The 60948-nt window shown below is 51.0% G+C and overlaps 1 protein-coding gene, 1 long non-coding RNA gene and 1 pseudogene across 4 annotated transcripts; 2 read left to right on the forward strand and 1 right to left on the reverse strand.

Annotated features, from left to right (window-relative positions):
* The first annotated feature begins 34105 nt into the window (after positions 1-34105).
* On the forward strand, positions 34106-36006 carry LOC120658654. The gene is made up of 2 exons (XR_005668791.1): positions 34106-34575; positions 34673-36006. It is a non-coding gene; the product is annotated as an uncharacterized LOC120658654 (long non-coding RNA).
* A 1825-nt stretch (positions 36007-37831) lies between these two features.
* On the forward strand, positions 37832-42032 carry LOC120658626 (protein UXT homolog). Of its 3 annotated transcripts, none has more exons than XM_039936898.1 (6): positions 37832-38187; positions 39179-39523; positions 39667-39768; positions 40443-40550; positions 41610-41664; positions 41785-42032. In XM_039936898.1, exons 2-6 carry the CDS (start codon positions 39378-39380, stop codon positions 41869-41871), a joined length of 498 nt encoding a protein of 165 aa, XP_039792832.1. In that variant the 5' UTR covers positions 37832-38187; positions 39179-39377; the 3' UTR covers positions 41872-42032. The 3 variants fall into 3 exon arrangements, with proteins under 3 accessions (XP_039792832.1, XP_039792831.1, XP_039792833.1); XM_039936897.1 differs by having other exon boundaries at positions 37854-38187; positions 39165-39523; XM_039936899.1 differs by having other exon boundaries at positions 37854-38187; positions 39182-39523.
* Positions 42033-42086: 54 nt separating this feature from the next.
* Positions 42087-43566, reverse strand: LOC120658580 (annotated as a pseudogene).
* Positions 43567-60948: the final 17382 nt, after the last annotated feature.

Here is a 60948-nt window from a genome sequence, read left to right on the forward strand (position 1 = left end):
TTCACTTTGAAATTTTATTTGTACTGCTGTAACTATCCATGAATCAGAGTACATATTGCATTTTTATGATTGAAGATTTTAAGTTACGAAGCAGTCCTGGTTGGTCATGAGTCACTAGATGAAAACTGCAGGTAGCCAAATATACCTTTGATTCTTTTTTACGAAACATGTTACCATGTTAACTTTATGTTGATTCTAAATCATGGAGTTTACAACCAGCTAAATCAGTATGTAGTCTCATTCAAAGTTTACCACTAAGCTGTTATTGGGTTAGCTACTTCTCAACTTGCAGGCCTGATGGTTGATATTTCAGTGAAAGTGTAGAATGTTCACTTTCATGTATTAGAGATTTGAGTCAAATCACCTGAATATAAATAGTCATGTGGTCTCTGCTTAGGATATCTAGTTTCCTGATATTCTGGTAGCCACTAAAGCAGTGTGCTGCTTAAAAAGAACTGTGTTGCCAATTTGCCATGTGAATTTTAGCTTGTCATCATATATGAATATTGATGTCAGGGCAACAATGGTCCTTCCTTTTGGTTGCCCCTGAATACCAGGTGTTATGTCGTACTTAGTTTCACACAGAATTATTGATTTTGGTTCTTGAGCATGGAAGTGCTGAAAAGAGAAAAAGAGTAGACAGTCCTACAGAAGATCTTTAAACTTGTACTAAGAGTAGGCAGTCCTATAGAAGATCTTTAAACTTGTACTTCACATCTTTTATGAAGTTGTTGGTTCGTTGATAGATGTATGCAGTACTACTTTGCGAAGCAGTCTTCTTTGTTGCAACTACAAGATAGGCTTTGGTCACTTTATGTCCTTCAAATTTCGCTTGATTGTTTCTTGTTGAATTGCTATAGTATCAGTTCCGAGACAGACCTTTCCATGATTAAAATATGAGTTGAAGTGATTGAAAGCGATACAATGGTTGCAAACTTGCAACTAAGAAATGAGAATGTTGTGTTTAGCCGTTTTAGTTCCAGCCCATGGGGAGATTTTGCCAAACCCAAGGGATCGCCCTTTCTGTAACGGTATAACCGGCCGAGGCCAATGGTCAGTGATTATGTTTTGCAGAGGCTGAACAATCGAGCTCTCCTTTTCTTCTACGATGAAATTGAACACGCGGCCTGAGTTTGCCTGTTTGGGCAGTCTCTATGAATGTGTAGTTCTCAACCTCACATTTGAATTTCCTCCGCCAGCCATCTTGTTCCATCGACACAAACGGTTGATGGGCATAAATGAGCTAAATGAGCTATATTTCGGTCTTGGAGGACTGACGGGTTAGAGCATCTTCAACAGTTTCCTATATTTTTTTTTCCCAAACTTGTTGTTTACCAACTCCTCAAATAGAAATGGGGAGACAAAAAAAATCCTTCTCCAATAGTTCTCTATTTTTACTCCAAAAAGAGAAATTGTGGCATGAGAGACGTCGTGCTCCCGCGAATTGTTTCGTCGTTTTTTCCGCGCGCCGCCGCCTACAGCCTGGCGTCCGCCGCCCCTCTCTGATCGGCCTCACCATATGCTGCACGCCCCTCTCTGATCATGGAAGATGGGGAGGTTCAATAGCTGAAATAATTTTGATCTCAACTGACTAAAACCAGAGCAGGCCGACCAATAGCTGAAATAATTTTCATCTCAACTGACAAGAATAGAGCAGGCCTACCAAGGCAAAAGGCACAGGCGCACAGCATGCCGACCATGGATGCAAGGCGGCAGGCGGCCGGCCAAGGCAAGGTGCAGGGCGGTGCCACCAAGACAGGCGGTACAGGGCGGCATGCCTCCGCCAGGCGCAGCACTGCAGTGCGGCAGGCCTCCGCCAGGGCAGCAGGATGGCATGCCACATGCCTCCGCCAACGCGGCGGTGCAGGGCGCAGGCCCTCCGCCAGGCGCAGCACAGCAACATGCAAAGCCCTACTGCCGGATAAATAAAACCTAGAAGATAAATGGGATCTATGGTTACCTATGGCAGCGGCGGCGGCGGCGGCCGGCTTTCCTCGACAGCAATGGCGCGAAGGAGGTTCCCGCGCGGCGTGAGGAAGGGCGGGGAGAAGAGGCGGCGACGAAAAATCGTCCGCGAGAAGCCGATCGGGAGTCACCGAGTGCGCACTGATGCCCGATGTAGTGAACACGCAGCCTAGTGTTGGGGTATCACGCAGCTGCACCGCGATACACAAAACCTTGCTCGTAATGCCAGCCAAATAATTGCCTCCTGACCTCTCATCACCTCTATATATCTTCCTTCGGATCATGTGATACACGTAACCAACTAGGCCTATTAGTTTGAGTTGCAATTTTTGAGTTTTTCTGAAAAGTTGTGGCTGGTTTTTCTGTTTTGAAAATCCAACACTAGCTTACAGAAGATGTGTTTAGCTTTCTGAGCTCAAAAAGCTACGAAAAGCTCATAAAATTGAGCTTTCCAGCTTTTCATATAAACTCAATTTTTTTAGGATTCCGGCTTTCTGAAATTGCACGAGAAGTTCACTGTTTGTTTAAACTTCTGGCTTTTCACGCTGAAAAGATGCCAGAAAACTCAAATAAAAAGGCCTATCACTACCTCATCACCAAGCTAAAGTCTCCCAAGTCCCAAGTGCCTTGCCTGAAAGTTCAAGTTCAGTTTGATGCTCAACACCTGTCGGAAGCATTTTTCGAGTTGAATGTTCAAATCCAAATCCAATAAGTTGTATGCCCAATTCCCAAATATAAAATTCTGTCCCTTGAACCTGTTCTCTCTGGATGATAGGTAAATTGCAATTGCACAAGGTTTCCCATCTGATTCTAGTTCCCAGATTGAGAATTCTGTTGATGGCCCAATCCCCAAAACCATGTTTACAATTGAAATCAATTCCTTTTTCAAAAGAAAATGAAATCAATGGGAGTTTCATATTTGAATCTATCTTTTAGAATTAATTGGAAGTCCAGAAGGGTGGCTAACGATGTCTCCACTCCTCCAGGCTCCAGCGAAGGCCGCAGCGCACAATTTCAGGCTTTCAGCCAGCGTCGTCAAAAAATAAAAAATCACAGCTTCAAATCATCAACGGAATCACGCCTTGAGAAAATAAAATATATTTTCAAAATAAAAAGGAAACTCACCTCCCTTTCCGACTCGAAATTTGCCAGGAGAAACGCGTCACGCGCGCTTGAAACAACCTACTTGAGTTCGTCTCGGTTTGGCGCTCCAAGTCCGACTGCCGGCGCCGCGGCCATTATAAAGTCACCATTCGATCGCGGTGTGAGGAACCAGCCCAAGTTGATTCCGCCTAATCGAGTCATCGTCCATTGATCAACTCGATTAGAGAGAACCAACCCCGGTAGTCTTTGGAATGTGTCATGAGCACTGCCCAGGATTTAAACACACTCCACTAGCACAACAGCAATACCATTACACAATCACATCCACACACAAGTGAATATTACAAAGGGGTTTAAAGTGTAGTACATCAAGTCTCAGAGTTTTGCAGCGGATAGTTCTACTACTAGCACTCCATACATCGCAAAATAAGAAGATAAGCACTATATGCCGATAGTGCCCTTTACAAAGCCACCGGCCATCTACTCCTCACCCGCACTTCCGTCCGCGGGGTAGAAGTAGCCGAACACGGCCTCCGGCTACGCATCACCTGCATCAACTTAACGATAGCACCATGAGTACAAAGGGTACTTCCAGGACTTATCCAACATGGGTAAATATATCCCGACCTCAAGGAGAATGCATTTGGTTAGTAGCAATGTTAAGTCATGGCATTTAATTTGTTTTGCAAAAAGGCATCTAACTTTGACCAAGTTGTGATAAGTAAAAGACAAGCATCTATAATATCTAAGTCATACATCAATACAATTGCATAAGTAAAGTGATCATATACAACTCGAGATCAATCTTCCATGAACTCATCACGCAACTTTACAATGGTGCGAACCTCAAAGAGCGTGCTCACTGTCCGAGAGCGCGACTATTGCAATAGATTAAAGGACCTGCAGGGGGTACAACTTTACCCACACGAGGCTAAGAACACCGCCCATACCCACGGCCAAGGATAAGGGTTGATTCATACATCAACCGTTCACACAAACACAACCGACTATGAGCGAACGGTCGGGAAGGACAAGTTCACCGAACCGACGATCACACTCCATCACGACCCGCACCGAATCCGATCAAGACAAGGTGTGACTCATGCTAATTGGCTTGCCTTCCCATTATTAAGCATGTGGTGTGTACTAAAAGGTGCTCAAGAGACCCGCGACCAAAGAGACGGCCCTTAACCAACTCAAGCAAGACTAACCAATAGGACTCCTTTCCATCATGGCCCTACCATTCTTGCTCAAGTCTGATTCCACAATTCATAGTTGCTCATATTTTATTCATCATTATCTAGGAGTGTAGAATTAATCAAATATCCTATAACTCGCGAGTGGTGGTGTCTTGCCACCTCTCGTCTTCTATTGAAGCTAAGCATGGCTAAGCGTTAAATCTGTGACTCCTAACCAAACATACTCAACTATGAGGAATTATCCTAAGCAAGGTTGGTAATGCATCAAATAGGTTCTAAGCAAACATTGATACATATATATAGTAACTCATGCGCATTCAAGACACATCTATAAACTTCATTGATCCAAAATAGAGGGTAAAGAAATGCATAGGTGCCTGCCTTGAGTCTCAAAAGAAGCATCGTCTCCCATGGGCTCCGAGTCACCCTCCTCTTGCTCCGGCGTCACGGTCTCTACACGAATGCGATGATGCTTGAGAATTGAGCATGCCATGAATGTATGCAATGTTGTGCAATTGACACGAGGGTACATGTATTAACAAGCCAAACTATGGTATAGAGGCTGGACATAAGGTACATGGGTGGGTTGTTCATGCGTGAGAGAATGAGTGCTGAGCAGGTAAGGGCGGACCGTCCGGGTTAGGGAAGCGGACTGTCCGGGTTAGGGAAGCGGACCATCCGGTCTGAACGGCGGACCGTCCGCCGGTCAGTCGCGGACCGTGTTGGGGGTGAAAACATGCTCTCTGACTAAATCGCAGACTGTCCGTGTGGGTTAAGCGGACCGTCCGCCTCTTAATTTTTGAAAGGCTGAAAATCATACAGAGGCTCTGTTGGTTTGGTTGGGAACTGGCGGACCGTCCGGCCATGTCGGGCGGACCGTCAGCGACACGGCCTAGGCTCACCGGCGAGTTCGTCGCCGGCGATTCCGGCCAAGGTTTGGGGTGGGGTTTGTTCCTAAAGGTTCCTAGAAGCTTAAAGGGTTCACTTTGAGAGCTAATTCCTACATGCATTACGGTTTCAAAGCTCTAGGTCATCAATGGTGATTTGTGCTATAAGTGAGTTCTTGGCTTTAAATCCTAGGGCAATGGGAACGGATCGGGGAGAGGGTGCACTCAACGGCGTCGAGTAGGGTACCGGCAAGGGCTCCAAGGCGACGGGGAAGACTTGGGGAAGCTCGGGGTCATCTCCCTTGCTTGAAGCTTGAGGGAGGGGATGAAGTAGAAGAAGAAGCTTGTTGGGGAAGCTCCTCCCCAAGGAAAAAGAGGAGATCGGGGTGGTGCAGTTCACCGGCGTCCTCCGGCGAGGTGGAGGGGCTTCAATGGTGGGGGAGAGGGTGGAGCTCCTCCATGGCTTGGGGCTTGAGAGAGATGGTGAGGGGAGCGAATGAGGGAGAGAGAGAGAGAGCTGGGAGAAGGCTCCCAGGTGATGGAGGGTCGGGCTGGCGGGTGGGGCCAGGGGTGGGACGTGGCGGCAAGTCCCTGCGCGCAAGACACGCATCGGAGATGCACTAGCGGACCGTCCGCGAGTGTGGCGCGGACTGTCCGCGGATGGGTGACATGGCAAGGGAAGTCGATGTGTCCGAGGTTGACCGTGGTTGGCCACGTGGCACAGCCGCAGACCGTCCGCCGTATAGGGGCGGACTGTCCGCCACTACCAAAATCAGTGGACTAGCCTAAGTTTTAATTCTCTCCTTAAGTGCGGGCTAATTATGCTTAATGCTTAATGATGCACATGATGACATATTTAATCTGTTAGTTAATATAGGGCTGTTACAAATTCTCCCCTTGTTGGAAAAATCTCATCCCAAGATTTGGCTAAGGACCTATAGAGAGGGTAGACTGTCCGCGTGATCCGACGGACCGTCTGGAAGTCAGTGAAGAAAAATTACCAGAGAGGGGTGCACTCGGTTGGGTCCTGAGTTTATCTACGGTGGACTGTCCAGTCCAGAATGGCGGACCGTCTGCTGTTGAAAGGCTGAAAACTCTAAGTGTTGGGTTGGTTCTGTGTAAAACTGGGCGAGTCTACTGCGGACCATCCACACAATACTAGCGGACTGTCCGCGGGTCAAGTTGGTGGATCAACAAGTTTCTGGGATGGTTTTGGTACAAATTTTGGAACTACGGCGGACTGTCCGGGGTTAAAAACCGGACCGTCCACAGGTGATTTCGGCTGGGAAACACAGATGACAATCTCTCTGGTGGATTTGGAATTTTGTACGGCGGACCGTCCGCGGCAGAGAGCCAGACTATCCGCGAGTCACGAAAAATGCCCAGAAACAGCACAGCTGAGAGTGGACATTATCAAAGTATGAAGTATCCAACACAGAAATTTCTCAGAGTTGGTGACAATCAACTTAAGATCAATAAGAAGATGTTGAGTAAGATAAATGGGAGGATTTGTGAGTGCACATACTCGTTCTCAAATAAATCGGGATAAGATTGTCGAAATTGATCCTCTTGTTCCCACGTTGCCTCACGCTCTCCGTTGGACTTTCACAAATTTGGTAGTCTTGTTTCTAGTCTTGCGCTCCGCTCGATCAAGAATTCGGATAGGATGCTCTTTGTAGGAAAGATTTGGTTGGATATCAAGATCTTCATAATTGGTGGCTTCCATGGGAACTCTTAGACATTTCTTCAATTGAGAGACATGAAATACATTGTGGATTGTTGATAGAGATTGTGGTAATTCCAATTGATAGGCGACAGCCCCACGCCTTGCCAAAATCCGAAATGGACCAACATAGCTAGGAGCGAGCTTGTCTTTCTCTTGAAACCGTTAGGTGCCCTTGGAAGGTATAACCTTGAGATAGACATGATCACCAATTTTGAAACATAACTCTCTCCTACGCCAATCCGCATAGTGCTTTTGGCGGGATTGTGCCGCTCGTAGTCGTTCTTGGATAGTTTTCACCTTCTCTTCGGCCTCCATAACAATATCCGGGCCAAAGTATACTCGCTCTCCGGATTCCGACCAACCCTACAACTCCGCCCATACAAAGCTTCAAATGGAGACATCCCAATGCTTGCTTGGTAACTATTGTTGTAGGAAAATTCAGCAAATGGCAAATATTCATCCCAACTCTTTCCATAAATAATTGCACATGATCTGAGCATATCTTCCAGAATTTGGTTAACTCGCTCGGTTTGTCCACCGATTTGAGGGTGATAAGTTGTGCTAAAAGTGAGATCGGTACCCATAGCATGATGGAGACTTTTTCAAAATTGAGCGGTGAATTGGGGACATCTATCGGAGACTATGGATTTAGGAACTCTATGAAGACAAACAATTTTGGTGAGGTAGAGCTCAGCATATTTGTCAACGATATATTTATCTTTCACCGGAAGGAAGTGAGCTGATTTTGTGACACGATCCATAATGACCCAAATAGAATTGTACCCATGAAAAGTACGAGGAAGTCTGGTAATAAAGTCCATGGATATATTTTCCCACTTCCAAAAAGGAATAGGTAGTGGTTGTAGAGTTCGGGCCGGCTTGAGATGTTCGGCCTTCACTCTTTGACAAACATCGCATTCGGCCACATATCTTGCAATCTCTCTTTTCATGCGAGTCCACCAAAATTTCTTCTTCAAATCTTGGTACATCTTGTTGCTACCTGGATGGATAGAAAATTGAGATTCATGGGCTTCATCAAGAATTTTCTTTCTAAGCTCAAAGTTCTTGGGAACTATCAAACGTTTCCCAAACCAAAGAATTCATTGATCATCGAGCTTGAAACACTTGACCTTGTCTTCATTGATTCTAGTTCTAAGTTTCATCATGCCTTTATCTTCAAATTGAGCCTTCTTGATTTCATCAATGAGATTAGAGGTGATAACTAAAGAAGCAAGTGACCCATGCTCTACCATAGAGAGATTTAGCCTCCGGAAATCTTCACAAAGAGTGCTAGCTCCGGATCGGGTGCGCAAGTAATGACATTGTGCCTTTCTGCTCAAAGCATCGGCTACCACATTGGCCTTGCCGGGATGGTAATGAACTTCTAATTTGTAATCCTTGATTAATTCCAACCACCTTCTTTGTCTCATATTGAGTTCCGCTTGAGTGAAGATATACTTGAGACTTTGATGATCGGTATAGATATTGCAAGAATTTCCAAGAAGATAATGGCGCCATAACTTGAGAGCATGCACAACGGCTGTAAGTTCAAGATCATGGGTAGGATAATTTTCTTCATGACGCTTCAATTGGCGTGAAGCATAAGCAATGACTCGGCCTTCTTGCATAAGAACACAACCGAGTCCAATTCTAGATGCATCACAATATACATCAAATCCCTTAGTGATGTCCGGTTGAGCAAGAACAGGAGAAGTAGTGAGCTTGGTCTTGAGGGTTTGGAAAGCCTTCTCACAAAAATCGGTCCACTTGAATTCCACACCCTTCTTAGTCAACTCAGTCATGGGCTTAGAAATTTTGGAGAAATTTTCAATGAACCTACAATAATAACTCGCAAGTCCAAAAAAACTCCGGATCTCACTAACATTTTGGGGTTGCTTCCAATTAAGCACATCCTTCACCTTGCTTGGATCCACAGCTACACCATTTTCCGAAAGAATATGCCCAATAAAAGCCACTTCCTTGAGCCAAAACTCGCACTTGCTAAACTTGGCATAGAAACGATGATCACGAAGTTTTTGAAGAACAATGCGAATATGCTCAGCATGCTCTTCCTCGGTCTTGGAGAAAATAAGAATGTCGTCGATGAAAATTACCACAAAGACATCAATCTCTTCAAAGAAGATAGAATTCATGAGATACATGAAGTATGCCGGGGCATTGGTTAACCCAAAGGACATAACCGTGTACTCATAAAGCCCATATCGAGTAGAGAAAGCCGTCTTGGGGATATCCTCCACTCGAATTTTGATTTGATGATATCCCAAAGGAAGATCAATCTTGGAGAAGAATTTAGCACGCACTAATTAATCAAACAAGATGTCGATCCTAGGAAGAGGATATTTGTTCTTCACGGTCACTTCATTCAACGGTCGATAGTCCACACACATCCTTAAGCTACCATCTTTTTTTTTGACAAATACTGTAACACCCTAATTTAAATTTCAGCATTTATTTAATAAATTAATTGGCTTTATTTAATTTTCTAAGGTTTATTGTGTTTAGTTGGCATTTAATTTAATTTTTGTTCCTAATTAATTAAAATTTATCATAGGTTTAAATTTTTGTTGCATTCATGCTGGTGCATAATTTTATTTGAGTGTGGTTTGAATTCAAATTCAAATTTGAATTCAAACTTTGATTGGTTTAGAAATAGAAAAGTAAGGGAAATAGAAAGGAAAAACCCAAAACCAGCCAAAACCCAAATCCGGCCCAAGTCAACCCAGCCCAGCAAACCCCAGCCCAAGCCCACTTCCCCCTCTCCCTTTCCGCGGGCCCCCTCCAACCCAGCAGCAGCCCAGCCCGCTCTCCCTTTCCTCCCCAGCCCGCTCGCCCCCCGCTTGGCCCGGCTCCGCACGGCCCACACTGCGGCCTGCCTCCGCCCGTTCCCCGCTCGCCAGCGCCCGGCCCGCAACGCGCGCGCCTCGCCCGCCCGACCTGCCGGTCCCACCCGCCAGCGGCACCCCGCTCGCGCTCGCCCCGTCTCGCTGCGCCGGGACCCCACCGGTCAGCCCCGTCGCCTTCCTCCCGCAACGCCCGCCCGCGACTCCCGCCGGGGATCTCGCCGGCCTTCCAACCGGGCACGCACGCCCAAGTTGGCCGCCGCCCTATAAGTAGCACCCCCGCGGACCCCTTTCCCCCACCTCGCCTCACAGCGCCGCCCCTAAACCTAGCTGCCGCCGCACCGCCCCACTCCGCCGTGCCGCAGCTCTGCGCCACCGCGGCTACGCCGCTCCGCCACACCGGAGCCCCGGCCGAGGAGCGCTCCGGCTCCGCCTCGACCTCTGGAGCATCTCCGGGCCCGCTACACCCCACCACGACCCCTGCTTCGACCACGCCGCCGAGCTTCGTCCGAGCGCCGCCCGGACCTCGCCGCCGGTTCCCTGCGCCGCGCAATCAGCCTCCCCAAGCCCTCGGTGAGCACCCCGTTACCTCCCGCTTCCTTTTGCGCTAGCTGGTGTGGCCCTTGGTTCTCATCTGACCCCTGGCCGCCGCTGCGGTCCGCGCCGGCGAGTCTCGCCAGGGCGCAGAGCCGCCACCGCCCTTGCCATCCACGCTCCGGCCTTTCCCGAACCCTGTCAACCCCTCAGGTGGTTTGTGCTTGACGCCTAGACGCCCCTAGACCCCAGCCCCGCTCAAAACCACCCCCGGAGGGCCGGAAATGGCGAACTCCGGCGAGCTCAGCCCGCGCCACCGCAAAACAGAGCCGCCGGCGGTGACAAATCGCCGCCCCCACGCGCCCAACCTCCCTGGACCGCCCAATCTGAGATGCACGGCCTAGATTAGATCGTGCCTGGATTAGATCCTAGCCCTCAGATCCAGATCTGACGATCCAGATCGGCGCGTACCCCTTCGCCCTGGCCTTTTTGCTAAAGAGACCCTGGGGTCTTTCAGATTCAACCCGCAGTCCTGAGTTATTCAAAAATAATTGCAGATTGACCCATGTTTTTACTCGGACCCCCCTGACCTTTTTAGTTTTAGCACCCGCAGTCCAGTTAAGGTTGTTTTGCGCGTTAGCCCCTGGATCTAACCTTTAATTACGTTTTAGCCCTCGGTTTTAGCAGAAAAGCCCCTGAAACTTCAGTTTTCTTACAAATAAGCCCCTGAACCTTGTTTTAGGCCTAGATTATGCGTTTTAGCTCCGTTTTTAGCGTTCTTTATATCCACGCGATCGTTGTAACGCGTAGAATAGTTTTAGCTTAGTTTTTCTTGCTGTTTTTATGTATTGACGTACTGTTCTTTAGCTTTTTGTTAGAGTTTGCTTGTATGCTTATTTTCGTGCATTGTTTTGGCCATGTGTTCGTGAGTAGACGTTGATCCATCTGAGGAGCCCCAGTACCAGTACCCGGAGCAGCCGTCTTCGGATCAGTTTGAGCAGCAGCAGGAGCAGTACGAGGAAGGCAAGTATAACATGAACAACCTATCACCTTTAAATACAATTTCATACTGCATTTTAATACTGTATGCCTATAAGGACTGTCCTAGCCACTTTATATCCTTTATATATACCTTTGGGTTGCATTTTGGTTAGTTGTGCTAGGTTGCTGCGCTATAACACACTCTGGTCCTTTTTAATTAATTTGATTAATGGTTTACTTGAACTTAATTCTGAGAGTGGCACTCTGTGTGGCTTGAGTGGCTCACTTCTCATTAAAAGATGTTTTTTTTAGAAACATGGTTTAGGGGGCCAGCACGGTGCTTACTGCCTGGTTGGCCACTCTCCATAAGGACCGGTTCATAGAGCGACAACCTGGGACAACAGCGCTACCACAAGGCTAGAATGGGATAGACTTGGCGTAATAATTAGATCTTTTTGGTTTGGAGTAACTTACCTGCGGGGCAAGAGTAGTAAGCTTCAATGGTCCCTGCTCCTCCGGCTTGGTCTGTGCTTGGATTGCGCTCCTGTGCTTGTACCCCCGGAGGTGGGCCCCATCGTCGCCGACCTAACTCTCGCGGTTACGCCTTACCAACGAGATTCTTTTTAAAGGCCTCGTAGTGAGTCGCTGGCCATCTCACCTAAGGAAGTGTGATGAACAACTAGCGTAGCTCACGACTTGTGGGTAAAGATGTGCAACCTCTGCAGAGTGTAAAACTGGTATACTAGCCGTGCTCACGGTTATGAGCGGCCCAGATCCTCCTTTTGATTAGTGAAGTTATCTCCTTCCGACGAGGGAGGTGCTTCTCGGGGTTACCTTGGTGGCTTGGTCTTGGTTTGGTTCTCAGTAGTAGTATAATTAATTCTGATTAATTACTATGTAACTGGGTTTATGGTAATTCATCAACTCGTAGTAAATAGTTTTAATAAAATCTTGCCAACACTTAAAAGCTAATGCAGTTGAGTCAGCCAACCTTAGAGCCTCATAGTTTGTGTTATACTTGTTGAGTACAAGTTGTGTACTCACTCTTGCCTCTTCTCTACTTTTTCCTCTTGGCTACGCTACTGCTGCTCAGTTCCTGCCGACACGAGGGAGTTCGTCCAGCGCTACCAGGACTACGAGGACTTCTAGGTGTTTCGTCTCCCAGTCGACGTCCCTGTGGCGCCCTGCTTCGTCTTCAGAGAGCTTTATCGTATTTTTGTACTTCGCTTCCGCTGTATCAGACATTTTGTCATTATTGTAATAAATAACATTCGTATTTCGATTTATTATGTCTTATTCGTGATATGTGCTATGATATACTGTTCATTCTGTTGTATATACGTGTGACTTGATCCTGGCACGTATATGATTGCTCGGTTTATGTTCTTTTATAAACCGGGTGTTACAGAGTGGTATCAGAGCCATATCGACTGTAGGACGAAGCCTAGATAGAACTGGTCGAGTTTTAGGACTTCTTCTCACCAATCCTTGCCTGCTGAAACTATTTTACTATTATACCCCTTGACTTCTTTGACTTTTTACCCCTCTTGCCTTGATTTCTTTCTCTGAAGAATAGTTTCGTAGATTTTGGCCTGAATCAGTCATCTGACCACCATGAGTTAGCTAGGTGACCTTTTTATAATAACACGATAGCACGTTCTGCGACGCGTTGTGTTAGTCGAGTCTATTGTTAAACTCGGCTAAGTCGTGAAAATTGTCTGCTTGTTATTATGCTACATGTTTGATTTGGATTTTTGAATGATTGCATAGCTTAGAAGTTTAAATTTGTTTAAAGAAAATCACTCAGGTGTTAAAGTTAACTAATTAATAAAATGACTTAGATCGTTGGGGGTAAAACCGTCAACTCTATCCTGTCTACTTTATCATGGCTGAGTCTTTTTCCGCTAAGAGTTATCATATCCATCTGAATTTATTCCTGCAATATCCTTACTCGTGAAATCTTTTGTTCAAATCAGATGGTGAACACCAGGAGCACCGGTTCAGGTTCTGGCCAGCAGCAGGGTCAGAACAACCAGGGTACTGGGATCCCGATGCCGCCGCCTTTGACTCCGGAGCAGTACTTCCAGCTCCAGATGCAGATGATGGCTACCCTGAACAACACTGTTCAGGCTCTTCAGCACGCTCACACTCAGCCTCCGCCTCCTCCACCGCCGCAGCCTCGCGACAGGCGTGCTGAGTTCCTGAGGGGTCACCCGCCGACGTTCTCTCACACGTCCGACCCTCTTCAGGCTGACGACTGGCTCCGTGCAGTGGAGCGTCAGCTGGACATCGCCCAGTGCGATGACCGTGAGCGCGTCTTGTACGCAGCAGGACAGCTGCGAGGGGCAGCTTTGGACTGGTGGGAGTCCCACCCGGTCCATGACCGCGAGGCTCTCACCTGGCTCCAGTTCAGGGAGCGTTTCCGCAGCCACAACGTCCCCGCGGGCGTTATGAAGATGAAACAGAAGGAGTTCCTTGCACTGAAGCAGGTAATCTTAAGTATAATCATTCGGCGTTTTCTTTTGAGCTTATGCCCCTTGTTCTATCCTTATGAATCTTGAGTTAATCTTGAGATATCTATCTGTCTTTGTGAATTCAGGGGACTATGTCGGTCACGGAGTATCGTGATCGTTTTCTTCAGCTGGCACGCTACGCCCCTGCCGAGGTTGCGGATGACCGCAAGAAGCAGGAGCACTTCATGGAGGGTCTTGAGGACTACCTCCAGTACGCGCTGCTCAACCTCCGCTTCGACGACTTCAACCATCTGGTTGACAGTGCGCTCAACACTGAGCGTAAGCACTTGGAGATGGAGGACAAGAAGAGGAAGGTTGTCCCCGTTGCTTCCGGCAGCAACACTCGTCCTCGACTCCAGCAGCCCCAGCAGTACCAGCAGCAGTACCGGCCCCCTCAGCAGTACCAGCAGAGGCCACCCCAGCAGTACCCGCCTCGACAGCAGCAGGCAGGTCAGGGCCCGAGGTTACCGGCACCTCCGGCTCGTGTTCCACCGGCTCCACCGGCACCGCAGGCTCCACGTCCGGCAGCTCCTACCGGACAGCAGGCTCAGGGACCTCCTCGCACCTGCTTTCACTGCGGCCAGCCGGGGCACTACGCCAACGCTTGCCCCCGGAAGGCGCAGGCGGGACAGCAGGGGCGCCCAGCTCAGCCCAGGGCGCCAGCACAGGGCAGGGTGAACCACGTGACGGCCGAGTCAGCGGCCGAGGCTCCCAACGTGGTCATTGGTACGTTCATGGTTAATTCATATCCAGCTACAGTGCTTTTCGATACTGGTGCTACGCATTCCTTCATTACTCAGTCTTTTGTCGAGCATCATGGTATTCATACTAGCACATTAAAGAGGTGCCTGTTAGTATCTTCTCCGGGAGGACAGTTGAGGTCTCACACTTACTGCCCGAGAGTCAGTGTTTCTTTGAGGGGAGTAGAGTTCTGTACTGATCTGATGGTGCTAGACACCAAGGGCATTGATGTCATTCTGGGGATGGAGACTCTGGCCAAATGGGGAGTTCGTATAGATTGTGCTCAGAGGACAGTCTTGCTATCAGCTTCCAGTGGCCAAGAGGTTGTTATCAGTGCAGTAGAGCCTTCTGGATTTCTTCACCATATGGAGGCTAGACCCACGGACGGTATTCGCGTGGTGTCTGAATTCCCGGATGTCTTTCCGGATGATCTGCCAGGTATGCCGCCCGAACGCGCCATTGAGTTTTGTATTGATCTCTTGCCTGGCACAGCTCCTATTGCAAAGCGGCCCTACCGCATGGCACCTATAGAGCATGAAGAGGTCAAGAAAACTATTGATGAGTTGCTAGCCAAGGGCTATATCCGTCGCAGCTTCTCTCCTTGGGCTTTTCCATTGCTGCTAGTAGATAAGAAGGATGGCTCGAAGAGGATGTGTGTGGATTATCGTGAGCTGAATGCAGTCACTATCAAGAACAAGCATCCACTGCCCCGTATTGAGGATCTCTTCGATCTGCTTCGAGGTGCTCGTATATTCTCGAAGATTGATCTTCGTTCGGGTTATTTTCAGCTGAGGATCCGTCCTGGGGATATTCCGAAGACGGCATTCACCTGCAAGTACGGGCTATATGAGTATACAGTCATGTCCTTCGGCTTGACTAATGCCCCGGCTTTCTTCATGCATCTGATGAACATGGTCTTCATGCATTATCTGGATGTCTTCGTGGTGATTTTCATTGATGATATTCTGATCTTCTCCAAGACAGAAGAAGAGCATGAGGAGCATTTGAGGCTCGTGTTGCAGAGATTGAGAGAGCATCAGCTGTATGCCAAGTTCAGCAAGTGCGAGTTCTGGATTGACGAGGTTCCATTCCTCGGTCATGTTATCTCTCAGGGAGGCATTGCTGTTGATCCGAGCAAGGTGAAAGATGTGCTCGAGTGGGAGACACCGCAGACAGTGAAGGAAGTCAGATCTTTCTTGGGCTTAGCTGGATATTATCGGAGGTTCATTGAGAATTTCTCCAAGATCGCGAAGCCTTTGACTTCTTTGCTGGAGAAGAATGTGGCTTTTGTATGGACTGATGAGCGTCAGATGGCCTTTGATGAGCTGAAGAAAAGGTTGACTACGGCGCCAGTCCTGACTCTGCCGGACCAGACGAAGAGGTTCACGGTGTATTGTGATGCTTCGAAGGATGGTCTTGGGTGTGTTCTGATGCAGGAGGGCAGAGTGATAGCTTATGCTTCACGGCAGCTACGCCGGCATGAGCTGAATTATCCTACTCATGATCTTGAGTTAGCCGCAGTTGTGCATGCTCTGAAGATTTGGAGGCATTACTTGTATGGGCAGCGGTGTGATATCTACACTGATCACAAGAGCCTCAAGTACATTTTCACGCAGAATGAGCTGAACATGCGGCAGAGAAGATGGCTAGAGTTAGTCAAGGACTATGACCTGGAGATTCACTATCATCCGGGCAAGGCCAATGTTGTAGCAGATGCTCTGAGCAGAAGAAGTTATGTCAACATGGCCGTGGCTTTCCAGATGCCTCCAGAGTTATGCGAGGAGTTCGAGCAGTTGAGTCTGGGCTTCTTGCATCATACCTCCAGTGCAGCATTCGAGGCGGTACCGACTCTAGAGTCAGAGATCAGGCAGCATCAGAAAGATGATGAGAAGCTGCAGGAGATCCGTGAGTTGCTCAAGAAGGGCAAGGCCCCACATTTCAGAGAGGATGATCAGGGTACCTTGTGGTACAAGAACCGGATCTGTGTTCCAGATGTGAAGGATCTTCGGAAGTTGATTCTGAGTGAGGCCCATGATACAGCTTACTCTATTCATCCGGGCAGCACGAAGATGTATTATGATCTGAAGGAACGTTTCTGGTGGTATGGGATGAAGCGTTCAGTGGCAGAGTACGTGGCTATTTGTGACACCTGTCAGCGTGTCAAGGCTGAGCATCAGAGGCCAGCAGGTCTGTTACAGCCTTTGAAGATTCCAGAGTGGAAATGGGAGGAAATCACTATGGACTTCATTGTTGGATTGCCTCGTACTCAGAAAGGGTACAACTCCATTTGGGTAGTAGTGGACCGTCTGACGAAGGTTGCTCACTTCATTCCAGTGAACACTACTTACTCTGGTGCTAGACTTGCAGAGTTGTACATCTCTCGGATTGTCTGTTTGCATGGTGTGCCGAAGAAGATCATATCTGACAGAGGGTCTCAGTTCACTTCTCGGTTCTGGGAGCAGCTTCATGATTCTTTGGATACGAAGCTGCGTTTCAGTACAGCTTATCACCCTCAGACGGATGGGCAGACAGAGAGAACCAACCAAGTGTTGGAGGATATGCTGAGAGCTTGTGCTATTCAGTATGGTACTAGTTGGGATAAGTGCCTGTCATTTGCTGAGTTCTCATATAACAACAGCTATCAGGCCAGTCTAAAGAAGTCCCCATTCGAGGCATTGTATGGCAGAAAATGCAGGACTCCTCTCTATTGGGATCAGATTGGTGAAAAGCAACTCTTCGGCCCTGAGATCATAGATGATGCCGAGCAGATGGTTCAGGCTGTGCGAGAAAATCTGAGGATTGCACAGAGCAGGCAGAAGAGCTATGCTGATGGCAAACGGAGAGACCTGACTTTCAGTGTTGGTGACTATGTATATCTGAAGGTGTCTCCGATGAGAGGAATCCGCAGATTTAATGTCAAAGGGAAGTTAGCACCTCGTTATGTGGGGCCATTCAAGGTGCTAGAGCGGAAAGGCGAAGTTGCTTATCGCCTGGAGTTACCTCTCAGTCTCTCAGGAGTTCATGATGTCTTCCATATATCTCAGCTGAAGAGGTGTCTGCGAGTACCCGAGGAGCAGGCACCCCTGGATGGAGTCGATGTGCAGGAGGATCTGACTTATACTGAGCATCCGGTGAAGATTCTGGAGACATCAGAGAGGGTTACTCGGAACAAGCGCATCAAGATGTGCAGAGTTCAGTGGAGTCATCACAGTGAAGCTGAGGCTACATGGGAGCGAGAAGATGAGTTGAAGAAGACATATCCGGATCTCTTTGCTAACCAGCCCAGCTAAATCTCGGGGACGAGATTTCTTTAAGGGGGTAGGGTCTGTAACACCCTAATTTAAATTTCAGCATTTATTTAATAAATTAATTGGCTTTATTTAATTTTCTAAGGTTTATTGTGTTTAGTTGGCATTTAATTTAATTTTTGTTCCTAATTAATTAAAATTTATCATAGGTTTAAATTTTTGTTGCATTCATGCTGGTGCATAATTTTATTTGAGTGTGGTTTGAATTCAAATTCAAATTTGAATTCAAACTTTGATTGGTTTAGAAATAGAAAAGTAAGGGAAATAGAAAGGAAAAACCCAAAACCAGCCAAAACCCAAATCCGGCCCAAGTCAACCCAGCCCAGCAAACCCCAGCCCAAGCCCACTTCCCCCTCTCCCTTTCCGCGGGCCCCCTCCAACCCAGCAGCAGCCCAGCCCGCTCTCCCTTTCCTCCCCAGCCCGCTCGCCCCCCGCTTGGCCCGGCTCCGCACGGCCCACACTGCGGCCTGCCTCCGCCCGTTCCCCGCTCGCCAGCGCCCGGCCCGCAACGCGCGCGCCTCGCCCGCCCGACCTGCCGGTCCCACCCGCCAGCGGCACCCCGCTCGCGCTCGCCCCGTCTCGCTGCGCCGGGACCCCACCGGTCAGCCCCGTCGCCTTCCTCCCGCAACGCCCGCCCGCGACTCCCGCCGGGGATCTCGCCGGCCTTCCAACCGGGCACGCACGCCCAAGTTGGCCGCCGCCCTATAAGTAGCACCCCCGCGGACCCCTTTCCCCCACCTCGCCTCACAGCGCCGCCCCTAAACCTAGCTGCCGCCGCACCGCCCCACTCCGCCGTGCCGCAGCTCTGCGCCACCGCGGCTACGCCGCTCCGCCACACCGGAGCCCCGGCCGAGGAGCGCTCCGGCTCCGCCTCGACCTCTGGAGCGTCTCCGGGCCCGCTACACCCCACCACGACCCCTGCTTCGACCACGCCGCCGAGCTTCGTCCGAGCGCCGCCCGGACCTCGCCGCCGGTTCCCTGCGCCGCGCAATCAGCCTCCCCAAGCCCTCGGTGAGCACCCCGTTACCTCCCGCTTCCTTTTGCGCTAGCTGGTGTGGCCCTTGGTTCTCATCTGACCCCTGGCCGCCGCTGCGGTCCGCGCCGGCGAGTCTCGCCAGGGCGCAGAGCCGCCACCGCCCTTGCCATCCACGCTCCGGCCTTTCCCGAACCCTGTCAACCCCTCAGGTGGTTTGTGCTTGACGCCTAGACGCCCCTAGACCCCAGCCCCGCTCAAAACCACCCCCGGAGGGCCGGAAATGGCGAACTCCGGCGAGCTCAGCCCGCGCCACCGCAAAACAGAGCCGCCGGCGGTGACAAATCGCCGCCCCCACGCGCCCAACCTCCCTGGACCGCCCAATCTGAGATGCACGGCCTAGATTAGATCGTGCCTGGATTAGATCCTAGCCCTCAGATCCAGATCTGACGATCCAGATCGGCGCGTACCCCTTCGCCCTGGCCTTTTTGCTAAAGAGACCCTGGGGTCTTTCAGATTCAACCCGCAGTCCTGAGTTATTCAAAAATAATTGCAGATTGACCCATGTTTTTACTCGGACCCCCCTGACCTTTTTAGTTTTAGCACCCGCAGTCCAGTTAAGGTTGTTTTGCGCGTTAGCCCCTGGATCTAACCTTTAATTACGTTTTAGCCCTCGGTTTTAGCAGAAAAGCCCCTGAAACTTCAGTTTTCTTACAAATAAGCCCCTGAACCTTGTTTTAGGCCTAGATTATGCGTTTTAGCTCCGTTTTTAGCGTTCTTTATATCCACGCGATCGTTGTAACGCGTAGAATAGTTTTAGCTTAGTTTTTCTTGCTGTTTTTATGTATTGACGTACTGTTCTTTAGCTTTTTGTTAGAGTTTGCTTGTATGCTTATTTTCGTGCATTGTTTTGGCCATGTGTTCGTGAGTAGACGTTGATCCATCTGAGGAGCCCCAGTACCAGTACCCGGAGCAGCCGTCTTCGGATCAGTTTGAGTAGCAGCAGGAGCAGTACGAGGAAGGCAAGTATAACATGAACAACCTATCACCTTTAAATACAATTTCATACTGCATTTTAATACTGTATGCCTATAAGGACTGTCCTAGCCACTTTATATCCTTTATATATACCTTTGGGTTGCATTTTGGTTAGTTGTGCTAGGTTGCTGCGCTATAACACACTCTGGTCCTTTTTAATTAATTTGATTAATGGTTTACTTGAACTTAATTCTGAGAGTGGCACTCTGTGTGGCTTGAGTGGCTCACTTCTCATTAAAAGATGTTTTTTTTTAGAAACATGGTTTAGGGGGCCAGCACGGTGCTTACTGCCTGGTTGGCCACTCTCCATAAGGACCGGTTCATAGAGCGACAACCTGGGACAACAGCGCTACCACAAGGCTAGAATGGGATAGACTTGGCGTAATAATTAGATCTTTTTGGTTTGGAGTAACTTACCTGCGGGGCAAGAGTAGTAAGCTTCAATGGTCCCTGCTCCTCCGGCTTGGTCTGTGCTTGGATTGCGCTCCTGTGCTTGTACCCCCGGAGGTGGGCCCCATCGTCGCCGACCTAACTCTCGCGGTTACGCCTTACCAACGAGATTCTTTTTAAAGGCCTCGTAGTGAGTCGCTGGCCATCTCACCTAAGGAAGTGTGATGAACAACTAGCGTAGCTCACGACTTGTGGGTAAAGATGTGCAACCTCTGCAGAGTGTAAAACTGGTATACTAGCCGTGCTCACGGTTATGAGCGGCCCAGATCCTCCTTTTGATTAGTGAAGTTATCTCCTTCCGACGAGGGAGGTGCTTCTCGGGGTTACCTTGGTGGCTTGGTCTTGGTTTGGTTCTCAGTAGTAGTATAATTAATTCTGATTAATTACTATGTAACTGGGTTTATGGTAATTCATCAACTCGTAGTAAATAGTTTTAATAAAATCTTGCCAACACTTAAAAGCTAATGCAGTTGAGTCAGCCAACCTTAGAGCCTCATAGTTTGTGTTATACTTGTTGAGTACAAGTTGTGTACTCACTCTTGCCTCTTCTCTACTTTTTCCTCTTGGCTACGCTACTGCTGCTCAGTTCCTGCCGACACGAGGGAGTTCGTCCAGCGCTACCAGGACTACGAGGACTTCTAGGTGTTTCGTCTCCCAGTCGACGTCCCTGTGGCGCCCTGCTTCGTCTTCAGAGAGCTTTATCGTATTTTTGTACTTCGCTTCCGCTGTATCAGACATTTTGTCATTATTGTAATAAATAACATTCGTATTTCGATTTATTATGTCTTATTCGTGATATGTGCTATGATATACTGTTCATTCTGTTGTATATACGTGTGACTTGATCCTGGCACGTATATGATTGCTCGGTTTATGTTCTTTTATAAACCGGGTGTTACAAATAGAACCGGGCATCCCCAAGGTGAGGAGCTCGGATGAATAAACTCCCTGTCAAGAAGAATTTGCAATTGCCTTTTCAATTCGGCTAGTTCATCGGGAGGCATGCGATAGGGTCTTTTAGATACCGGGGCCGTTCCAAGGAGTAGCTCAATAACAAACTCGACTTCCCGATTGGAAGGCATCTCCTGCAATTCTTCGGGAAAAACATCCAGAAATTCGCACACCACCGGAATTGCCTCTAACTCTGGCATAATGATGGCATTTAGAGCATGGAGTTGAGAGCACAATTTCATATGAAGATAAAGATAAACTCGCTTTCCGGAGGGGTGCCTAAGTTCAATAGAGTGAGGGTTGCACCGAATAATCCCATCATGCTTAGTCATCCAATTCATCCCAATTATGACATCCAAGTCTTCTAAATCAATGACCACAAAGTTTACCATGAAAATCAGCCCCAAAACTTCAAGTTGAGCTAGATTAACCACTTCTTTAGATACTAATGTGGCTCCGGGAGCATCAATGACAAACGGAGTAGGAATATTCCGGATAGGAAAATTATGTTTTAGGGCAAATTTTCTACTCATGAATGAATGAGATGCACCGGAATCAAATAATTCCCGAGTAGGTTTAGAGTTGATGGAAACCATACCAACAAGAACTTGCGTGTCTTCCTTAGCTTCTTCCGCCGTGATATGGTTTAGCTTGCCATGCTTGGAATTTTGCCCATCCTTTGCAGCTTGACGAGGAGGAGGAGGAGCTTGAGGGTTCGGAACATTGCTGGCCCCATTCTTCTTCGGTGAGGGACAATCCCTAGAATAGTGGCCCTGACCACCACAATTGAAGCACGGCCCACGGGAGGCATTTCCACACCGCCTCCCGGCTGTCCCGGAGCACGCGGAGGTTGACCTTGGGGAGTCGGAGGACGGCGTGGCATCCAAATGGCTTGAGGAGCTCCAAAACCGAGCGCACTGGGAGGAGGAGGAGGTCCCATGCTCGGGCGTCGCGAGGTACCACCGGTCGAGGAAGAAGAAGCAGCCTGCTTGCGATTTTCCACATCCATCTTGCGGTTCTCATTCTCAAGAGCATTCATCTTGTACTCGGTCTTGATTACCTTGCTAATCATGTCATTGAAATCCCAGAAGTCAGTGGTAGAGAGATGAGATTGAAGCCTCAAAGATAACCCATCCATGAAACGATCTTGCTTCTTCTCATCCGAATTGATATCATCTAGAGCATATTGGGCAAGGTAGTTGAAAGTGTTGACATACTCCATCACAGTTTTGTTACCTTGGCGCAACCTACGGAATTCATCTCTCTTGATGTTGAGCACACTCTTGGAAATATGATAAGCACGGAAAGCTTCACGAAATTCAACCCAAGTCACTTGATGTCCTTCGGCAACTTGTGCCATATATCCATGCCACCAAGCTCCCGCGGCATCCCGAAGTTGATGAGCCGTGAAGTTCACCTTCTCTTGATCATTTCATTGAATAAGACCAAATTTTTGCTCTATGGCACGCAGCCAAAAATCAGCACTAGAGGCTCCTTGGACCCGCGGAAGATAGGAGGGTCGGTGGCCATGAAAGTGGAATACCCTTGATGTTGCCCACCATGACCTTGTCCGCCCATATTTTGTACAAGAGCTTGCATGATTTGATTTTGAACTTGACGGCTCTCCTCCGACCGCCTAAGAATTTCCAAGAGAGCGGGGTGCACCGGAGGAGGAGGAGGCAAGTTGTTATCACCACCGGCGCCTTCATCTTGAGCCATCCTGCTGCCAACCACAAATGAGGTGAGCGACTGGGAGAAGGAAAATTGATATAATACAATTGCACGAGGAGAAATTGTACAACCATACAATATATCAACCACAAACGTGTCAGAATAATAAAGAGATCGGCATCGTAGTTAGGATGGATCAAGAATGATGGAACCAAGAAATTTTGGACAACAACTAGAGAATTATTTATATGAGAGACCCATGGTTCAATATTTAGTAAGCCATATAGTGCCATAAAACATATGTATGAGTGATGATAAATGATGACATGTCGCAACCGTATGCATAAATCATACGCCACACAACTAGGATAACGGAGGTTCACATAGATAAAAATAGTACAATACATAGGCATCGTAGCTAATTAGTGTCTCACACGGTCTCACCAATTAACTATCCAATTACATAAAATAGGCGGTGCATTACAATGAGTTACATAGCTCGAGGAGTCTCATAACCGCCACATGATTACATAAATATTTTAGAATGGACCATAGGGACCTCTCACGAAGTAGGGTGGGAAATCATCCAAGAGGTGGTATTGAGGGGATCCGGTGTCTTTGGGGTTCTCCGAATGAGTAAGAGCTGCATGTTCACCTCCAAAAATAATCTCCCTAGTCAAGGTTGTGGGGGCAAAGCGGCATACACGCAACCCATTAGACATGTGTGCTTGCCTCACAACGGGTTGAGGAAGGTATATGCCTTGAACTTGAGGAAAATGGAACTCCAAAGGTGCCGCCTCATGTGGAGTGTAGTCATTGGGTCCATGCAACACACCATGAGGCACTTGTGTAAGGATCACCGGGGTGTCCGACCCTAGAGGGGGAGGGGGTGAATAGGGTCGCTAATCGCTTTTTAACCTAGGGCTCAAACTACTTGCATAAGATAAACCTAACACGTCCTACACATGCTAGTTATGACTAAGGTTTATCTATGCTACTCTCTACTTACCCCTAAAAAGACTTGCAACCTAGCTAATCCTAATCAAACTAACTAGGAAAGTAAAGGTATGCAAGGTAGAGTAAGTGCGGAAACGTAATGTGGTAAGTAAAGAGGTAAGTGCAAGAGGGATGCAAACTCCCGAGTAGACACGGTCATGTAACGTGGTTCGGCATAAACGCCTACGTCCACGGGACACCGAGGCTCTTCCGATCACCGTCTTGCACTACGCCACCAAGGCGATACCGGCAAGCAAAGGCAAGTGCCCACAAGACACTAAGTCTCGTGCACCACCACCGTCTCTCTCAGTCACCCGGCCGAAATCCACTACGGAGCTTCTCCACCAAGGAGGGGGCCTCCTCTTCCCCCGCACAAAGTGTCGTTGCCACTCCACACCAAGACGGAGGGTCACACGACGGATCACAAGTTGCTTGCCGCAGCAAGACTTCTCTCAAGGGAGCTCTCACAAGAACTAATCCCTATTACAAGCACTAAGCACTCTCACAAGTGTGCTTAAGCCTATATGATGTACAATGAAGCTCTATGGTGGTTGGAGATGATCTTTAGCTCTTGTATACTTCCTTGAACTCCAGCACTTTCAAATGACCCAGCCTTGGGGGTATATATAGGCAGCATAAGCAAATATAGCCGTTGGAGAAAAGCTGCCAGAAAACTGCGTAACGCCAGTTAATCCGACGTACCCCAAAAGCCATCATCGGTTCAACCGGTGTATGTAAACTGCTAATTGAAAAACTAGCCGTTAGCAATCAACCGGTGTATCGCCGGTTTAACCGATGCAATCAACCGGTGTATGTAATATTAGCGTCGGTTTAACCGGTGAGTGTAACTTCTTCACGTTCCTCCAAAAACCACCTCTCTGGACAACTGAACCGATGCAATTGACCGATGCATCATCGGTTCAACCGGTGTATGTATTTTCCTCGGTCTTCATCTGCCAATGCACCGACGTATATAACTTCCGTAGCGTCGGTTAATCCGGTGTAAAACCCTAGCACGCATACCTTCTCTGTGATTGCACCGGTGAGTTCATTTTGCCCTACGTCGGTTTAACCGATGATAGCAAAATGCCTCAAATCTTGTCCCTTGGACCGAAGAGCTTTCAGGGCGCTGCCCTGAGACCCGCGAGGGGCGGCTCCCCCTCGACCCCCGTAGGGGTGGCCCTTCGGGCCTTGCTACGCCTCTCTTCTCTTTGTCATCACTTGAACCTAAAAGCCTGAGAATAGTCATCTTAACAATCACATTAGTCCAAGTGTTGTGTGCGTCATCAATCGCCAAAACATTATATTGAAATATGGCATGAGAGGCCATTTTCGCTACAACTTGTCCCATACAAACATATAGCTCCACGGCGCGTTGTAGTCCATTGAAACGGCGTCTTGTCTCCCTTAGCTCAGCTCGGATGCAACGAAGGCTTCGGTCTTGTGCCGCCACCAACTCGAACATACGCCTTTCATACAATGTGGTACCTTCCATTCCCATCTCAAACACATTCACATCTTGCAATGGTCCTTGAATTGGGAAGTGAGTGAATGGGTAACGCTCCAACTCGATCACTTCTTGGCGGAGAATTACCATGGCCTTGTATGCTACTTCTTGAATTGCCATCTCAATTGAGGTTCCATGTGCTGAAATGTGGTGAGCTTCCGTGACTCCTTCAACAAAGCGCCTTGGAATGAACACGGTGGCAACATAATCCACCATGCCCGGCCCAAGTCCCCTCGCATAGACCGAATACTCCGGCCTCTGCGAGAAGTTGCCTCTCCAAAGCATCTCGGCAAGGAGGGGAGGAAAGCCTTCCGCCTCCTCAGCACGAGTCACCATGACCAATTGGCCCAAGTTTCCGTTCATCTATCATGAGCAAGACAAGATGAGTTAGTGAACATATAAGGAATGATTAATATGCAGCCCATAAGATGAGAAAATCAGCTCCAAGAGAGGTACGAGTTATATACACCATAGAAGAAATATAACCTTAGAAAAGTCAAACTTTTACGAGTACTTGATCATTAGTGATTACCATTAGGTTTCTAAGCGTGCCTCACACTAAGTTTTAGTGGTAATCATGCATGGAATGCAACCATAGCTCTGGTACCATGCTGTGAGGAACCAGCCCAAGTTGATCCCGCCTAATCGAGTCATCGTCCATTGATCAACTCGATTAGAGAGAACCAATCCCGGTAGTCCTTGGAATGTGTCATGAGCACCGCCCAGGATTTAAACACACTCCACTAGCACAACAGCAATACCATTACACAATCACATCCACACACAAGTGAATATTACAAAGGGGTTTAAAGTGTAGTACATCAAGTCTCAGAGTTTTGCAGCGGATAGTTCTACTACTAGCACTCCATACATCGCAAAATAAGAAGGTAAACACTATATGCCGATAGTGCCCTTCACAAAGCCACCGGCCATCTACTCCTCACCCGCACCTCCGTTCGCGGGGTAGAAGTAGCCGAACACGGCCTCCGGCTGCGCATCACATGCATCAACTTAACGATAGCACCATGAGTACAAAGGGTACTTCCAGGACTTATCCAACATGGGTAAATATATCCCGACCTTAAGGAGAATGCATTTGGTTAGTAGCAATGTTAGGTCATGGCATTTAATTTGTTTTGCAAAAAAACATCTAACTTTGATCAAGTTGTGATAAGCAAAAGACAAGTATCTATAATATCTAAGTCATACATCAATACAATTGCATAAGTAAAGTGATCATATACAACTCGAGATCAATCTTCCATGAACTCATCACGCAACTTTACAATGGTGTGAACCTCAAAGAGCATGCTCACTGTCCGAGAGCGCGGCTATTGCAATAGATTAAAGACCCTGCAGGGGGGTACAACTTTACCCACACGAGGCTAAGACCAACGCCCATACCCACGGCCAAGTATAAGGGTTGATTCATACCTCAACCGTTCACACAAACACAACCGACTATGAGCGAACGGTCGGGAAGGACAAGTGCACCGAACCGACGATCACACTCCATCACGACCCGCACCGAATCCGATCAAGGCAAGGTGTGACTCATGCTAATTGGCTTGCCTTCCCATTATTAAGCATGTGGTGTGTACTAAAAGGTGCGCAAGAGACCGGCGACCAAAGAGACGGTCCTTAACCAACTCAAGCAAGACTAACCATTAGGACTCCTTTCCATCATGGCCCTACCATTCTTACTCAAGTCCGATTCCACAATTCATAGTTGCTCACATTTTATTCATCATCATCTAGGAGTGTAGAATTAATTAAACATCCTATAACTCTCGAGTGGTGGTGTCTTGCCACCTCTCGTCTTCTACCGAAGCTAAGCATGGCTAAGCGTTAAATCCGTGACTCCTAACCAAACATACTCAACTATGAGGAATTATGCTAAGCAAGATTGGTAATGCATCAAATAGGTTCTAAGCAAACATTGATACATATACATAGTAACTCATGCGCATTCAAGACACATCTATAAACTTCATTGATCCAAAATAGAGGGTAAAGAAATGCATAGGTGCCTGTCTTGAGTCTCAAAAGAAGCATCGTCTCCCACGGGCTCCGGTTCACCCTCCTCTTGCTCCGGCGTCACGGTCTCTACACGAATGCGATGATGCTTGAGAATTGAGCATGCCATGAATGTATGCAATGCTGTGCAATTGACACGAGGGTACATGTATTAACAAGCCAAACTATGGTATAAAGGCTGGACATAAGGTACATGGGTGGGTTGTTCATGCGTGAGAGAATGGGTACTGAGCAGGTAAGGGCGGACCGTCCGGGTTAGGGAAGTGGACCGTCCGGTCTGAACGGCGGACCAAGTGGCGGACCGTCCGCCGGTCAGTCGCGGACCGTGTTGGGGTGAAAACATGCTCTCTAACTAAATCGCGGACTGTCCGCGTGGGTTAAGTGGACCGTCCGCCTCTTAATTTTTGAAAGGCTGGAAATCGTGCAGAGGCTCTGTTGGTTTGGTCGGAAACTGGAGGACCGTCCGGCCATGTCGAGCGGACAGTCCGCGACACGGCCGAGGCTCACCGGCGAGTTCGTTGCCGGCGATTCCGGCCAAGGTTTGGGTTGAGGTTTGTTCCTAAAGGTTCCTGGAAGCTTAGAGGGTTCACTTTGGGAGCTAATTCCTACATGCATTAGGGTTTCAAAGCTCTAGGTGAGTTCTTGGCTTTAAATCCTAGTGCAATGGGGACGGATCGGGGAGGGGGTACACTCACCGGCGTCGAGTAGGGTACCGGCAAGGGCTCCAAGGCGATGGGGAAGACATGGGGAAGCTCGGGGTCGTCTCCCTTGCTTGAAGCTTGAGGGAGGGTTGAACTAGAAGAAGAAGCTTGTTGGGGAAGCTCCTCTCCAAGAAAGAAGAGGAGATTGGGGTGGTGCAGTTCGCCGGCGTCCTCCGGCGATGCTCCGGCGAGGTGGAGGGGCTTCAATGATGGGGGAGAGGGTGGAGCTCCTCCATGGCTTGGGGCTTGAGAGAGAAGGTGAGGGGAGTGAATGAGGGAGAGAGAGAGAGCTAGGAGAAGACTCCCAGGTGATGGAGGGTCGGGCTGGCGGGTGGGGCCAGAGGTGGGACGTGGCGGCAAGTCCCTATGCGCATGACACATATCGGATATGCACTAGCGGACCGTCCGCTAGTGTGGCGCGGACTGTCCGCGGATGTGTGATGTGGCAGGGGAAATCGATATGTCTGAGGTTGATCGTGGTTGGCCACGTGGCATAGCCGCGAACCGTCCACCGTATAGGGGCGGACTGTCCGCCACTACCAAAATCAGGGGACTAGCCTAAGGTTTAATTCTCTCTTTAAGTGAGAGCTAATTATACTTAATGCTTAATGATGCACATGATGACATGTTTAATCTGTTAATTAATATAGGGCTATTACACGCGGCATCTGGTACATTCCCTCCATCTCCCTCTCCTTCCAGCCATCGGATCAATACGCTACTCGATCGCGTGCGCGCTATCTAGGGCAGATCTCGCGAGTCGCGAATGGCACTCCGCCACAGGAAGCCGTTCCTGGGTGCGTTCCCACACATCGACACTGCCATCGAGGCCGCTGACGCCGACGGCCTGCTCTCCTGTGACGAAATCCGGAACACGAGGGTGCGGATCGTTGAGATGCTCTGCGACGCGGCGGACGACGACGACGAGAAGGCGGAGGCGCTCTGCGCGCTGCTGGACGAGGCCATGGCGGCGTCGCTCACCACTTTGCAGGCGGTGCCCGCGGAGAGGATCGCGCTGGCGTCCGGCGACCTCGTCGGCGTCGTCGGCGCGCTGATGAGGGACCATACGTCGGAGCGGGTTCGCGGGCTCGCGCGCGACATTGTGCACGGGTGGAAGGCGGGCGTCAAGGTCCAGCTTTCTCGGGCCAAGGCAGCCATGGACGTGCTGGACGGCCTCTCGTCTACTCCGCCACCGCCGCCGCCCCAGGACTCCGACACAAAGGCGAAAAATATCCTGGAGGAGCAGCCTTGTGAAAGCATCAAGGCCCCTAATTCGAGTTTTGGTAATTAATGACAACGGATTGTGGATTAACGATTTCATTTGAGATAATGAGTATAGGTTGATCCATGGATGAAAGAGATTTGGTTATGAACGTATGGAGTTTTGGAGATGATGAGCAAAGCTCGGGCACAAGGCAAAGGTATAAAATAGGGCTTTTGCATTTTACCGGTCACAAGGCGTTTAGTGGATGAAAAGTGACCGGATTTGTTGGATAGATAGCCATACTATCAAGAGGGGGTCATGTACTCATGCTTGACGGGTCTTTAGTGCCACTTTGCTCAAAATGTCTAGTTGCATGCATGAGGGCTAACGTGTTTTGAAAAGATTTGAAAAGACTAAGTTTGAGAGCTAACTAAGTAACGGCGGACAGTCTGCACCCGAGGGGCGGACAGTCCGCGACCATTCCAGAGAGCTTGCAGAGGTTCTGGTGGGCTGGTGGACAGTCCGGCCCAGGTGGGCGGACGGTCCGCCACTGTATTTCAAAATTGTACCAGAAAGGGTGTCTCTCTGGTGGGCTTCAAAGTTGAACGGCGGACAGTCCACCCATGGGGCGCGGACGGTCCGCCGGCTAATCTTAGATTTGTACCAGAGAGGTTGTTTCTCTGGTTTGGGCTGAAAGGTGAACATCGGACGGTCCGCCCTTGGGGCGCGGACAGTCCGCAGGCTAACTTCAAAGTTGTTCCAGAGACGTTGTTGGTCTCTGGTGGTGTGGAACACATAACTGCGGACGGTCCGCCCCTGGGGCGCGGACGGTCCGTCGGGGTTTAACGGCTAGTTCTGACACGCATTTAATGCACTCTGACTCACTGGTTTATAACGGCGGACAGTCCGGTTTTTGAAATGCGGACGGTCCGCGATTTCGTAGAAAAGAGTATAACGGCTAGTTTTTTTAGGGATGTCTATATATACCCATTGCCCGGCCTTTGGGAGTCTCTCTTGGCCATTTGGACTGCATACTTGACATCTTAGAGCTAAGGCATCTCTCTCTTACACACACTTGCTTAGAGATTGCATCCTTGAGGGTGTGAGAGCTTCCTAGTGCATTGCATCAAGAGTTTGAGCTTTGTGGCACTAGGGAAACTTCAAACAAGCTTCATCGACTTGTTACTCTTGGGAGTTGCCGCTCTCTAGACGGCTTGGAGAAGAGGATTTCGTGGAGCTCATCCAAGGAGATTGTTGAGGAGCCCCGATTTCGGTTGTGAGAGGTCTTGTGCTCACCTCACCAGAGTGGTGAAGAGCAACTCTAGTGGAATCGAGGTGTGGAGCGGTTCTTTGATTCAAGCCGGCTCAAGATCAAGAGGTTCTTGATAGAGGAGCGGTTGATTCTTGGAATCCACCTCAACGTGGATTAGGGGTGACCGGCAAGTCATCGACACCACGGGATAAATTCTTGTGTCAAGCTTGGTTACTTCTCTTGCTCACTTTAATTCTTATTTTACTTTGAGCAATTTACTTTACTAGAGCTTGTTTTGCATCTTGTCACCCTAGGTTGCAAACCCATCTAGAGATAGTAATAGCTTGACATAGGGCTTTCCTTTGTTACTAATTAAATTTCTCTAGTGTTGTTGGCTTTAGTTTTTAAACCGCCTATTCACCCCCTCTAGTCGGTGTTCTTGATCCTACACCTTGTCCAAGGAAGACCGCTGTAGTCAGCAGCTGCCGTATCAGTACGGCGGATTCGAAGAAGATCCCGGAGAAGAAGAAGCCTTGTCCAAGGAAGACCGCCGTCGTGAGCAGCTGCCGTATCAGTACGGTGGAGTCGAAGAAGATCCCGGAGGAGGAGCCTCGTCGTCCAAGGAAGACCGCCGTCGTCGTTAAAAGCTGTCGTGTCAACACCGCGGAGTCCTACGGCCCATTGCCCAAGAACAGAGCTCCGGTCGTGAGCACTAGCTGCGTGAAGCCGTCGTCAGCGAGCATGGGAGCTCCCGCGGTTGTCCCAGTCCCAGCACGGCCGAAGAAGATGCCGCCCGTCGTCACCTGCAGCGTCGCCGTGGAGAAGAAGATGGACGCCACGAAGCGCAAGCTCCACGAGGAGCGGTACCAGGAGGCTGAGGACGCAAAGCGGCGGCGCACGATCCTCCAAGTGATCAGGCCACCACGGCCACCGACGGGGCAAAAGCAGCGCAACGCGCACCTGAAAGGATCGGGTGCTCTAACATAAGAGGGGGAGGGGGTGAATTAGGTTCTTAATAAAAAACTTGACCTATGGCTTCAACTAGTTTGCACAAAACTTAAACTAAAACAAGCTATCTAGATGTGCAACTAGGTTGTTCTAGTGTGAAATCCCTATCCCAAAAGAGTTTAGCAACCTATAGCCTTTCCTATCAACAAACTATTCTATGAAAGTAAAGGCACACAAATTGCTAGTAGAAAATACGGAAGCTTAATGAGCGGGATAGGAGATAGCAAACTCTTGACGCGGGTGTTTATCCCGTGGTTCGGTTAGCCACAAAGGCACACCTACATCCACGTTGTTGTAGCACTCACTAAGAGTATTGCTACTCGGTCACCAAGTCTCTTCCGTGAACACAATCACGGTCACCTTGGTCCCGGGTTCCACTAAGGAGCTTCTCCACAAAGGATGGGGGTCTCCACGTCCCCCGCACAAAGTGTCACCGCCGCTCCACACCAAGTCGGAGGGTCGATGACGTTGCCGGCAAGCTCCAAAGCTCCAAGGTGCCGGCGCACCAAGCTCTTATTTTGGTTCACTAGAGAACCACAGCACAAAGGCTCAAGACCTTGCAATCACACTCACTAAGAGCTAACCTTTACACAACACTCTCAAAGTGTGCTAAGGGCTAAGGATATGATCTTGATGCTCTTGGATGGCTTGGAGATGTTTTTTGGTGTGTGTGGGATGTTCAGCAACTCCAGCAAGCTTCAAATGGCCGGGGTGAGGCATATATATAGGCCACCAAGTCTTGTAGCCGTTGCTCCAACAGTCAGCCGAAAAACTGCGTATCATCGGATGAACTGATGCCTCTGGCATGGGTAGCGTCGGTTCATCCGGTCACTCTAAGCAACTGAAGTAGCTGTTGGCTTCTCTGACGTAGTTGCAGCGACTCCAGGGACCATCGGTTAAACCGATGCTTATGGCGTCGGTTCAACCGGTCACGCACAGCAACTTGTTGGGCTCTTCTCTTCTGCTGACGTCAATACACCGACGCAATACTCCGATGCACCGTCGGTTGAATCGGTGCTGAAGAAACTTCTCCTGGGCACTTGACATCGTCTCTGGTACACAGTACGCCAAATGCACCGATGCACTTTCTTGGACCGTCGGTTCAACCGGTGCATATATGCTGACTTGGCTTCGATTCCCTTCTGCACCAAACATCATAGCGTCGGTTCTTCCGACAAGCGTCGGATGCACCGATGATTAGGCATCGGTTCTTCCGGTGCTCCGGATGCGGAACCCCCGTAGGGGCGGCCCTTCGGGCCTAGCTACGCCTATCTTCTCTTGTCTTTGTCATCACTTGAACCTAAACACCTGAGAATGGTCATCTTAACAATCATATTAGTCCCATTGATTGTATTGTCATTCGATCACCAAAATCACTCGAAATGGCATAAATGATGCCATGTTCGTTTCAGCACCCCGCCGGGAGGGACCGCGCGCCGGCGAGCTGCGCGTAGTCAGGGGTTCTAGTTCTTCTGGATGTAGACGATTCGATCACTTGAGTCGTGTCTTGACGCTGTTGTGTATAACTGTTAACTGTAAGCTAGCTAATAAGTTGGCATTACTGTTGTGACTGATGCCAGCACTCCAGTTTGTCCTGTACATCTGAAAACGGGATTGATGCTCCTGCGATCTGCTAAAAAGCATTGGACTAAATTCCACGGATTGTTTGTTTTTTCTGCTGCTATGCTGCAAGCAGAAACCCCATATAGAATGGATATATACTCAGAAGAATCGAACTGAGCCAATCAGAACTTCCCCAAGCAACTCATGTCCAAAGCTTCCCTTCTGGATTCCTCTGGAGATTCTGTAATTTTACATCTCACCGCATTCCGAGTTTTTTTTTCTGACTTGAATACTTGATGCCTCTGTTCCAACACTCAAACTTGATGCATCAGAATATGCCATGTCTGTTGTTTTGTTTGTCACTCAAACGGAGGAATAAAATAAGGAACAGTACTTTTGACTTTTGAGAGTGAAATATTATTTCTACCCTCATGCACAACATGAAAGAATGAAACAAGAAACACTGTTGGAAAAAGGGCCAGATTCCAGATACAGATCGAAGTGAAACCAGTCCTTCAAATGAATGCTCTTTCTTTTTCTGCACAAAAGAACCCCCCTCCCAATTCACTAATCTGTAAGGAGATATTGGATTTTTGGGTTCCAAAAAGATATATCTAAAGTAGATGGTGATCGATCGGGCAATTCCTGCTCATAAGTTCCAATCTGTGAACGGGAGGTTGCTGCGGGTGAGCGCAGTTTCATGGCACGGCTCGCCTCGTACGTATTGCATGTTCCGGGTTCCAGCACGGGGTTGCCACAACTGAGTTAGGCTGCAGCCGGGTCTGGTCAGTCTGAAGAGGTTCATCAGTTCTTCACCTCAAGGGGCATTTCTTGCTCACTTTCAACACTTAACCAGAAAGATGGAATAACCACATACCACAGCACTCGCTCCAGCTCTTTGTTAGAACATGACGGTGTAAAAAGATGGCATTGCCTGTTAAGATTCATAATTTCTATGAGTGAAAGAGTCAAATTGATATGTATGCAGGTGGTGGCTCTGAAAGAATGCATGCCTAGGCTGGGAGATTCAATTTGTTCATGTGCTCATAGTACAAAGCTGAATAGTCATATGCTCATAGTCGAGTATTTTATCAAATTTGCAAGTAAATTCACATTATGTTTGTTAATTTCCCCCAAAAATCTTAAGTTGTCTGATTCATTCAGTATGAATTTTGGTTATTGTTCAGACAATTTTGGGTCTACCCTGTTTTGGAATTCATGCTGCTTGTTGTTTCAGTTCGAATTCATGTGGACCTGTTTGAGTTTAGCTGGAATGCTGGACGCTTCAAAGGGGACCCTAGGGAGAGCTGCCGCTGCGATGCAGATAAAGAAGGTCACTTGCAACGGTAACTAAACTATATATCCAGAAGCTCACTTGCAAATATAAAGAAGCTCACTTGCAACGGTAACTGAACTATATCCAGGAGCATTTGATGAATGTTTAAATGTAGTTCGTGGTCAATGATGTGATAACATTGATGTTTGCTTTTGTACAAATGGAGCTGTCATTTTGATGATGGGATCAGCTCACGGCATTGAGAAATGTTACAGTGTCCTTTGGATGATCTTGAATTGATATGCATCCATAAGTACATAAAAATGCTAATCAGTTGGACTCAGACGGCGCGGAGGACTCGAGCGGCGCAGTCACCGGAATTAGCACGAGCAGAGGCAGAGGTCGGCGGCGCGGAGGACTCGACGATGGCAGGCCGATTTGCTCCCCTAAGCGATGGCCGCGTGTGCGCACTGCAGTGACATCTATGGCCAGTTCTACGACCTGATCGAGCTCTTCCAACGTCTCTCTCTCTGATTGTTTTTGTTAAGTCTTGAAACTACCCTATGAGTGTTGAGCTGGAATACATAAAAGAAAAGAAAGCTACGCTGGAAGGCGGCTGTCGAACCATTTCATCTTGCTAGCATTGTCCAAGCATAAATCTTAACACCCCAATAACTGTGTCATGTTATTATGCTTTTGATTAGTCAATTTGGGTATCTGTTGACTGACTTCAAACTCAATTTTATGCGGATGAGAGGTTAATGTTCAGCATATTTATTTTTTTAATGAAAATGAATGCATTTCTTTAAAAGTGTTTTCATGCCTTCTCACCCATTGCGAGTGTGTACTGTCTATATGAAGTATGCTCATAATTTTTCAAAGAGTTAGAAGAGATGGCTCAGTTGAAGTTATTGTTTTCACCAACACTCTGAAGTTCTTTTTTAACATTGTAGATGTGCATTCCTCATGTTATAGGTGTTACCACTGTGTATATATATGCAAACTTGCTAGCAGAAAAAAAACAGAGCTTAATAGTAAGAGGAGGAAAGCCTGCCATTAAAAAAAATGCCCAGATTGCAGTTACTAACAATAGTATCAAACCACCAGGTACCTTGTCCTTCCAATAAACTTGCAAATATGTCAGGTTAAGAAGCCGCTGACTCAAATGTCTTTACTGTAGGTGTCATCCTTACTGAACCAAACAAATACAGAAAATGGCGCCATGGGACAATGAGATTGTGAGCAATGGAACGTCTGATTTTTATGATAGTTGACTGCATTGTAACAATCCTTTTGAAAGGGCACAAATAGTAGTTTGATGTAATCTAATCACTTTTAAATAATTGGACTTTAAAAACATACATCTGTCATGTGCTGATATGGAAATGGAGAGTCTACTCAGGGATTCAGGGATGGAAGGCACCGGGAGAAAGGAGTGAGTGAGGGTTTGTTGCTCTCTGCCATAGTGCTACGCATATGTTCATAAGAGCTATTCATTTATTTTTCGAGTCTTGGCAATTTTTTGGTGATATTGCAAAATACCAGTGAAATATTTGTATAGGCAGTTATCACTGTTTTATTTTGTAAGTTAAATTTAGTTAGGCTTGCTCCAACGGTGCCCTCTATATGGCCCCCCACCCCACGTAGGGGGAGCTTTGGGGGGAAATCCGATCCAACGGTTCCCCCCAAAGCTCCCCCTATATACGGGGGGAGTTGAAACTCTCTCCATATATAGAGTGAGTTTCAACTCCCCATATATCTCTAATCACACTGTTTCTTCATGATATTAATCTCGTTTGAGCCCCGTCACATGATGATAATGCGTATTATGACAGTACAAATACTGTATGATTTTTTTAAAATTCAAAAATGATAAATAAATAGTTAGTTAATGAGTGATAGTATATAGAGGGAATAGATATGGGGGGAATGGTTGGAGAGAAGGAGTTATAGAGGGAGGAATTTTTTGGAGGGAGGTAGTAAAATATAGTAAATAGTACGTTTGGGGGAGTTGGATGGGGGGAATGGTTGGAGATAGCCTTATTATATTATCATAATTAAGATATAGCACGTGCGTGTCGCACGAGCATCCATACTAGTTTGTAACAGTGATACTACAGTAATCATCTTCTAATAATAAATTAATTACCTTCTAACTACCTTCATTAGATTCATCTCGCGATTTACTGTCCATCCATGTAATTAGTTTTATAATTAGTTTATATTTAATACTTCAAATTTGTGTTGTAAAAGTTGCCAAAAGTTTTTGGCCAAAATTTTTTGGTAACTGAACAAGCCTTATTCTTACATAATAAAGTGGGGGGGAAATCCTCTATCTAAAAAATATTTTGGATCTTTAAATAACCACAATATCCACTTCCATGAGTTGCTTTGTCCGAAGTTACAAACTAATTAACATTCCTGCTAGCATCGATGCGCTAAAAACCATCCCAATACCACACTCAGTGTAAAAGATGTCAGTTTTGCTAGCCTTTTGTACAGCTGCCATTTGTGGAGCAGCCATTTCCTTTCGGAACGGATCCTTCGTCCTTCATTCATATTTGTGCCTTCATTTTGGACATGTGTTTTGATCTATGCTGAATGTAGTAATAAAGAGAAACACACAAACTACTATCTTCCAAAAGAAAAATATTGACTTGTTTAGTACCTTGCACCCTAACCTTTTGGAAAAAAGGAATCTTCCTGGACAAAAATGTGAAACAGACCATTTACATGTATGGATAAGTACGGGAGAAAGGAGAGAGGGAGAGCTAGTGGAGACGAGATCGCAAGGAGAGAGGGAGAGCTAGTGGAGACAAGAGATAGCAACAGAGGAGAGAAAGATGTTTTCCCTTGGCTCTGAGTGGATGTTTTTTCCCTATGAAATGTGCATAGATGGTTCCCTTTCCTCTGGAATGCAAATCTGCAATTCTACGTTCCGAACGCAGTCACACAATTCCTTTCCAAAGGAATGGAAACCTTCAAAATTTCTATGAAAAACCTTTGATCCAAACAGGCCTTCAAGATTTCTCTGCACTCCATGAGCATAGAGCAAGATTTCTCTGAATGTTGAGGATGTGAAGTGTTTGGCAGATACTACTCCTATTTTACCTGGAGACTTAGCCAAGCATGGTGGGCCACTTATTTGCTAAAGAAAATATGTTAATCAAATGAGAACCTAGAAGAGAAAGAACATATGTTTGCGAAACAAAAACAATAATTGAACATAACAATTTAGAGGGCGGGCCCAAAAGGTAGTCCGGGTAGGCCCAGGACTACCCTAAATTGGGCCCAAAAAATTAGATCTTAAAAAATGTGGCCCAACAACTCCCACAGTCCAATAACAGGTCACATCTCCCTCTCACTCAGCCCAAGCCCCCGTCTGGCCATCTCGCACTCTCCCCAATCCCCGAGCCCGAGCCCGAGGGCACCGCCGGCCGCCGCCACCCGCGTCCTCCTGCCGCCGGCCGCCACCCGCACGGCCGCGCCTCCCGCTGGCTGCCGCCTGCCGCACTGCGCCCGCGGGCCGCGACTCCTGCGCCCTGCTGGTGCCTGCTGAGCGCCTGGGCGATCGCGCACCTCCCGCCGGCCGCGGCAAACCCGGCGCGCCGGCGCCTCCCACCGCCGGTCCCACGCACCCGTGCGGCAGAACGCCGGCCACCGCCCCGACCCTTCGAGCCGGCGCCCAGTTGCAGCAGCTAAGCAGCTAGCTGACCAGCTCCATTGCCAATCCCCTCACTGGTAAGTACTTCTTTTTCAGAAACATGAAGCGATTCCGTGATTTCATCTCAATCTCAATTAATGGAAACATTGCTCTATTTATATAGTTTCTTATCGATGTATAACTATTTATATTGCAAATTATTCGAGTTCTGAACTAATTTGTTGAATTGAATGTATTATGGGACCTTTTTACTTATGTTATTGTAAATTTAATCATTATATACCGTATTGTTGCCGAAGTGCTATTAGAGTATACCGGATTGCGCTTTGAATTTTTTTGCCAGAACTACCCTAGTTTCAATTCTTGGATCCGCCATTTAGAGTGATTTACTTCAGTGGTGCAGTTTTGCAGTGACAATGTAATTTCAAAAACTACGATGTTAGTTTTAGAGTGTCCTTAATTGTCATTTGTCCTTTCTTTTGGTTTAATTCAGTTGCTGTAACCATGAGGCGTTGAATTGCCACAATCGATGCGTATCATAATGAACAGTCTCTTATATGTGCATTAGTAATATTAGGAATACTTCCACTGAACAACGCGTATTCTCACTTCCTCAAGGCTTCCAGGATTTTCAGACTTCAGAGGTCAATAATGCTAGGACGAGATCGAGAACTATGCAGCATTTGCTCCACGTATTAGTGCACTGTGCTATAAGGGGACACTTAATGTGTTTGCATTGTCACCGCAAGTACGAAGTTACTAGTCAATGATACTAAATGAACACGACCATTTCAATCAGCAATGGTCAGAGAAGAAGAATGCAAGTAGAAAGGTTAAAATGGAACTTAAAGAATTCGATAAGACCAGGAGTATTGGGCTAACCTACTTCCCCCTTCGTGGTTTTCAGCCCACCAAAACCAAAAACCGAAACAGACCAATCTTTTTACTCATGGATCGCCACGTGTAGCCCAACATAATGGTAGACCGCCTTTGATAGTTACAAATTTGGGCCACCTAGGCTCATTTCGGCTGACAACTATCTCCTCTCAATCAGTTTTCCATAACCAGCAGTTCCCCCAGCCCACCGGTGGCAGCACACGACGAGCTCGGCGGCGTGGCACGAGGCGGGTAGGGTGCGTGGCCGGCGGGGTGTTTGCTGCACTGAAAACTAAGCCGAACCAAAGCCACGCTTGGCTGCAGCAGCGGTCCAGAACGGCACCGTCCTCCGTGATCGGCGAGCTGTATCGGGGGAACCCTACTGGGGCCCATGGCCGTGGCCGTGGCCGTGGCGGAGGCACGGGCGCGGCAGGAGAAAGTGAGGAAGTTCGAGGAGTTCGTGGACCAGCATCTGAAGCCCGACCTTGCCAACGCCATCAAGCAGCGCGATAAGGTGTTTGAGCAGCAGAAGACCTTGTAAGTCCCTCTGAACTTTCTGTAGGCCGACTGTCCATGGTTCTGGTGGTATGAAATTTGGAAAGCCTATCTCTATCATATTAGCTTTGTCTATTGCAACTTGTTCTGAATTCTGATGATGTAACTTTTTTGGATGCCGGCAGCTTGGATTTGAAGAGGAACATCGAAAATTTGGAGATGAATGGTGTCACCAGCATGCGGTCCATGGTCAATCTTGGCTCGGAGGTGTACATGCAGGCAGAAGTGTAAACCTCGCCCCCTTCACCACTCCTCTCAACGAATCCAGACAATGCTTATAATATTTACATTATTGATTGAACAGAGCGAGCTTTTTAATTGAAATGTTTGCTATTCAATGAATTCAAAAAAGGCATGGCATATGACTTCCTTTTGTTTCTGACGGAAAATTAGAGATATTTGATACTGTGACTTCCCTGTTCTGATACTAGGAGTTTGGCTGTTAATACATATTTTTTTAAAACAAAGACAGTATAGCAAGCAGATTAGTTTTATATGCAGTATTCACAAATTGGTGTTTTATATGCACTATTCACAAATGGGTGTTCCAAAAATAGGTGTTTGGTTGTCTATACATATGTTTAAAAAGACAGCATAACAAGCAGCTTAGTTTTATATGAATTCACAAATTGAGGCTCTTGGTTGTATGATATAATACAGGGAGCAAACTTGGAACTTGCTCAACTTGATATGCTCTCATGCTAGTTTTTACTTTTAAACTCAGTCTTAACTTTGCCCTTTATCACCGTTCTTTAAGTTGGAGTGGTTGAAGAATTTAGTAGAGAACTAGCAGAATTGTTTTTCACGAAACATGGATGACAGTCTTTCAGTATATTTCTGTAATCAGATTTCATGAACTGCTGAGATCTAACTGTTCTTTGTTGTGTGGTGATTTCTGCAGACCAGATACAAGGCACATTTTCGTGGATATTGGTCTAGGTTTTCATGTGGAATTTACTTGGCAAGAAGCTTTACAGTTTATATCTGTAAGAGAGGCAAGGTTGGCTAGGTAAGTCAGTTCCAATGTGTGACTGTTTGAGTATGTTGTATTTCTTGTAAGGCAGCATTCTATTCTGTTATATGATTTTCCGGAATGATTGAGATTTGGGAAGGATTCTGGTAAATTGTGTTTTCTGTTCAATACCATAACTTGTTAATTACCTCCAAAGGAAAAGGAAAAAAGATGCAGATTTTAGATCAAAGGAAAAGGAAAAATGTGGATGCAGATTTTAACTTAAGCATGCCAATGGATCTAAATCTTGTTAATAATTTATGATTTAGGAGCATCTAGGTGTACAGACTTAGTTTTGTTGGAGCTTGTCTTCCTCGGATATGGACTTAGTTTTGTTGGAGCTTGTCTTCCTCAGATATCTTCTATAGAATATGAGTTCACTTATCTGTCACAGCATCACAGGTTGATGTGCCGCATATCACAGAGCTAGTCATGGCATGTTACTGGTGTGCCTCTGACATTCAATTTATAAACATGTAAAAGTTTGGTGAAGATTACCAGTATCACCATGTCATTTCTTGGCATTGTAAGCCATATTATTTGCACTTCAAGATGCCTGAAATGATTGAATGAGTTTTTGTTTATTGGTATGGCAACATTGTCTCACAAACACAGACGCTACTCTGTTCTAAATAATGAAGACACATTCTTGCTTGTTTATAAGGTAGTTGTTTTGTGTTGGGAGATTAGTACTAGTAGTTTCTTGTGTCATGTGGTCAACGCTAGATCTGACAGAACAAAGCATCACCATGTTGAAATCAGTATATAACAGTGAAATGCAGGTTGACTGTTGCCTTGATTTATTGTTTAGGTTTGACAGTTAGCATCATAGTTTGTATCTCTTTGCTCGATATGGTGCTTGTTTCGCTTATGGTTGAATGCTTTCCTTCTGCATTTTTAGGTTTCCATGAATAGAGTTATTGTTTTATCCATAGTGTGATGTTTTATTTCAGAATTTTTATGCTGAAGTGCTCTTATTCTGTTACATACCTATGTATATGTCACTACAGATGCATTTATTCAGATGTTAACCCTGGAAGTCTTGCATGTTTGCAGGCAAATAGATGAATACACGCATCTCATTGCAAGCATAAAAGCACAGATCAAGCTGGTACGTACAGTGTATTACACTTCACTTAAAAATAAGTGGTGCATACTTGCATCTCATGTTATCTGCCTAAGTTCAGATGTTCCTCGTCTTTCTACTTACTCTCTGCAATTCCATATGCAGGTATGTGAAGGTATCCGTGAGCTGCTGCAGCTACCACCGGAGACAGAGTTATCACCTAGGAATACATGGTATAATAATAGAATTTGATAGAATAATCGAACTTGTAAAATGTGGTGCAGTTCTGCAAGATGGTTCCATTTTTATATGGCAGCAACTTGGCTTAAAATCTGGTGACCTTCTGCAGTTGAAATTAACCAACCCTTGTAGTAATCTGAAACCAGATCATGAGGTTGCCGATCGTATAACAATCTCGTTTTGATTACACGGTGTAATTTACACCCACTAGACCTTAGCATTCTTAAGATTTCATCTCATGGCGTTGGTGTATATTACATCCATGGGTTAGCGATGTCGTGAGCTCACATCACCGGGTAGTAGGGCATGCTGGCGATGCCGCACAAGCCTTCCATGGCCTGGACACGCCTCTCCATGCGCACGTACCCACCCGTCGCCCCACGAGTTCTTGACGATCCAGTACCTGCGGCCGCCGGCGTCGGCACCGTACCCGACCACCGTGACGGCGTGGTTGGTCCCGGCGGCGCAGGGCCCCGAGAGCACGCCGCCCTTGGAGTGCTGGAAGGTGGCGGCGTTGATGGTTACCACGACCGGCTACCGTGCCACGGCGAGCTCCAGCGTGGCGGCCTCGCTGTTGCGCGCGACGGCGGCGGCACCGCGGATCCAACCCACGCGGATCCTGCCGCGCCTGCACTGGCCCTGCTTGCTCTCGTAGGGGTACTCCCACGCGGTGGCCAGGCCGCCGTTGAGGGCGACCCACCACATGGCCGACGCGGGGGAGCCGCCGGCGCAGCCGCTGTCGGGCGGGGTGCGGTCGCAGTCCACCAGCTCCTGCTCCGACAGCGAGACGAGCCGGCCCGTCCGGAGCTTGTACAGGCTCTCGATCGACGCCACCGCCGCGAACGCCCAGCAAGAGCCTGCAAGGACGACATGCCATCGTCCCGAGGTCATCCAGACACGCATGGGATGGCAACGTGTGCAAGGCGCGTCGTCGTCTTTGGCTTACTCACCACAAGTCATCTGGTGCTTAACGGGGGTCACGGCGCCACTGGTCCTCCAGTCGACGCTGTAGGGGACCTGGCCGAACGCGTCGCCGGAGTAGCTGCCGTTGCAGCCGCTGCCTTCGGCGACCAGGCCAGCGGCAGCGCGGGTGGAGTTGATGAGCAGCCGCGCCACGGCCTCGCGGGCCGCGAGCACCTGCTCGGGCGGCATGGTGTGCGCGGCCAGGAACTCGTCGCTCGTGAGGTCGGTGAACTGGTTCTCGCCGAGCTCGTACGAGAGCACCCCGCGCCGGTTCGTGGCCTCGATGTACTCCACGTTCCGGCGGTACACCTCGAACCGGTTGTGCGCGGCGCGCCACGCGTGGAAGCGGTCCATCATTAGCAGCACGTCGCCGGCCAACATCAGGAGGCTGGCGCACACGAGGGCGAGGGCTGGAGAACGTGACGCGGCAGCCATGGCCGTCGATGCGATGAGAGAGAGAGATGCTTCAGCTGCTGTCGCTTGGTGCCCAGAGTGATCGATCGAGCAGCCATGGCTGTAGTGGGCTTAAATAGATGCACATGGCCGTGGCGAGGCGAGGTGATCGGTCACGACACGCATCATCGTCCTTGGCTCTCGATCGTTTGAAGAAGTAACTACTATGGAATCAGAGATCAGGATTAGGGTACATTGATCTGATAGAATTAGATGCCGTCTTGGCAAGCGACGGTGCGCGGCCGCTCCGGCCGGTGGAGGAGCTAGAAACGGCCGCAGCATCTTTTGGAGCAACGTGAATGGCATGGTGGTGCAAGTAGCCTAGCACACGTGCCCTTCCAGATGATGGAAGTTTTTGCATCTCCTAGCTCGGCATACCACCCCCGTTGGATGTGATCTTGACCGTGTGTTTGGCATACGAAGTTCTTGGCCCTCTTTTAGTTGTGCTGTTAAGACTTGGCGCTGCGAGAATAGCTGTCGAACTGCACAGTGAGGCGTGTGCTGCGTGCCACGCAGGGGGTTGGTGGTGGTGCAACAGCGGGGTCGCGCTGGAGCGCGCCGCGGCCGGTCAGCCCGTCGCCGTGCTCATCAACGGCTCCGGCCGCGCCTTCCAGTTCTACAAGGGCGGGGGGGTGTCTCGGACCCCTGCAACACCAACCGGGACCGGTACGGCGCTGAGCCCGACGGCGGCCGCAAGTACTGGATTGTCAAGAACTCGTGGGGCGAGGCCGCGAGGAGGATACGTGCGGGTGGAGAGGCCCATCGCGAGGCCAAGGAAGGCAGTAAAGCACGTGCGGCTTCGCCATGGCGCTGTGCTATACCCGGCGATGTGATGAGCTCAGTTCACCAGGCACCAGCACGAGCTCCACCGGACGGCCGCCGCGCCGTGCTGCTACAAGCAGCTGGAAGTCTGGAACTGACGGGCGTGTTGGAGAAGGCAGGGGCACTTACCTTAAGGGCTGCGCGGAGCCAGAGGGTCTCGTGCTTATCGCCGGCGGCTTTGTCGTCGTTGAAGAAGTTTGCAGCTGGTCGGAGTCGGAGGTCGTGAGCGCGGCCAGCCAACCCGTCGCCGCTGGCGCGCGCGGCAGCGGCATAGGCGAGGCGAGGTAGGGGACGGGCGCTCTGCCGGTCTGTATCTAGCAGAGGCGGAGGCGGGCTTGGATTGGGTTAATCTCAGCCGTCCGGATCCGATCCAACGAACATAAGACACCCGATGGGTGGACGGTATTTCATTTACCGTCCACCCGGTCGGCATTCCATTCAGCGTCCGCCCCAGGCCCCCAGCGTGCTGTAGTGCTCGCGCTTCGCAATTCACCCACGTCTCGCCGGAGCGCCGCCGCATCCCGCTGCAGCGCTGCAACATAATCATGTGTTCGGAGAGTTCTCCTTTGCTCCTTGACGCCGACGACGAGGCTGCGGCGGAGGACCTCGGGAACGTCCGGCGGCGCCGCGTCCTTGTCTACTGGCGTTGCCATTGAGCTGCTCGTGAGTCATGGCGTCCGGCGAGACTCGTCCGGACACAGCAACGTGACGCACACCAAGATAGAATTCCGGGGCTCGTTCCATTACAAAGTCATGATTGTTCGGCGGCGGGGATAGTGCCAGACGCCGTGGCGGCAAAGAAGGGGGCGCGCCGGCATCGGCGCCAGGGTCCAGAGACGACGGTGGTTCTCATGAGGAAGGGGAGGGGTCGTTGGATTTAGACACTTTGAGGTATAGGTGAAGCTCCACGAACGAGATGGAAATCAAGCTCGACCGTTCTCGCCGGAATTGCAGGTGACGCCGTCGTGCGTACCCGGCCTCGTCCCCGTCGCGGCGGCGCTCGCCGGCTACACCAAATTGTGGTTGAACCGGCTCCTGTATGGCTGTATGTGCCAGATCGGCGACAGGTCGGAGGCCGTGGCCGCCCAGCGGCGCGGTGGGCTCTGAAATCTCTCGCTGGCGCACGCAGGAGGTCGCAGACTGGCGTGGCGAGGCCGCTCTCCTCGGACAGAGGCAACAATAAGGCGGGGGCTGCGATTGGGATTATCACGTCCGCACAGATCCGATCGAACGGTCAGAATGCACCCAAGGGGTGGACGGTGTTTCACTTACCATCCACCCCTGGCCATCGAAAGCCAGGCTTCACGCGACGTCTCGCCGGTGCGCCGCCGCGTCCTGGCCGTCTCCTGCATCGATGCGACCGCCCTGAAGGGACTCTTTGCTTCTTTGTGCCGGTGGAGCCGCGGCGGTGGCCGCTGCCGTGTGGCGTGTGCTTTGTGGCGTTCGGCCAGACAAACCAGGCGAGTGGCAGCGTGGCGCTGCGCCGCCGCCCATGGCAGCCGGCGTCGGCTTGTTCCATCGCGAACGGGTGCCGCCGAATGATCTTCTGTGGTGATTGCGCCATCAATGGTCAAGGATTCTTGGCAATGGAAGCGTCATAGACCTGACCGGACGTGGCGCCGGTGAGGCCGCGGCGGCGGCCCCTATGGCGGTCATCGTTTGCGTGCTGCCGTTCCTACCGAGCTGCTCGTTAATGCCGTTAGTTCTGCCGGACAAATCATACGAGCACTGCCGGCTATGACTGCGCCGTCGGTCGCGGCAAAAAAGGCGGCGCCAGATACCGACGAGATTATGATTACTAGTCCCCAAGGCCGGGCGGCGGCCATGGCGATCTGGTCTCGGCGTCTCGCTAATGTCCGATGATGTCGATTTGGATGCATCACAAGAAACAAGAAGACCCAATGTTTCTGCATATGCATATCAGTCAGGTGAGGGAAACCAATTCGAGATTCACATCTGATTCAGGCAACATCCAAATACGATTTAGGAAAATTGATGCGTACTAACGAAAACCGAGTCAAAATTCATCAGCACAAGATCCATACAACGATACCCAGTTTCGGAGTTTTCTAATTCCAAGATCCTGATTAAAAAAAAAGCATCTGCAGCCTACTCGACGAGCAGATGAAATATTTCACAAGATACACGGCGAAAAGCATCTGAAATTTTGTCCATACAAGATTAAAAACTCAACAAAGATGCAGCGGTGCAGTGTGAGCTGCTTGTTAAGTGCGGTTCCGAGCTGCTTCATTTTCAGGGTGCATCTAAAACCTATGATACGCGGATACTTCGCAAGACTCACTTAATGGTATCAGATACTTGTGCTCTACTCCACGGATACTCTCGTATACATATTCCGTAAGTATTGGTAATTTATATAATTTTTAAATAATAAAAATAAATCGGATACTTCTTAGATACCTTACCGATACATGTTGGATACCTCGAAATCGATATTCATTCGCTACATATAAGAGCAATTTGTGCAGTTGTGTACAGCCACCTCATACAAGCAGGTGGGCTCTACTTGCTATATTATTTGTCTGTTGAACCTAAGTTTGATTGATGGTTTCATGGCCTAAATGTTATGCCTTGAACCGCTGAACGTTATGTCCTGTTTGAGAGCACTCCACTAAAAAACAGTTTCACTCCACAAACTCCACTCCACGTTCTAGCTCTACTCCATCAACTTTCCCATCATATTTGCAAGAGCTCCACTCAGTAAATCACATAATCCCAGTTCTCTCCGCTTTGCCAGCCCAGTGTGCAACCAGCGGTCCAGTGAGGCTCATCTTAACTCCTCTCACTTCTATACGGGCCCCACTTGTCAGGTCATATTCAATCTGTCGGCGTCCTGACCTGGGGGTCCGGATCCCAACTAGTAAATGCTGCGTGTTTCCTCGTCCTAGATGATGATGCAAGAGGCAACACAGTAACGCACGGTTTATCCTGGTTCCGGCCGCGGGGCCGTACGTCCAGCAAAGGGGGTGTGCGAGGGCACTGTATTATCTTGCACCCGAAGTGCTCGTAGTAGGGGATACAAGCGAGGCGAGAGAGGGAGAGAAGCTCCCAAGTCTCTGCTAGAGGTGGAGTTGGTTGAGATGAGTGCTCAGTCGTACTGAGAGTTCTCTGAGGGGAAAATCAGAGAACCTGCTTCCAACCTTGGATTGGAGATCGCATCGGCTCAGCCCGCGCAAAAAGGAAGCCCACCCTCTCCTTTTATAGTTGTAAGGAGGGGCGGTGTACATGAGTGGGGGGTATAGAAGTCGTCGTTCTCCCTTGAATCGCGGGTACAGTGGTCGAATACTGTAGGAAGTACACTGTGGGAAGGCGGCGCGCGTCGCTGTCGCCCTGGATTTCGTCCTGGGTCCTGCGGAGATGGCGGCGGCCGTCCTGCAGTGTCCGGGTGATAGTAATGGCGTGGGACGGTCCCGGACCCCCCGGTCGGAGTGCGGGCCTGCACATTAGAAGGTCCGGGAGCGCGTGGAAGTCCCGGACCCCACAAGGGGGAGGTCTGGGGTCTTGCCCGTGCGTGCTGAATGCCCCTCTTGGAAGGACACGTGACATCGTCGGACCCCTTCCCCAGCGGGAGATGGTCTGGATGGTGGGTGTCGGCAGAACAGTAACGGGGGCGGCGCCAACTTGTCTTGTGCCGCGTTGAATGCCCCACAGTGTTGCTACAGCGACCGGGGTGGCTGAGCGGCGACCGGGGTCAGTGAATGGGGCGCCGGTCACATCCACTGCGGGTGTGGCAGTCTGACGCCGCCCGCCCTTTGAGCCGTGGTGGAATGGCTGGCCTTTAATGCCTTCGTACGGCGGTCGGTTGGGCGGCGGGGCCGTTTGTCCCTTATGCCGAGAGATGGCCTCGAGCGAGGCGGAGATTGGCCACCCGCTCGAGGGTAGATCCGCTGCCCTCGAGCGAGGCAGAGATTGGCCACCCGCTCGAGGGTAGATTTGCTGCCCTCGAGCGAGGCGGAGATTGGCCACCCGCTCGAGGGTAGATCCGCTACCCTCAAGCGAGGCGGAGATTGCCCAGCGGGTCTGAGAGGGACCCTCGAGCGAGGCAGAGGTCGTCCCGCGGGTTTGAGGGGGATGCGAATGGGCCGCATGCTAGGCTTCTTTGAGCCCTTCCCTTTCTTTTTTAGGAGAAGTAGGCCGTGGGCCTTCGTGGGCTCAGTCGTCTTATCGGGAGTTTGTGTTTTAAAAGTAGTCTTAGTACCACAATTAGGGTGTCCCTAATTGTGGCACCCGACAGTAGCCCCCGAGGCTTTGGTCGAGTCGATGGATTCGGCCAAAGGGTAATTCGGCGATTTCTCTCTTGACGTGTTTAGTCAAAGTCGTGCACCTGCTGGGCGCGCCTGAGCGCGGGCCCGGTGAGTGTGACAACACGCTGGTTGGGATAGTACGCCCGTGGGAGGTGTACTTCGAGGCGCGCGCCTCTTTGTTTGTTTGTTGGAAGGACAAGACGTGTCCGCGCGCTGAGGGGGGGGCCAGGGCGACGAGGGCGCCTGCTGCGCCAACTGTCGGTGTCCCGTGCCTCAGGGCCTAGGCCCTGGCTTCCCTGGTTGGTTTGTGGCGCGTCGTTCGAGGGCGGTCGGCCTGAGCCGATGCTGCGCCGCTCAGCGTCCAGGGGCTCAGCTCCTCTTTATTTCGTCCGGTCGCGTCTCGGCGTGGTGACCGAGGGCATCTTTTGCCTGTGGAGTGCCGTGTCGTCACGGGCGGCACAAGCCTCTGCTTTCTGACCAGCTTGGAGCTTGGTGCCCGGCACAGCTATAAATAGAGGTCGTGGGGTTTCCCCTTCTTCTCCAGCCTCCTAATTCTTTCTTCCAGCATTGCCTAAATCTTGTAATGTTTCCTTTGCCTTTTCGTGACCGACCCCCAGATGGGGTGGCCTGGCTTTTTTAGACTTTTGGTGCTAGAAGAATGCTTGCGAGCGGCAGGGGAAGACCGGAGTGGGCGTGCGCTCCATCCCCCAGGCTCAGTGGGATCGGCAGAAGAGCATTGGGCCCGTGGGGTCATGCTTCTGCGATGTCCCCTAGCCTGAAGGGGGATGGAGACGCCTGACCATGGCGTTCGTGGCAGGTTAGGCGGCTGTTCTTTGCATCGTCCCCCCAGGTGACAAGGTTGCTCTCGGGGAGACGGTGCGGAGGGCGCTGTCCGCCAGCTCGACCCCCCGCGTGGTCTTCGGTGGAGGAGACACTAGAAGAAGGCTTGCGAGGAAAGCATCCCGCTGGACCCGCGTGGTCTGGGGGCTGGTCCTCACATCCCTAGCAGCCTCGCTGTTGCGTCAGCTAGGGGCTCGGTGCCTTTCTTCATCGCGCGCTTTTCCCCAAGACAGGGAAAATTGCCACGTAGGTGGCAACGTGTTTGTATCTTTCGATGGCTCCGCGCCGGTGACCCTTTGTAACCTTTACTGGCATTGAGCAATAAAGCTCCCTTTCTCCTTTGCGGGGAGGATCCCTGAGGGTAGAGGGGCGTACACAGAGTCTCGACCCTCGAATATGTGTGAAGTCATCTTCGCGGGGGCGCGTCAGCGCACCCGCGGGTGTAGCCCCCGAGGCCTTGGAGGAGAGATTGTGCTCGTCCAAGGGCTATAAACGTTTATCCCGCTGGGTAGCTTTACTGGGATGGCCGTCCAACGTCTTTTTCAGCCGGCATCGGCACTTTTTCAGCCGGCATCGGCACTCTTAGTGCTGGTACAGCGATCCGGCGTTCAGCTTGGCCGTTAAGGGAACGTACGCTAATAGCGAGGGTTCGGTTTACACGTGGATCTTCATAAGTGACGGTTGTCGATTTATTCGAGGCTGTGGTTTTGAACCATGGTGTGCGAGGAGCCCCCGAGCCCAGGCCTGTGCGAAAGCATTCAGGGGAACCCTCGACTTTGATTACGACCCTCGTCGCCCTTTCGCAAGGAGGATGGGTGAAGCGCACCATGCTACCCATGCCTGGGCCGCGAGCTATGGCTGCTTCAGTGAGCTATTAGCGGGTTGTTCAAGCGGACGTCCGTGCCCCGTTCGATAGGGGTCGGCTCGTGGTCCATAGACACGTCTCATAAAGCGCTCACGAGGGTTCGCTAGGCGGGGCTCGAACCCATTCGGTAGGGTTCGAGGGCTCGATGCTCTCCCTCGATGGGATCCCCCTTCTAGGCACCCTCGACTGGCCTTGAACACTGCGTAGGATGTCTCGAACTCCGCATTCGAGGGTAGCTTGTACGGCACATCCCAGCAGTCCCTGACTCTGGTGATCTGGGGCGCCTGTCGAACCCCCTGAAGGGCCAGGCTTCGATCCCCTGATCAGTAAGGCCTCGAAATGCGATTCCTTCGAGGGTAAAGAGACCCCATGGAGGAATATTCCGTCGTGATCTGAAAACGTCGCAGAGTCCCGAGCCACGCGCGTGTGCGGGTCTTTCGCCGGTAGCGGGCGGCGTGGCCCGATTTGTGCGGCACGGTGTGGGCACGCCTTTTCAGGCGACAGCCTCGGGCAGACGAAGCGGCGTGGGCGGCGGCTGACGGATGGGATAGCGCAACAGTCGCGCAGCGCCCGCCGGTTACCGTGCCGCATTTATTGCTGCGTGCGCGCGTGGGAGACTCCGCGGTCGTGGGACCCATCCGTCAGCGATAGCAAAATCTACCGCATTCAATGCGGTAGATTTAGGCCGTGGCTATGGAAGCGCCCGACTAGGTGAATAAATATGAAGAGAAAAGGGACGTTTTGGGTTCACCTGGCCATTTGCCTTCATCCCGCTTCGCCTTCGCCTTCTCCGCCTCCGTTGCTTCCTGAACCCGTAGCCAAGAGCGAGAAGGAGAAAGGAGAAAGAGGGAGAGAGAGACTTAGCCATTTCGGAGCCTTCCTTTTCCCATCCCCCCTCGACTCTCAGAGATGTCGGACATCCAGGAGCCCTTGCCATGGGGGAAGTCCTCCGCCACTGTCGCGGTTCTGGAGCAGCTGGTCGCCGATCGGCTGCTGCCGCGGAACCCCGACGCGGGGGCGCCGGCGTGGATTTCCCAGCACCCGGATGAGTCTGAGCCGAAGCCCCCGCGGGGCTATGTCGTAAGCTTCGTGCGCCTCCACGAACGGGGCTTCGGCGTCCCTGTCAGCAAGTTCATGAGGGCCCTGTGTGAGTACTACGGAGTGGAGCTGCACAATTTCAGCCCCAACTCCATCTCGCAGGCGGCGGTCTTCGTCACCGTCTGCGAGGGGTACCTCGACATCGACGTCCACTGGGATCTCTGGATCCACCTGTTCCGCGGCGAGCTCTTCGTCGAGAACGCGCGGAACCAGCCGAGGCGGTTCGCGCGCGCCGGTGGCCTGACGCTCCATGTCCACCCGAACCGGAGGAACCTTTACATCATGAGCAAGATGACGACAAACAACTCCGGGTGGAGCCGAGGGTGGTTCTACCTTCGAAACTTCAGTGGCGCGCTCCCGGCGTTTACCAACAAGGTTCTTCGGGAGCGTCCGGCGAAGTGGGACTGGGGGGTGTCGCCCCCAGCTCAACAAGCCAGGCTCGAGGGCCTCACCGACGCGCTGGCGCGTTTGGCGAGGGAGGGGCTGACGGCAGCGGCCGTCATCGCGAACTTTCACCGGCAGAGGGTGATCCCTCTCGTGGAGAGGGCCCTGCCGATTTACCAACTCACCCCCGGAAGCAAGGTTGAAGGCTCGAGGACGTCGAGCAAGCTTCTCTCCCACACCTACGCCGCCCGGAGGGCGAAGTACGCGGTGGCGGAGTTTCCCCAAGATCCCGCGGATCTTTGGAGGATCAAGATGCGCCCCGAGCCGGGGTATATTTCCCTGGTGAGTTTTGGCTTCGAACTCGTCGTGCGTCGTGTAGTTCCTTTCCCTGACCCCATTTCGTGTGTGTTGCACAGGGGTTGAGATGTGGCATCTCGAGGCCCCCGGCCCCAGAACAGCGCCTGATCAATCGCCTCCACGCGGAGAAGATGAAGAGGCGGAAGGACGCGGCGGAGGCAAAGGCCGAGAGGAAGAGGAAAAGGAAGGCGGCGCACGACAAAGCGCGCCAGCTCGCTCGGGCGGAGGGGAAACCGCAGCCCGCCACACCTGAGTCCTCAGAGGAGGACGAGGAGGAGGCCTCGGATGCCGAGGACCACGCTCTGAGGAGCGATGGTGAAGGTGCGCGTGCGAGCCCCCCACCGTTCTATCTGTGGGATGAAGAAGAAGGAGCGCCCGTGGCGCCAGGGGAGCCGAGGGCCGCAGGGGGGTCATTGGCGAATCTCTCCCTCGAGGGTGCGGCGCGGAGGTCATCCTCGCCGGCGGCCGGCGAGGAGTCGCCTGCGCCCCAAGTGCTGATCCATGGCCCCGAGGCCGCGGCGGGGGAGGAGTCGTCCGTGCTGGCAGCCTCGAGCCACCGGGCCGACACGAGGGGGGCAGCTTCGGGGCAGTCTTCGAGGGACAGCACGATTCCCCGAGCCCGGAAGACCGCCACGAGGAAGCGGAGTATGAGCGCTCGATCTGGGTAAGTATTTCGGATCTCGTTTTTGTTACGTATTTGGCAGATTTCTCGATCCTGCTCAACTCGCGTCTTTTGATTTCCAGCCCCGGGGCCGTTCCCAAGGACGCAGTGCGGCTTGCCCCGGTCAAGGCTCTCAAGACCGGGTCTCGCAGCACTCCGCACACGGCGCCGCAGCCCCCGCCCGCCGTGGATCTCGAGGCGGTGGCCGCTAGGCTACGGGAGGCCGTGGCCCGAGGGGCCCAGGCGGCGCAGCGAGCCCGGGAGGAGGAGGGTGAGACCGGCCAGCGTGGCGCCGAGGCGGCTGCTCCGGCGGCCGATGCCAAGGAGACCGGCCAGGGCGGTGCCGGTGGCGCCGCCCAAACGGCCATTGAAGTTGAGGCCGGTCAGGGCGACGCGGAGAGCGCCGCCCGACCGTCCACAGAAGGAGAAACTGGCGGGGACGCGCAGGAGCGCCCTGCCAGCCAAGCAGCGGAGGAGACCCTCGTCTTCGAGCCACCGAGGGCCGAGGGCGAGGGTCTCACAGAGAACATGGTGCAAGAGGCGCCTGAGGTAGAAGCCCCCATCTCGGAGCCCACCGAGGCCCGGGACGAGGGTACCGTCGCGATAGTGCCTGTGCCAACGGCGCTGGAGGGCGCGACGGGTGCGGTGGAGCTGCCGGGCAGCAGCGAGGAGTACAGGGATTCGATGGATATCGACCCCGCTGCTGCGGCGAGCGCCGCTGCACACATTGCCGAGTTCACGTCGGCCAGCGCGGGCGTGCTCGAAGCGGGGGCGTCAGAGGGGAGCCACCTCGGGGTTATCGTCCCGTCCGGTGTCCCCTCGGAGTTCCTTCGCAAGCAGCAGGAGGAGGAGGAGGCCTGGAATAAGCAGATGAGCGTTGGGCACGAGATCTTGCAAGCCCTCGACCGCGCTTATCAGCTTCATCAGAACGCGGATTACCAGGTCAGCCAGGTAAATATCTCCCGCCGAAAATTGATCGGATTTGGTTTTAGCTTTTGCGCGTCTTCACCCACGCCGTCCCCCTTTGCAGCAGCTGAGGGAAATCTCGCGCGAGAAGAGCGCCGAGATGAACCGGCTGTACTCCCAGATGAGGCAGCTCGGGCAACACAACGCCGAGCTGGTGCTCGAAAATATCGATGCCAACACAAAAATGGCCGATCTGGGGGCGCGTCAGCAGTCGCTGGAGGAAGAACTGGCGCGGGTCACCGGTGAGCGGAACGCCCAGAGGGCGGCAGCGGAGCAGAAGGCCCGGGAGGCCGAGGCGCGAGCTGTCGAGCTGCAGCGCCTTCGGACGGCGCTCGAGGAGAGAGCTCGGGAGGCTGAGGCGCAGAGCGCCGAGTTGCAACGCCTCAGCGCCACTCTCGAGCAGCTGAAGGCCGAGCTCCTCCACAAAGAGGTGGCCGTGGTCGCGCTCGCCGGGACCCTCCAGGAACAGGGTGTGGCCCTCGAAGAGAGGGGTGGCCCTCCAAAACATGGGGGCTACACTTAAGGAAAAAGAAGCCTCCTTGTCCTCGCTCGAGGAGGCCTCCCGTACCCAGAGGGAGGAGGCGCAGAAGAACATAGCGGGTGAGTACCTTCGATTTTCCGTCGATTTGCTTATTTTCGTAGCTGATGTTGATTTTCTTGCTCAGAGCTGAGGCAGAAGGTGGCGGACGAGACCGCGGCGAAGGAGGCGGTCCACACCGCGCTCACGGCGGCACAAATGGAGTTTGCTGAGCTAGAGTAGACCACCATGAGTGTGTGTCAAGAGCTCGAGGGGGAGGGTGCCGTCTCGGGCAGTTCGGTGATCAGCCGCCTGCGCGCGCTAGGCGGCCGGATTGCCGAACACGCCAAGAGTACCTTCCGCCTCGGTGTCCTGCGGGCTCTTGCCGTGGCCTCGACGCATTACCTCATGGATCTCCAGAGGGTGTCGTCGGGGTACGTCGTCCCGGATGATGCTGACGCGGACGCCGCATCGGCCATCATGGATGAAGCCGACACAGCCGCAGAGGAGTTCGCCACCGTCCTTGCCGAGAAGCTCGAGGCGGACATTCCTCCCATCGCCGAATTCGACGCCCCTGAAGACCCGCAAGGGGGGGATGGTAGCCTGTAGGACAGTTGGGCCTCGAAATCCATGTAAATAGATTAGTGTTTATATCGTAGTCGCACTTTGTAATCGCACTTTGTGAATATAAAGGATTTTGTTTCGTAATTTGAATGTGTGGCTCGTCGAGGCCTTGCGTGTTCGAGCCTGTGTTTCTTTACTTTATTTCCGTGTTCTTCGTATGCGACTTAGATAAACATCTGCGAGGAAGTTCGCGTTCATAAGCAACGTAGGCGTAGGGTGGTGAGGGGGGTGCCGTATCCCGGAGGCGTAGGCGGCCCCACGACTCGGCCAGCCCCGTACCGTAGTTGCTTACGCCTCGCGTCCGTTTTTTCCAAGGATACGAGAAGCTTAGGGTCGAAACGGAAATATTTCGAAAAACACTAGCGACTTTTTGGGGACGTTCGGGGGTTCCCCCCGTAGTAGCCCCCGAGGGAGGCTCGACTTTGCCGAGGGTAAAGCCGGGCGTACCTCTGTGTTCGTGCGCGCCCGAGCCCTCGAGGGTCGGGAAGGTTCCCAAAAAGCGATAAGTGAAGCGTGCTTCCTTATTATTTCGGGAAATTGAAAATGCGGTTACGAACAATATAGAAATAGCTTGAAATTCTAAGGATAGAAACGACGTAGCTGTTGTATGTTCCAAGCGTTGGTGAGGACTTCGCCGTTCTCGTTTGCCAGCTTGTACGTGCCGGGCTTGAGCACCTCGGCGATTATGTACGGTCCTTCCCATGGAGGTGAGAGCTTGTGGCGGCCCTTGTTGTCTTGTCGAAGCCTCAGCACCAAGTCCCCTTCGTTGAGGTCTCGGCGCCGGACCCTCTGCGCTTGGTACCTTCGTAGGGACTGCTGGTAGCGCGCGGAATGCAGGAGTGCCACGTCTCGAGCCTCATCCACTTGGTCCAGCGAGTCTTCGCGAGCTCGCTGGTTTCGTTGCTCTTGATATGCCTTGAGCCTTGGCGATCCGTATTCCAAGTCGGTGGGGAGGATGGCCTCGGCGCCATAGACAAGGAAGAACGGAGAGAAACCCGTAGCTCTGCTCGGGGTCGTCCTCAGACTCCAGATGACCGAGGGTAGCTCTGTGAGCCACCTTCGGTCGAACTTGTTCAGCTTGTTGAAGATCCTCGGCTTTAGTCCTTGGAGGATCATGCCATTGGCACGCTCCACTTGCCCGTTCGTCTGTGGGTGTGCCACAGCTGACCAGTCCACACGTATGTGGAAGCTGTCGCAGAACGCCAAGAACTTCTTGCCTGTGAACTGGGTTCTGTTGTCGGTGATGATCGAGTTCGGGACCCCGAACCTGAAGACGATGTTGGTGAAGAATTGGACTGCTTGCTCGGATTTGATCTTGCCGATGGGTCGAGCCTCGATCCATTTGGAGAACTTGTCGACCACCACCAGCAAGTGGGTGAAGCCCCCGGGCGCCCTCTTCAACGGACCGACGAGGTCCAGCCCCCACACGGCGAACGGCCACGTGATGGGGATGGTCTGCAGAGCATGGGCCGGGAGGTGTGTTTTTCGAGCGTAGAACTGGCATCCCTCGCAAGTCCGCACGACGTCAGTGGCGTCGGCGACCGCGGTGGGCCAGTAAAAGCCTTGCCGAAACGCGTTACCCACGAGGGTGCGTGGCGCGGCGTGGTGGCCGCAGATGCCAGCATGGATATCGCGGATCAGCTCCTTGCCCTCGGGGATGGGAATGCAACGTTGCAGGACACCCGAGGGGCTACGCTTGTGTAGCTCGCTGTCGATTAGAATGAAGGACTTGGCCCGCCTGGCAAGGCGTCGCGCCTGAGCGCGGTCCGAGGGTAGGACCCCTCGAATCATCCAGTCAAGGTACTGAACGCGCCAGTCTCGCGAAGCGGGGGCCTCGTCAACTTCCATCGCTTCGGCCTCGTCCACGGAGGTTGTCCCGAAGTCAGTGTCCATGGACTCGACCCCGTCCACCGGGGGGTCCCCGCCGGAGGGCCCGGCGGACGAGGGGCCTGACTCCGTCGGTTGCTTGAACTCGACGGAGGGCCTGGGGATGTCGTGAGCGAAGATGTTCGGGGGGACGGTGGTCCGCCCCGAGGCTATCTTGGCCAGTTCGTCAGCGTCCTCGTTGTACTTGCGCGGGACGTGATTGAGCTCGAGGCCGTCGAATTTGTCCTCGAGGCGGCGTACTGCGTTGCAGTAAGCCTCCATCTTCGGGTCGTGACAGCTAGACTCCTTCATTACTTGGTCGACGACGAACTGAGAGTCACCGCGTGCGTCGAGGCGTTTGAGGCCGAGCTCGATGGCGATGCGGAGGCCACCGAGGAGGGCCTCATATTCCGCCATATTGTTCGAAGCAGGGAAATGCAAGCGAATCACGTACCGCATGTGTTCTCCGAGAGGCGAGATGAAGAGGAGGCCGGCACCGGCACCAGTTTTCATTACCGACCCGTCGAAGTACATAGTCCAGCATTCGCCCCGGATTTGTGATGGGGGTAGCTGAATGTCCGTCCATTCAGTTACGAAGTCAGCCAAGATTTGGGACTTGATTGCCTTGCGGGGGGCGTAGGTGAGTGTCTCTCCCATCAGCTCCACAGACCATTTGGCGATTCTGCCCTCGGCTTCCCGGTTGCGGGCTATCTCTCCCAAGGGGAAAGATGAGACCACGGTGACGGGGTGGGCCTCGAAGTAGTGACGCAGCTTGCGTCGAGCCAACACTACTGCGTAAAGCAGCTTCTGAATCTGCGGATAGCATGTCTTGGTTTCAGACAATACCTCGCTGATATAGTACACCGGCCGCTGGATGGGCAGAGCTTGACCCTCCTCTTGTCTTTCCACAACGATCACCGCGCTGACCACTTGGGTCGTCGCGGCCACGTATAGATAGAGGGGCTCGCCGTCCGTAGGTGGTGTAAGAATGGGAGCACAGGTGAGCGATGCCTTCACCCTTTCGAGGGCTTCTTGAGCTTCGGGGGTCCACGTGAAGCGCTCGATTTTCCTCAAGAGTCGATACAGGGGTACGCCTTTCTCGCCGAGACGCGAGATAAAACGGCTAAGGGACGCTAGGCATCCCATGACCCTCTGTACCCCCTTTAGGTCTCGGATTGGTCCCATCCGAGTGATGGCCGAGACTTTGTCAGGGTTGGGTTCGATGCCCCGCTGAGAGACAATTAAGCCCAAGAGCATGCCTCGAGGCACCCCGAACACGCACTTCTCGGGGTTAAGTTTTACCCCTTTGGCCCGTAGGCAATCGAATGCGATCCTGAGATCAGCAACCAGGTCATCCGCCTTCCTGGTTTTGACAACAATATCATCGACATATGCCTCTACGCTCCGCCCGAGCTGGTCTCCGAAAACGCGGAGCATACACCGTTGATAGGTAGCTCCGGCGTTTCTGAGGCCAAAGGGCATCGTAACGTAGCAGTACATGCCGAATGGTGTGATAAAAGAAGTCGCGAGCTGGTCGGACTCTTTCATCTTGATTTGGTGGTAACTGGAATAGGCATCAAGAAAGGATAGAAGTTCGCATCCCGCCGTAGTGTCTACGATCTGATCGATCCGCGGCAAAGGAAAGGGAACCTTCTGTAACACCCGGTTTATAAAAGAACATAAACCGAGCAATCATATACGTGCCAGGATCAAGTCACACGTATATACAACAGAATGAACAGTATATCATAGCACATATCACGAATAAGACATAATAAATCGAAATACGAATGTTATTTATTACAATAATGACAAAATGTCTGATACAGCGGAAACGAAGTACAAAATACGGTAAAAGCTCTCCGAAGCTGAATCAGGGCGCCACAGGGACGTCGACTGGGAGACGAACACCTAGAAGTCCTCGTAGTCCTGGTAGCGCTGAGCGAACTCCCCCGCGTCGGCAGGAACTGAGCAGCAGTAGCGTAGCCAAGAGGAAAAAGTAGAGAAGAGGCAAGGGTGAGTACACAACTTGTACTCAACAAGTATAACACAAACTATGAGGCTCTAAGGTTTGGCTGACTGACTGCATTAGCTTTTAATCTTGGCAAAATTTTATTAAAACTATTTACTACGAGTTGATGAATTACCATTAACCCAGTTACATAGTCATTAATCAAGTTTAATCATATCACTAATGAGAAACCAAACCAAAACCAAGCCTCCAAGGTAACCCCGAGAAGCACCTCCCTCGTCGGAAAGAGATAACTCCACTAATCAAAAGGAGGATCTGGGCCGCTCATAACCGTGAGCACGGCTAGTATACCAGTTTTACACTCTGCAGAGGTTGCACATCTTTACCCACAAGTTGTGAGCTACGCCAGTTGTTCATCACACTTCCTTAGGTGAGATGACTAGCGACTCACTACGAGGCCGTTACAAAGGACACATTGGTAAGGTGTAACCGCTAAGGATTCAGTCAATGCATCGATGGTACCCACCTCGAGGGGTATCACACCATGCCTCGTAGCCTGGGCACCATTGAGGTTCGACTCCCCTCTTGCCCCGTCGGTAAGTTACTCCCGAACCAAAATGGCCTAATTAGTAAGCCAAGACCGTCCCATTCCAGTCTTGTGGTAGCGCTGTTGTCCCAGGTTGTCGCTCTATGAACCGGTCCTTATGGAGAGTGGCCAACCAGGCAGTAAGCACCGTGCTGGCCCCCTAAACCATGTTTCTAACAAAACCAATTTTAATGAGAAGTGAGCCACTCAAGCCACACAGAGTGCCACTCTCAGAATTAAATTCAAGTAAACCATTAATCAATTTAATTAAAAAGGACCAGAAAATGTTGTAGCGCAGCAACCTAGCACAACTAACCAAAATGCAACCCAAAGGTATATATAAAGGATATAAAGTGGCTAGGAAAGTCCTTATAGGCATACAGTATTAAAATGCAGTATGAAAATGTATTTAAAGGTGATAGGTTGTTCATGTTATACTTGCCTTCCTCAAAAGTTCTCCTGCTGCTCAAACTGCTCTGAAGATGGATCTTGGCACTGGGGCTCCTCAGATGGATCAGCGTCTACTCACGAACACATGGCCACAACAAGGCACAACAATAAGCATACCAGCAAACATTAATAAAAATTAAGAAACAGTACATCAATATATAAAAACAGCACACTAAACTAGTCTAAAACTATTCTACGCGTTACAACGATCGCGTGGACATAAAGAACGCCTAAAACGGAGCTAAAACGCATAAACTAGGCCTAAAACAAGGTTCAGGGGCTTAATTGTAAGAAAAACATGGTTCCAGGGACTTTTCTGATAAAACCGAGGGCCTAAACATAATTAAACCTTAGTTCTTGGGTCTAACTCGTAAAAACGCCAAGGCTGGACTGCGGGTACTAAATCTAGAATGGTCAGGGGGCTATGCGCTAAAATCTGGGCCTCAGAGTAAATATTTTTACACTATATAGGACCGCGGGTTGAATCTACTAAAGTGCAGGGGCTCTTTAGCAAATGGGACAGGCCGAACCGGTACCTTTGAATCTGGGCGTTTGGATCTGGATCGGATGGCTAGGGTTTGATGGCCTTTGGATCTAATCGCGTGCGTTGATCCAAGATCTGGCGGTCCAGGGTAGAGGGGAGCGCGGGCGGCGGCGGGACTCGCCGGACTTGAGCCCCCGCGGCGGCGCTTCGCCGGCAGCTCGTCGGAGAGGGTGGCCTGGGCGCTACAGGCGGTATTTTGGGCTGCGGTTTGGTCGTGGAGCTTGTGCGCGGGGCGGCTAAACCACCTAGGCACTCAAAACGGCCGATTAGGGGCTGGGCGTGGCTCGCTACGGCGAGGGGCGGCGCTGCAGCGAAGGTGCTCGCCGGAGCGAGTGTGCCGGGCGATGCCAAGGGCTACGGGCTACGGAAACTGGCGCAAGGGAAGGAGGGGTTTGGAGTGTAGCTCACCAAGGGCTTGGGCGGTCGGATTGCGCAGCGCAGATGACCGGCGGCGAGGTCCGGGCGGCGACGTTGGGCGGCGCTTGCGGAGGAAGTGGTTGCAGGTCGTTCCCGTGCGCCTGGATCTCGAGAAACGATGAGGTGCCATGCTGCGAGGTTGAAAGGGGGTCAGGGCGGGCAGTAACGTCAACGGCGGCGAGGAACAACGGCTGCGGCGAGACTCACCCGCGGCGAGGTACGAGCTCGAAATCGACGATGCAGGTGCCGTGCTCGAGGAAGGTGGCCGCGAGGTTGCTCCTGGCGTAGAGGCAAAGCTGCTGCGCTACTCAGGTGAGGCTGGGGAGCAGCAGAGCAACACGGCCGCGGCGGAGCAGAGGCGCGGCGAGGCGGAGCGGCGCGGAGCTAGGTGTAGTGGTGCGGTTAGGGTTCCTGGTGGCGGCGCTGGCCTTTAGGATGG

The sequence above is a fragment of the Panicum virgatum genome, chromosome 2N (assembly GCF_016808335.1).
Source record: "Panicum virgatum strain AP13 chromosome 2N, P.virgatum_v5, whole genome shotgun sequence".
NCBI classification, from domain to species: domain Eukaryota; kingdom Viridiplantae; phylum Streptophyta; class Magnoliopsida; order Poales; family Poaceae; genus Panicum; species Panicum virgatum.

What these genes read in the sequence shown, in the direction of transcription:
- LOC120658626 (XM_039936898.1), top strand. Translation starts at nt 39,378, where the DNA reads ATGGCCGTGGCCGTGGCCGTGGCGGAGGCACGGGCGCGGCAGGAGAAA. An exon ending in TTTGAGCAGCAGAAGACCTT is followed by an intron (nt 39,524 to 39,666) that starts GTAAGTCCCTCT and finishes GGATGCCGGCAG; the next exon opens with CTTGGATTTGAAGAGGAACA. An exon ending in AGAGAGGCAAGGTTGGCTAG is followed by an intron (nt 40,551 to 41,609) that starts GTAAGTCAGTTC and finishes GCATGTTTGCAG; the next exon opens with GCAAATAGATGAATACACGC.